Source organism: Pelophylax lessonae (assembly GCF_965119305.1).
Source record: "Pelophylax lessonae genome assembly, chromosome: 11".
Lineage (NCBI taxonomy): Eukaryota > Metazoa > Chordata > Amphibia > Anura > Ranidae > Pelophylax > Pelophylax lessonae.
In genome coordinates, this window is record NC_138778.1 from 236802881 (window position 1) to 236874969 (window position 72089).

Consider the following 72089-nt stretch of genomic DNA (forward strand, 5'->3'; position numbering starts at 1 on the left):
GCTCACAATCCATACGAAAAAAAAGAAAAGAGGAACGGGAACCATCAAACCTATCTGGTAGAAGGACAAGAGGTTCTGGGGATTGAGCAGCAGTAGGCTGTGTCAGTCTGGCCACCTGCTGCGTCAGAGCCTGATTGTCTTCTTTTAATTCAGTAAGTGTGTGTATTAACGCAGTTACTTGTTGTGTTAACTGTGTCACCTGAGTGGTCATTTCTGCTGAATCCATTTTATCTGGTTCGTTCAATCTGTAACGCTCCTGCGTTTTATGTATGATGTGGATTTACAGCTGCAGAAATATTCCACTTCAGTAGTCATGTAGAGAAACGCTGAGACACCATTCCCAACTCCCAAAGACTCATCATGTGTGGATGATCTCAATTCAGCAAGTAAATACACACACTCAATAAGAAGTTCCTGGAGTGATCTATGTATATAGTAACACAGTGATGATAGGCTGAAGAGACAGGTTGAGTTGAGACGATAGGTGACAGACACTTGAGAGGAATGTTCTTGAGAATGAGATAGTAACAGATAGGTTAGCAATTATGTATGGTAGTAGATGATAGGATAGCAGATGACTTACAGGAGAGACTAACCCAGTGCAAGAGCAGATGATAGTAGGCTCAAGAGCTAGCAATCTAGATAGTGCAGATGTAGTAACAGTCCTTAGTATGCAGAGCTAGACAGTGGAAGCTTTAGTATGAAGGTTATTGAGGTTTCCCCTGTGGGGTACTTATCACTAGTAGCAATGTAGCAGAGGAGAGGTTCGACAAGAGCGGATGATCCGGTAGCGGGATACAGGGATCAGCGCAGCGTGGTTCCGACAGCGAGGTATGCTTGCAAGCATGAGAGCTTCAAGACAGCTTAGCATCAAGGCACATCTAGGCACACAGCAGGTTGAACGAACACATGTGAGTGAGAGCTGGTGATTTAAATAGCTGTTCAGTCCGGCGCTCAGTGATGATGTCAGCACTCTTAAAGGGAAACACACCTATATGTGCTTCATCTATCTAGGTAGATGGAAAGCACTCGGAAATGATGTGATAGGAGGCACTGAGAGTGCCAGAACCTTACACTGCTAGACTGCAAACAACGCTCAGTATTCTATCCACTTCATGTTCTTTTAATCGTTATTGTGATGGGAGTCACTTTGGTTGGGGGGGCCGTGGAACACAGCTTACCTTAGAGAGGTTGGGCGATCCCTCTCTCACCTCCCTAGGACCCTCTTAGGTGTAAGTCACCCTGTGTCTATTAGGGGCAAAGGGTGAGTGAGAAAATGATGGACAATTACTTAATGGACACTGAGAATGGTTTGGATTACTTCAAATGGGACAGTAATATTTATCATCAATATCCCTCAAGAAATATGAAGATTTAATCCCACTTTACACTGTGAGACCTATAGCCTGTTGCCTTGAAGTCTTTAACTCCTAAATAATCAAAGCATTGTTTAGATGTGGATTCCATGTACAGGCGGTCCCCGGGTTACAAACAAGATAGGGACTGTAGGTTTGTTCTTAAGTCAAATTTGTTTGTAAGTCGGAACAGGTACATTGTTTAAGTGTCGCCCCAGCCAAAATAATAATTTTTAAGTTTTTTGGATAGCATAGGGAAGGGTAACACCCCTGTACCATTTATTTTGCTGTCTGTACCCCTGTTCAGAAGATTTCACCTCACTTTCTGCCCCTATGACAACTGGATTTTGAAAATTTTGGGTTGTTGTGGAAACAAGAATTAGTGATAAAGCTTCAGTGGAGACATCTTTTTCCATGAGAACTCTTACAGGAGTGAATTTCACTTCCTAGGGGTAGATTTCCTCTCGGTTCCCGTTGTCTTCCTCCGTTTGTAAGTAGGAGTCGTTTGTAAGTCAGATGTTTGTAATCCGGGGACTGCCTGTACTCCACCTAGGCTGGTTTAGGTGCTAAGTTAATTAGCATGTTAATGATTTCCTTGTCAGCTAAAGTAGTTGATAGAGGGGGGGATTAGCCATAAGTCTGCCCTACATCATTATGTAAACCATTGTGTGATGTTTTGGGTAAATATCCGGGCAGTCACTGACATACTTCTCAAGTGTATAAAAAGTCTGTATTCTTGTTCAATAAATCAGTTTCAGAGTTTGCAGCTAAAACCAGTGCTGCCTAGTTGTTGGTTGCAATAGGCGGCTAGAATATGTGATATCTACGTTCAAGACTGGAGGAAGCCATATACTGACAGAAGAACGCAAGGACATTGTGCGTCGGTTCCGTTACTCCTATCTCTTTTACCCATTTCTCTATGAATGGAGGCCTTGCAGTCCTACAAAGTTACATTTTATATATCGGAGATATACCATGTTTTACTTTTAATTGTGGATTACATCATTTTTCTCACACGGTTAATACCTTTTTCAGTTCTAATGGGTCGTGGAAAAGACTCCACGAAGAGCTTTAACTGGAAACATCTCCATTCATTCAGAGAAAGGTTCTCTCTTCTGGTTTCTCGTTCATTATATGGCCTTATCTTTTCCCCTCGTGTAACGTCTTTTAACTGCGTGTTTTTAATCCAGTTACCAAGTGATTTCTCGTTCCCAGGTGCAAAATAATTTGTCCCATCTAGTGATATTAGTGGTGAGTTTTATAAACCCATTGGACTTGTCTGTAACGTGTCCCGTGTCTTAAATGCGACTCTAGTTATTTCATGTGTATATTCGTGTGACTCCCTATATTTTGTTGGGATCCATACATTCTTATCTAATTGTGTTCCACCTAACGTATTTTCAGTCTTGACCAATTTTTTACCTGAGTTTATTTTTTCCCATTCTGTCATTTGTGAAATTATAACTGCTCCATGCCCCATGCTCCAGGGGGCCTCTGCGGCTCCCCTGTACACCTGGAGAGGAGGGGCAGCGGAAGCAGCATGTAGAGAAATCACTGTCCTCCAGGAGGAAAATGAAGGGGATTGGTTCCTCTGTATGCAGCCCCCGCCACTCCTCCCATCCATTCACTTGTGTTCTGCTGTCTCTGGGCCCCTTTGTTATCCCCTGGTTCCCCCCCCCCCCACTGTGCTGCCCCCCCTTCCATACTGTGCTCCCTCCCCTCTCCTGCCGGCTGCTGCAGGGGATGTGTCACAATAGAGAACCAGGAAGGGGTCATTAAATATGTAATTTACCAGCTCCTTACTTTTCTGAATGGACAGAGTCATAGTCAGTCACATTGTAAAAAAAATAAAATAAAACTATAAAAAATAATACAATTAAAATGCCAAAATTAAAAACTATTGACACCAGTGGGTGAACTTCCAGGATCGCAAAGCTCACACTTGCAACCGGCCCTGGCATTCCATCACCGTGGGGAGGCCCCAAGACGGCAGGAAGGGGGCCCACTGCAGAACTTGTGAAAGGGCCCCGCAACGAGAGTAAAGGGCCACAGTATCAGTGGGAAGAGCCCCAGGCTTGAAGGGAAGGCGTACGGGGGCCCTTCATGGTTTCTTACACCGGGGCCCTAAAGGTTCTAGTTATGCCTCTGTGACGCACTACTAGTGCAGTAAATCTGAGGAACAAGCCAGGGAAATATTTAGCTATAATTGTAAAGAACAAAATGTCGGTTAATTATATAAAAAATATAAAAAAATCACAGGGGAGAAAAAGTATGGCCTGCCCCTGTAGTTACACCATTGGTGCCTCATGTACTAGCCAAATAGATATGAGAGCACAGAGACCGCTCTGGTGATGAAATGTCCTCACACTCAGAAGGGTGCAGGTTAGGTCCGTAGTCCCGACAGCTGTACAATTAGAAGAAGGCAACCGCACACCAACTTGAGAGTGATAGTAGATGATAAAAACCTTTTATTGAAAATCCATAAAATCCAAAACGAAAAACCAGGGATAGGAGGGTAAACAGTTGACGCGTTTCATGAAACTATGTTCGCTTAGTCATAACCGTGGTTTTGGATTTTAAGGATTTTCAATAAAAGGTTTTTATCATCTACTATCACTCTCAAGTTGGTGTGCGGTTGCCTTCTTCTAATTGTGCCTCATGTACTAGAAGTTTGTCTTTGCTCCTCCCACAATGGGGAGATTTCCTGCACTAGTAGTGCCTCATGTTGTAAGTCATGTTTTGCTTGGGAAACAAATACTTATTTTTCTCCCTGAACTGCAACTCCATTTATAACATTTGTATCATGTGTGTTTTTTCTGGATTTTTGGTTGATATTCTGTCTCTATCATATAAAATACACCTATATAGAAATGTGTTACACAGAAATAAAGAAGTAGAATGTACCTTTGTCCTGAAATTAATATATAGCATTGGAAGTTGGTTGAGGCAATACGGACTTTCATGGTACGGCAAAAGACTTACATACAATAATGTTTTATATAAAAATATACATTTATTGATTTTAACAAATATTAAACACACACAACCACCCAAAAGAGGGGGTGGGGGGGGGGGGGAGTACATACAGTATGTGCTCTCATATTGGTCAATCAAGGGCAAAGGTGTAACGCTCATGCGTTTTTGTTAGTGGATGGATTTGCAGCTGCAGAATTGTCACACTCAGTAGTCGTGTAGAGATTCTGTTGAACAAACATATCCAACTCTCAGGACTTCATCACTGTGCACAGCCTGTTTATGCAATATACATACACTCAATCTGATGTTAATGGAGGGATAGAATATGTGAGAGTATATAGGTGAGAGACAGGCTATAGTATGGTGAGCACCTAGGAGTAGTATTAGGAGAGTGTTTAGGTGATGGTAGTAAGCAGATAGGTTCTAATGTCAAGTATAGTGCAGACAGCAGGGGACAGCAGATGGAGTATACAAGACAGAGTAACCTAGTGCAAGGATAGTTGATGGTAGTCCCAAGAGCTAACAGTCTATGCAGATGATAGGAAATAGCTTAGATAGAGATAGTCCTGGTATATGCAGTAGATGACAGTAGAAGTGCAGGTTAGTAAGGAATCCCCTGTGGGGTACTTATCACAAGATAGGTAGTAGTAACAAAGTTCAGTAGTGAGAGGTGATCCAGTAGCGAGATACGGATCGGCAGCGAGGTTCCGGTTCAGTTCAGGCAAAGGGAATAGCCAGCAGCTCCAGCTTCGCAAGAGAAGGTGCGGTGAACATGCGGTTTGAACGAGCAATGAGTGAGAGAAAGCCGGCGATTGAAATAGCCGCTCATATCGGCGCTCGGCGATGATGTCATTGCCCTTAAAGGTGTATGCGTCCCATTTGGATAGCAAGATGGGACGCAATATTAAGAGAGAAATGTGGAAATAAGGGTACCAGAGGTACCAGAACATTACAAAAGGAAACCTGCACCTAGCCATTAACCCAATACACTTGGAAACAGACAATAGATAGTATTAGATTTGCATAGTAGTAACATGGTTTCCTAAGAAAAGGGACCACTGCTCCACCTCCAATTCACTCAACATCTTTTGTGGCAATCCGCTTCATCAGGAGTATAATTCGGGAGGAATAAATCTATAAAAAGATGCAAACAGCGAAAGACAGATAATATTTGTTAAAATCAATAAATGTATATTTTTATATAAAACACTTATTGTATGTAAGTCTTTTACCGTACCATGAAAGTCCATATTGCCTCAACCAACTTCCAATGCTATAAAATACACCTATGATAAAAATTATACACCCACCATTTCTTTGTAAGTGGGCAAACTTATACAATCTGTAGGGGTTCAAATCATTATTTTCCCGCACTGTAACTACCTGGTGCTGGCACCTGGAGGATGCACAGGGATGATGTAGTGATGATGTGAATACCTTATTCCAGCACTCAGGATGAAGGAGCCCCTTCCAGAGAAGACTGGAATTCTCTGCTGAACTTCTGGAGCTTCAAAGGTAAAGCCTTCTCCATGAAGGTGAAAGAATATTAGCATAGAGAAGATCTCTGACTTGTGTCTGTTTAATAACCTAGCAGGGAGCATAAGGAGGTGAAAAGAGGGGTCATTGCTCTGTACAGCGGCACACAACGTGCTGGGGGTTACAGCAGATAGTGGCAGACACGTCCTGAGAATAGTCTGCTGTGGACACATTGTCTTTGCGGACATTTTCGTGAATTGCAGAAATGGCGTCCTCGATCAGCGGCAACACTTGCTGAAACTCTACACTGGTGGTCTCCAGGGGCGTCTCCTCCCGTAGGTCACGCTCAATGTTAAAGACTAAAGGAGGGTTGTGATGTCGCTCTCGTCCGATCTTCCCATCGCAGCTCAATGCTCCACCTAGAATGAATTCTGTGTCTCACAATCACAAGCAGTAAGGCTGAGGGCTGTACATGGATCTTATACAATTATTGAGATACCACAAAACATACAACGTCCCTGTGGGCCACTGAAACCCTAGACCCTTCTGAGGACCTGTCATTGGTCCAATGTAATCCTAAACCCTTCTGAGGACCAGCCATTGGTCCAGTGTAATCCTATACCCTTCTGAGGACCAGTCATTGATCCAGTGTAATCCTAAATCCTTGTGAGGACCAGCCATTGATCCAGTGTAATCCTAAACCCTTCTGAGGACCAGTCATTGATCCAGTGTAATCCTAAATCCTTGTGAGGACCAGCCATTGATCCAGTGTAATCCTATACCCTACTGAGGACCAGCCATTGGTCCACTGAAATCCTATACCCTTCTGAGGACCGGTCATTGGTCCACTGAAATCCTAGACCCTTCTGAGGACCAGTCATTGGTCCGATGTAATCCTAAACCCTTCTGAGGACCAGCCATTGGTCCAGTGTAATCCTAGACCCTTGTGAGGACCAGCCATTGATCCAGTGTAATCCTATACCCTTCTGAGGACCAGTCATTGGTCCACTGAAATCCTATACCCTTCTGAGGACCAGTCATTGGTCCACTGAAATCCTATACCCTTCTGAGGACCAGTCATTGGTCCACTGAAATCCTATACCCTTCTGAGGACCGGTCATGGGTCCAATGTAATCCTAAACCCTTGTGAGGACCAGCCATTGATCCAGTGTAATCCTAAACCATTGTGAGGACCGGTCATTGGTCCAGAGTAATCCTAGACCCTTCTGAGGACCAGCCATTGGTCCAGTGTAATCCTAGACCCTTCTGAGGATCAGCCATTGGTCCAGAGTAATCCTAGACCCTTCTGAGGACCAGCCATTGGTCCAGAGTAATCCTAGACCCTTCTGAGGACCAGCCATTGGTCCAGAGTTATCCTAGACCCTTCTGAGGACCAGCCATTGGTCCAGTGTAATCCTAGACCCTTCTGAGGACCAGCCATTGGTCGAGTGTAATCATCATCCAGTCTGGCCAAAGAACAATAATGCCAGTGCTCCAGTGTCGGTGTTCTGTGATTTATTTCCCTATGTTTATATCTCCATCACCCTTTGAGGGGCACAGGATTCATAGACAGCTGGGCTATACTGCCACCTGCTGGAGGGTTAAACACTACAAGGCAGCAAACTGTAGACCCCTCCCATGATGAGCATGGTTCAGTTTTTGCTATTCTTAAAGCATGACTGTCTCTCAGTTCTACTTATCTCAAGTCCCTTTTCTTCATGGATTTCTGGGTTGCTTTGGACTAGGTCCAACTAGTCGGGGGTCTCCTTTTTTAAGCATAGCTTTTTCCTAGGCATTGTGCTTGTGGATCGCACTATTACAGCCCAGCAGTGTCTCTATTGGGTCAGCCTGGAAGCACTTTCTAGGTTCTGCTTCATGGTGCCTTTCACTTCTAGCTGGTCTGTCATTGCTGGGTACTGTCTGGGCCTAGTGCTTAGCTTTGTTAGTGGGCAGGGCAGGCCAAGCATCATGTTGGGAGTTCCCTTCATTTTTTTATGCTATAGGATTAATTTTGTGATAAATTTTCAGGCAGTGTCTATGTTTATGCACATTCAAATCTTTGTTTCCAACAGCAGCCACAAGATTGAGGGTGTATGGCTAAGTAATGCTGAGGTCCTTTGCAGGGGTAAAGCAATGCATGAGCAGACTCCCTGTCTTCTTTTCATCAGGAACCTAAGTTGACACATCTCTCTCCTGCTGCTCCTACACCTAAGAGCCCCATGTAGGCTTGTGTTCACTAACCATTAACTACCTGTTGCTAACTCAGTCAGCTAGGACTAATGCTTTGCTCAAACTGTGGGTCTTGAGCACTGTTCCAGCTGCCCAGATTATGCGGGTACCCCTCTGGGGTCTAGTATCATACCCTGTGCTGGTCTTGCCCTTCTGCTATTGCAGCCAAAACATGGCCTTCTCTAAGCCCAGGGAATATCACCGAGCAGCCGCAGGTAACCCCAGAGCACAGTCTTCTTTTGGCTCTTGCTCTGCATCCACTGCCTGTTTTGAAGCTGAAGGGGATCTTCTCATCTGTATGTCCTTTTTATCTCCTGTTGTAATGTAGAGCTTTGGTAGCCTTCTTTTTTATTTGCCCTTTCCTGGACCCCTCAGGGGGGGGTCTACACTACCTCAGTTTTAACCATGGAAATGAACTCTGAAGTCAAAGGAACTTGTTTCTTCTCCAATTCGTGTAATGAGTATGATACTGAGGTCGGAAATTTGCCTGTTGCTACTACTCGCCCAGGGGTGGGCCTTGGCTCCCACAAGCCATAGCGGTCTTTTTATATGTTCTGTATAACCACCTAATTTGAAAATGTTATCTATAAGGACTTGAAATACTCTAAAAGACTGTTCTCACTTGTACCCCATTGTAGCACTGGCAGAGGATTTGGTTTGGATGTAGTCTACACCTTTAGCGTTAGACCACCCAGTCTCCCACACCATCGAGGAGAGCGACCTTGGGGTGCAGAATGCTCCTTTATTCAAGAATTCCATGGACAAATGTTTTGAGGGTTAGTCCTGGTCTATATTTGCACTCTCTGGCTCTGCTATGCTTTAGATATTGATTCAAGTACCATTGGCCCGGACTCTCAACCATTGGTCCAAATCCTACTATTAATATTTTGCTCATTCAGGAGTTCATCAACAGGGGGTTTTATGAACCAGGTGGTCCTCATGTTGAGTTGTATGTATGAAGTGTCGTGGGATAGCAATTGCTTGCTTTTGTACAACAGCTTAAATTTGTTGCAAATGCAAAGCACACTTTAGCTTAAATGTTGAATGGGATGATGGAACAGGCTTCCAAAACGGCCTTTTCTTTATATACCCTTCAGGGCCAGATTAACATAGGGGCTATTGGAGCTGCAGCCCCAGGCCCCTCCCTTAAGATAGGCCCGCCCAGCCAGCACTATGACCCTGATTTCTCCTGTCCATAAACGTCTATAGGACAGGAGAAGCTGTTTGTATATGTAGGGGTGGCTGGCTGCACCTGCGTGGGCTCAGTGTGATTATTACAGTGTCACAGAGCGCAAATAGAAGAGGAGAGAGGCTGGATCCACTCTGCCTCCTCCCGCCCCTCTCCCTCTGTGCCCGCCCCTCTCCCTCTGTGCCCGCCCCGCTCCCTCTGTGCCCGCCCCGCTCCCTCTGTGCCCACCCCTCTCCCTCTGTGCCCGCCCCTCTCCCTCTGTTCCCACCCCTCTCCCTCTGTGCCCGCCCACACTCTCTGAAGTCCATACAGTGAAGTGAAGGAGCCGTGTGGGCGGGAATTTATACACAGAGCAGCCTATCCTGAGTCCTGAAGGGGTTTTCAGGTGGAGGAGGGACATGTGACCTGTGCGGGGCATATCTAGATCCCGCCCACTGGGAAGAGGGTGGTGGGAGTGAGTGTTGATGTGGGCTCTGCTGGCGGGATGTTTTCATTTGCTATGCCGACCTGTGGCCTGTTTGTGAGTGTGCACACAGCCCCAGGTAGGGCTAAGCTGTGTATATGATGCCTAAATATTACTGGAGTCTGGGAACTGGGGTACAGTGCTTGGGGGTGACATCACTACTGTGCCGCAGTGAACTGTGAGGAAGAATCCTGTGTGCAAGGAGTTTAGAGACTGCCAGGAGTCCAGAGAGAGGACTGGGGTCTCTAATACAAGTCTGCCTGGGGACACTGAGCTGTCACTAGTGGGAGACCGCATGGCAGCTGTCACTGGTGGGAGACTGCATGGCAGCTGTCACTGGTGAGAGACCGCATGGCAGCTGTCACTGGTGGGAGACTGCATGGCAGCTGTCACTGGTGAGAGACCACATGGCAGCTGTCACTGGTAAGAGACCACATGGCAGCTGTCACTGGTAAGAGACCGCATGGCAACTGTCACTGGTGGGAGACCGCATGGCAGCTGTCACTGGTGGGAGACCGCATGGCAGCTGTCACTGGTGGGAGACCGCATGGCAGCTGTCACTGGTGGGAGACCGCATGGCAGCTGACACTGGTAGCAGACCACATGGCAGCTGTCACTGGTGGGAGACCGCATGGCAGCTGTCACTGGTGGGAGACCGCATGGCAGCTGTCATTGGTGGGAGACCGCATGGCAGCTGTCACTGGTGGGAGACCGCATGGCAGCTGACACTGGTAGCAGACCACATGGCAGCTGTCACTGGTGGGAGACCGCATGGCAGCTGTCACTGGTGGGAGACCGCATGGCAGCTGTCACTGGTGGGAGACCACATGGCAGCTGTCATTGGTGGGAGACCGCATGGCAGCTGTCACTGTCGGGAGACCGCATGGCAGCTGTCACTGGTAACAGACCACATGGCAGCTGTCACTGGTGGGAGACCACATGGCAGCTGTCATTGGTGGGAGACCGCATGGCAGCTGTCACTGGTGGGAGACCGCATGGCAGCTGACACTGGTGGGAGACCGCATGGCAGCTGTCACTGGTGGGAGACCGCATGGCAGCTGTCACTGGTGGGAGACCGCATGGCAGCTGTCACTGGTGGGAGACCACATGGCAGCTGTCATTGGTGGGAGACCGCATGGCAGCTGTCACTGTCGGGAGACCGCATGGCAGCTGTCACTGGTAACAGACCACATGGCAGCTGTCACTGGTAACAGACCACATGGCAGCTGTCACTGGTGGGAGACCGAATGGCAGCTGTCACTGGTGGGAGGCCGCATGGCAGCTGTCACTGGTAAGAGACCGCATGGCAGCTGTCACTGGTAACAGACCACATGGCAGCTGTCACTGGTGGGAGACCGAATGGCAGCTGTCACTGGTGGGAGGCCGCATGGCAGCTGTCACTGGTGGGAGGTCGCATGGCAGCTGTCACTGGTGGGAGACCGCATGGCAGCTGTCACTTGTGGGAGACCGCATGGCAGCTGTCACTGGTGGGAGGCCGCATGGCAGCTGTCACTGGTGGGAGACCGCATGGCAGCAGTTACTGGTGGGAGACCGCATGGCAGCTGTCACTGGTGGGAGACCGCATGGCAGCAATTACTGGTGGGAGACCGCATGGCAGCTGTCACTGGTGGGAGACTGCATGGCAGCAGATACTGAGAGACCACATGGGAGTTGTTAATGGTTTTGCTGCTGGTGAGAGACTTCACAGCAGGTGTTATTGGTGGTGTTACTGGTGCTAAGAGGCTGCACGGCTGGTGTTACTGGTGGTGCTAAGAGGCTGCACGGCTGGTGTTACTGGTGGTGCTAAGAGGCTGCACGGCTGGTGTTACTGGTGAGAGAAAATGTTATTTGTTTTAGCAAAAAAATGTTTGCTTTTTTTATTTTATTTATTTCCATAAAAGGCCCTCCAGCACCGGGCCCATGGTGCTCCTAATCCGGCTTTGATACCCTTTGTCGGGTTGTCTGTCCCATCCTGGACCTAAAGGCCCTCAATGTTTTTATTTGTGTCCACAAGTTTTGGATGGAGTTCAGATTTGAAGCCCTTCTTTTCAGATTCTCTTTTGTACCGTTTGGTGTTAATCAAGTTTCTGGCCGCAGTCCTGGCTTTGCTGCATTCCTAAGACGTCCACGTGGCCTTAGAGAACAATGTGTCGGCTTCTATAAAAACTCTACAAGACTGTGGAAGCACTCTGAACCTCCAACCCATCATCTAGCGTAGGTCTTAGATACCTCTATAACCCTCCAACCCATCATCTAGCGTAGGTCTTAGATACCTCTATAAACCTCCAACCCATCATCTAGCGTAGGTCTTAGATACCTCTATAAACCTCCAACCCATCATCTAGCGTAGGTCTTAGATACCTCTATAACCCTAATGTTTATCCCTGCAGAAAAACTGCTGATGCTCCAGTCTCAGATCTGTGCTTTCTGGTCCTGGAATCCATTGACTGATCCACTGGTGGATTTATCAGACCATCATTCAAACCCATGGCCATATGGAATGGGTTCTCCCTTTTCCTCTCAAAGCTGACTCCACCAGTGTTAGAGGAGTTTCTTGGGCTAGGTTTCCTTGGTTTCTGAGGCCGGCATCTCGTCCTCTCTTCACACATTTGTATGTTCTATCAGATACATTTCTTAGCCTCTGCCAATGCTAGCTTTGTGAGTTTTTTGCCTTGTTAGACCTTTTATGCTGTGTTACCTACCCTTCTGTTAGACTGCCTTTGCTCTTCCAATTGTCTAAGAATCCTGGGCCCCTCAATGGATAATGGAGAAACTGGATTTTTGTCTTACCGTAAAATCCTTTTCTCTGAGGTTCACTGACAGACACAGCTTCAATTCTTCAGACCATGGGGCTTATTCTCTCGCTCTCCCTAGGAATAGGACTAGGCGAAAACCTTTTTGGCTACGCCCCTGGGGCAGTCCCAGAGGGTAAACCATCACTTCCTGCTGTAGGACTCCAGTTTGTAACAAGCAGATTTAGAAGAACAAATAACTCAACCCCAACAGAGGGGCGGGTGCTGCGTCTGTCAGTGAACCTCAGAGAAAAGGATTTTACGGTAAGACAAAAATCCAGTTTTCTCTTTCGTTCACTGACAGACACAGCTTCAATTCTTCAGACCATTGGGATGTCCCAAAGCAGTGTCAACATGAGGGGTGGGAAAAAAACACAGCAAATGCAGAATTCCCAACAAGGCTAAACTTAGCCAACAAGGTAATGGAAGGTAAACCAGGAACAACTGGGGCTCAACACCAGGAAAAATTTTCACCCTGAAGAAGCGGAAGCCTCCGCAAACGCAGCCTGCAAAACTTTGCGGGCAAATGCCGCACCCGAAGATGAAAGTACATCCACCTTATAAAACGTTGTGAATGTGTGTACAGACGACCTCATAGCCGCCTTGCACACCTGAACCACTGCCGCCTGATGACGGAAGGCCCAGGAGGCACTAAGCGCCCTTGTAGAATGCCCTTTAACAGGGAAAGGAGGAGCCTGACCCTTAATGGAGTAGGCCTGCACCACCGTCTGCCTGATTCACTTGGAACTGGTCGAAGCAGATGGGGCCTGCCCCTTATGAGGTCCATCTTTAAGAACAAAAAAATAATCGGATTTCCTAATCGATTCAGTCACCGCCAGGTACACCCGAATCTCCCTAACCACATCTAAAGAATGCAAAGCAACTTCCTTAGGATGTGTAGGCTTAGGACATAGGGACGGTAGCACAATGTCTTCATTCAAATTTAACCTCCAAGACAACCTTAGGAAGGAATGCCTGACAAGGTTGCAACACCACTGTCCCTATGAATCACCAGGTAAGGTGATGACAGGACAACGCAGCCAACTCCGACACGCGACGTGGAGAAGTAATGGCTATCAAGAAAGCCACCTTCTGCGACAGAGTGAGCAGAGGAATTTCTCGAATATTTTCAAAGGGAGGCCTTTGAAGCACCGACAGAACCAAATTGAGATCCCACAGAGGTGTGAACCAAGGACTTCGCCGCCAACGTCCTTTGGAAAAAATAACCAAGGCAGAAATCTGGCCCTTGATGGTGCCCAGAGACACACATTAATCTACACCCAATTGTAGAAACTCCAACAGGCGAGACACAAAAAAGGAGCGAGGAGAAACCCCCCGCGACTCACACCAAGTAATGCACACCTTCCAAACTCGATGATAAACCTTCCTGGAAGTAGATTTCTTAGCCTTCAACAGCGTAGGAATCACCGACTCCGATAGCCCTCTGTCTTTTAGCACCTGGCTTTCAGTAGCGACGTTGTTAAAGCCAGCGACCGTAAAGCAGGATGGAAGATTGATCCCTGAGACAGAAGATCTTCCCTGAGAGGAAGTTTTTAAGGGACATCTGCTACCAGCCTTACCAGGCCTGCTTACCAAGACTGGCAAAGCCAGTCTGGCACCACCAGAATGACTGGAATCCCTTCTACCTCGATTCTGCGTAGCAGTCTCGACAGAAGTTGTATTGGAGGAAAGGCATAAATCAGATGAAACTGACCCCAAGGGGCCTCCAGGGAATCTGCGGTGTTGGCCAGAGGATCCCGAGACCTTGACATGAACTCCTGTTGAGACAGGAAGCCAGCAGGTGCACACCGGGGGGGGGGGGGGGGGGGTCCCCCGGGGGGGGGTCCCCCACCGAAGACATAGTGGATGAAAAACCTCCGGGTGATGAGACCATTCTCCCGGATCAAACATCTGCCGGCTGAGATAATCCGCTTGCCAATTCTCCTCCCGAGTCCAGAAACCTTGGGCCGAACACACTCCCAAGACATCTGCCCATCTGGACAGACTGGCATCCATGGTGATTACAGTCCAATACAGGGGAAGAAAGGATTTTCCCAGACGTAGAGCTGGGGAACGGAGCCACCATAGGAGAGATTCCCTCGAACCCCAACTCAACAGAATGAGATTGTCCAATGACAGCGGATCCTTGTTCTATTTGATCAGAATCTCCCTTTGCAAAGATCTGGTTTGGAACTGCGCAAATGGAACCACAGTTCAGTTCAGTCCGATGATTGGACAACAGGAGCCGAACAACATCCTGTAGTTTCAGAAGTTTTGCCTGAGGAAGAAACAATCCTGTTCACACCGTAACGTCTAAGTCAACTTCTAGAGCAGAGGAAGACTCTGCACGCAGAAGTAGATCACCCAAGTAACCCAGTACCTAGATACCCTTCTGCCATAACAAGGCTAACACTGGGGCCAAAACCTTTGTGAACACTCTAGAAGCTGAAGTGAGACCAAAGGGTAACACCACGAATTGAAAGTGCTCCTCGCCCACGGCAAAACGAAGAAAACATTGATGCCCGACATATGTTGGAATATGAACTTAAGCTTCCTTGAGATCGATAGAGGCCAACAGATCTCCTTGATGCAGGAAAGCTACCACTGTGCGAATGGACTCCATCCAAAATTTCTGAACCCGCACAAAGTGGTTCAGAGCCTTGAGATCCAAGATCGGATGAACCTTGCCTTCCTTCCTGGGAACTGTAAATAGATTTAAATTAAAAACCTTGGAGACGTTTTGACTCATGGAACTGGCACAATAACCCCTTGTGCTAACAGGTTGTGACTGCTCCGTAGAGGCTCTGTAGCCGCTCTGGAGACAGACGTAAGTTGGAAGGAAAGAACCTTGCTGGAGGCAAGGACCGAAACTCGCTCTTTCAACTAAACCAAATCAGTTTGTGGGCCCACTTGTCCTGAAGGAGCAAGGTCCATGGATACTGAAAGAAGCAAAGACGTCCCCCACCCCAGACATGGGTGAGGGCTCCCCTTCAGGCTGGGGAAGGCTTGTCTGCAGAACCAGAAGTGCCAGCTTTGGACTTGCCATTCCAGGATCTCTTGGAGCCTCCCACAAAGTTACAGGTGGATCTGGAGCCCTTTTCTTGCGAGCCAGCTGGGCGAAAGGGCCGCTTGTGAGCCACAAAGAAAGGACCCCGCTTACGTCGAGGTTCCTTACCCTTAGCAGCCTGTGGAAGCAATGTACTCTTACCTCCCCTTAGACTCTTAATGATCTCTTCCATAGAGGCACCGAAACGACGGTCACCTACAAAAGGAAGATCAGTCAGCACCTTTTTTAGAAGCCTGGTCAGCTGACCAGTACTTCAACCAGATCATGCGGCGAAGGATCTCCGCCGTCATAGAAACCCTGCCAGCCAAGGGATGCATCACAAATATACTGTAACCCTTGGATCAACTAATCCGCCCGGTCCGCCAGCTCAGAAGGGTGTTGACTCTCCTCCAGATCCTGGCGCAAAATCTTCGCCCATTCCGTTAAGGTCTGCGATACCAAGGTGAGAGCAAACTCCGGTCTTAAAATGGAACCCTCCACGGTGAAGAGGTACCGGACCAGAGCCTCAGCTCTTTTGTCCACGGAGTCCTTAAAAGACGGAGAATCTTCCAATGGCAAAACTGTGGCCTTATTTAGCTTGGAAACCTGAGAGTCCATCGATGGTGGAACCGTTAGTTTCTTTAGAACAGACTCCTCAAAGGGATATCTTCTAGCAAAATGCTTAAGTATACCAACCATGCATTTCGGGAAACCCCATTGACTAGTGACAATCTCATCAAAATAGGCAGGAAAAGGGAAACATCTTGTTCACCTTGGAAAATTTGCGGGTGCCAAATTGTACCGGCGTAGTCCTCCAACTTTAAAGTTTCCCGCACTGATACAATCATGCGCGGCTGCAGAGGAGGAGGACTCATCTTCACTATTAGGGAACTCAGCATGCGTGGACGCAGACCCAGTGGGCTGACTCTCGTCCACGGTGGCCAAATCCATCTTAGACTCTGGGGAAGCAGAGGATACAGGTGAAGGCGGGGGGGGGGGGGGCGATTCTTGCCAGGCCTCCTTTGCAGGGCCATATCTACTTTGGCTACTAGCGACTGCAGGGCTGCCGTCATGGCTGCCAGGACAGCCTGAGACCCAGAGTGTACCACAGCTTCAAGGAGTGGATCGGGTGGTGAAACTTGCTCCATAGGCTCCATGACCATAAAGGGGCCGCGCAGTCTCAGCAAAGAAATGTTTTTTTCAGTGAAAAAAATGGGAGCCCACCCCATGCACTGCAACAGTCAGCGCACCCCCAGCACTATATACAGCAGAGGAAGAAAAATATACCCTCTGAGACTCGCCACCCTATCGGGAGAGCGCCAAAAACAGTCTGCTACACTGCAGGAGGAGGAAGAGGAAACGCTGACCTGACACTAGAGGCCCCCACAGCCTCAGCACTGCATCCGACTACAAGAAAATGGCCGCCAATGAAACTCTATGGGGAAACAAAAAACAAGCTGGACTACACAAATATGGCCGCCTAAGCCGAGAATATCGAGACCACAGCAACATGGCGGCACCACGCGCCTCTGCATGGGACCCTGGTCCCCACTGGACCCCAGGGAAAAATTTACAGACCCCCAGGGTCCCCCACGCAGCACCCAGGTACGAACCACCCCTCCAGCCCAGCACCATCTAGCCCCCCTACCCAATTTCACCCATGCCCCCAAAAAGGGGCCAGGGGGGAAATAGGGGACAGGTGAGGGCACAAACTTAAGGGGGAACCCGCAAAGGAGAAGGGGAAACACAAGGGGGGTGTTAAGGACACAGAAGGGGCCTACCATCCCCAGGGGGGGCCCGCGACCACACCAGCAATTCCGCAGGAGAGGGGACACTACTCACCATACCACGGTCACCAGGCGGGCGCCACTCTCAGCAGTCCACCAAACCATCTTGGAATGGGGGTGCCGCGACCTGAGGTACGCTGCGACTTTGGTCATGACTATTGTCGTGACCGAGGCTATGTAACCTCGCAAGTTTCACTCGCCAGTCAGCCCCCGTTCAGTGGGGCTATGTCGTGACCAACCCATTGCGGAGCTAATAGTTGGGTCACGCTCGCAGGCCATACTGGGAAGACCATATGGATCTAGGATATTCAGTGCGTCGCCAAGTCCGGCTGTTGATTGCAGTTCACACGGGAACAAAAATTATAAAGAACAAGTAAAATATTCCATCTAAATAGGAAAAAATGCCAGGAGCGCAGATCCCAGCAGAGAGCCAGGTCCTTACTCCTGACTAGGCAGAAAAAACTGGAGTCCTACAGCAGGAAGTGATGGTATACCCTCAGGGACTGCCCCAGGGGCGTAGCCAAAAAGGTATCCGCCTAGTCCTACTCCTAGAGAGCGAGAGCATAAGCCCAATGTTCTGAAGAATTGAAGCTGTGTCTATCAGTGAACGAAAGAGAAATGGGAATTTCTCAGAGCCTATTAAAATCCACAGCCGAATCCCCCCCCCTTGTGCTTTTGCCCATTGCTCCTGGTACTGCCTGCTACAGACTGAGCATGCGGTTTGTGGGAAGGGTTATAGAGCTGGCTTAAACCATTTTTGTGTCCAATACTCCTGCAGGTGGCAGTGAATCCATTGGTCAGCGAATCCTGTGTACCTCAATGGAGAGTTTTTTGGTGCGAAAAATATTTCATTAGTAAAACCCATCATTAAAGTATAATGATATTATAATAGATACCATAAGATATGATAAGAATAAAATGATATAACAGTAAATCTTTATTTTTTGGTTTTTGATAGAGTGGAGATTCCCCCCCCCCCCCCCTTCGGGCTTTTATTGCTTCTCTATTTGTCATGTTTACCATTATTATTTGAAACTGAAAGAACATCCCCACTTTTGGCTTGTCCCCAGAACAGTAATAGAGGGGAACTCTTCTCCTGGGGACACCAGTTCTAGTGACAGCCAGGGATTTCCTGCATTTAGAGGATTGTCCCTCACATCTTCTTGGGGTAAGAGGTTATAACCCCGTACTCTATCCAAAATGACAACAAAAGGTTTGACTTTAGGACTACTTTAAACCATACCTGTGGTATAAAAAGCCTTGTATGGACCCAACCGAATTGCTTCTATATTTCCAAACTGCCCGCCTGCCCCGCTGTTGGGATGATAAAGGATCTAAAGAAGAAAATCAACCATGTCAATTGTATTAGATAAAGAAAGTTATCCTCCAACATTTCTGCCACCAAGCCTGAGACAATCCTCTACCTGCTTATTGTGAAGGTCCTATAGAACCCAGCCAAGAAATATATGCCCCCCCATAGTGTGCAGCTGCTGCTACAGATAAACACAAAGACTCTGATTGGTTGTCACATTCGTAAACAATCACTAACACGTAATGGAGATTGCATCATGTAATCCAGCAGATTGACCGGGACAAGCTTATGATTTAGAGGACTGGGGTCAGCGAAAAGCCCTGACTTCATCTGCAGGTGCCAGCGAAGGTGTCCAAGAAATACAGACTGAACCCCATGCTCCATCTCTGGCTGAAAGCTCTTCAAAGAAAGCTGAGCTCATTGGGTGTTGGTGCCTCTGATCTCTCTATAACCCTAAACAGTTGGAGAGGTGAGACGCATTCTGACACCCAGCAACTTATGTGCTCCAATTTTCAAAGACTCGTCAACAGAATCTGTTTCCTTCTCAAATACTCACCTACTGCCAGCACGTACCTGGTGTCCTTTATGTGCCCCTCCACGGAGGATGGCAGAGATGTCTATACCGTCAAACTGCCGATTAGCTGGCAGAGTGCCATTTGCAAGAGTCACTATGGTGGGGAAAATATCCAGCGTACTAGGAGAAAAAGAGCCAGGAATGTTCTGATTGTTAGTCACATGGAGAGACAGATGTATTGTAGAACATATGCTGAAATCATTAGGCCACAATTTCCCAATAAACTACCTATTGCCATCCTCAACCCGTTACCTGACCTGAGCTGAATTATGGACAGAAGCAACGACATGGATTGCCAGGTAGGAAGGGTAACCCCAATCAGTAATAGGTGAGGCAGCGTACATTTGTCATCACTGGCCAGTCAGCTCTCTCACTGCCATTATGTTCACCTGCAGGCTTCCACCGTTTCATTATCAACATCCTATGATTTGGGGAACAATCTCGGCATAGCCAATCTAGTCCAATTCAAATGGAAGACATTTTGGAAGTGATATTCACATGCCATTCTCCATGAACATTATCCAGCCTGTTCTAGGTACTGTCCTTCAGTCTGTGCTTATACATATTGTAACGGAACCTCCGACCCACACTGTACTTGTGGACTTCCGTCAGTATACGGCTTCCTCCAATCTGGAACATAGATAGATATTCCAGCCGCCCTACATACAAAACTAGCCTGAACTTATGTGTCTGTAAAACAACAAACTCTTTATTGAAACACAGGCACAAGCAGATATACACTGTGGGACATCCCCCCTCCCCTTTAGCAGCCAATCCACATACACACATACATCCCATAATAAGTTTATCTTAAGGCAGACAGAACAACAATAGAACAAAGGAATACAGGTAATTAACAATCACAAACCCCACCCCACCTCACTATCTAGCAAGCGTCTATGAGACACTCCTGCAATATTCTAGCAATCTGAAAAGTCAAACCGTTCATCTTCATACATTTCCTGAGAGATATTGTTCAGAAATATTATTGTCCCAAGTGAAAGAGCCCCTCGCTCTTTCAACACAAACCACACATATAGAACCCAGGATAACGGGGTAACACGAAATGCTGAGTCCAGTGTGATTGTACAGCGAGTCTGATTAGTGCAGACCAGACTGGGGTTCTTGGTCACCCTGTGCCCCTAATAGACACAGGGTGACTTACACATAAGAGGGGCCGGGCAAGCTGGACAAGGAGTTTTCCAACCTCTCTAAAGTAATCTGGGTTCCACAAGCCTCCCATCACACATATATTAGCACTCTGCCATGGTCTGTCATAGAGGTGGAAGTGCATAGGAAATTCTGGGAGGGGTGCTGGGGAGGGTGATGTGACTGGTGACCATTTTTTACTATGGATTGGGGTGGAGTCTGGCTGGGGTGATATTTATTTAGTAAGCGGTTCAAAGTCTGTGTTCCAAATCACTCTGTACATGTTATCTGATTTGGAACATGCTTGAAGTGAACCTTCCAATAGAACTAATAACACACTTCAAATTCCTTTGCTGAGCGTATCTCCCCCCTCTTGTGGGTGCGTACACTGGAGCTGGAAGAAGCATGACTTTCTACACTCTACACCTGTATGGGAGCCATGCTTTGTGTCAGAAATGCAGAAATATAGGGATGCGTGTAGGCATGGGTGACAAGTACTAAAGTGATATGAGCACTTTACAGCCCAGTCACCTCTGTGCAAGTAGCAGGGGACATGGGGGCTGCGGTAGTGTATGGTGGTGGTACCCTCTGGTCAGGCCGTATAGCAGGGGTTGCTGGATCACATGACTGGCTGAATACAATTCGAATCCTTTGTGTTTTAACTGTACATCCAGTTGTTTGGCTGAAGTTCCACTATGACTGTTCGAATCAATGCAGAGCTAGTTCCACCTGAAATGGTTTCCTTGCAGGTGAGATATTTAGACACGCATGCTAACAGCTTCTGCTGGGTGTTTTCTTTAGAGAAGGGGGATGCTGGGTAAATGTGGAGCCTTCACTTACCTTAGTAGCGCAGAGCTTGTCTTGTTTTCTGGAACCACCTCTGGCCAGTACACAATGGTGGGGACACGATGGCCACCTTCCCATGTTGTCTGTTTTGCTCCGCTTCCACCTAGGAAGAGAAGACTCTGCATTAATCCGTCTCACATAATGAAAGTAAAAGGATAGGAACCGAACTCCAAACTGTGCTCTTCTTAGTTACCATATTAGATCATGCATAATAGATTTACAGCCATAGTATCTCCTCCCAGAGAACACAACTCTTCCTCAACGCGTTTCACCACAGTGTGGCTTGATCACAAGAATGCCCCATACTATGATCCTAGATACTATGGCTGCATATCTGGTATGAATGATCCAACAAAGTGACTCAGTTTGGAGTGTGGTTCTTATACTATTACTTTCATATGATGATTGACCAAGATGAGATTTTTGAACCTGCACCCGAAGTCCAGAGATCTAATGGAAGCGCTAGTCTAGAGTGGTGCGTCGGGGGATGGGATTGTGTCACATAAAGTTGTGCTTCTTCACCCACTAGGCCTATCACTGTCCCTGTAGATATATAGAACCATCTATGGCTGTCAGCCCATAATATCCAATATGTTTGGAGGAGCAGGTCATTGATTTGGATCTTATCCGTGTCATATATTGTGGTACTTCACTCACGGAAGGCCTATCCCCATCTTCTGCATACCAGGTATCTTCTGTTCTTAGTTTGTCCCGGTTACCTTGTGCCGTTTGCCATGCTCCTGCATACGGTCCTGTACTTCCAGCGAGGTCACACTTCTCAGCCCAGGGTCCGTTGTCACCTGTGGGGCAGGAATAGATCTGTATTACATATTAGTGACACAGTAGGAGGACTTGGTCTTTCTTCAGTACCTGTAAACCAGACCAGAGTGTTGTGGTCGGCATTGGCTATTATCTGTCCGATCAGCCAGTCCATCTCTTGCATGCTGTCCTTGTATGGTGTCCTAGTAGGACCAACTGACAGGGGAACGTGCATATGTGCAAGGGCCACATACAGGAAGTACGGCATCCCCCGAGCCCTAGACACAGAGGAAAGTACACATAAGAGGGACTCTGATTGCTGGGTGTGGATATTTAATTTTTCTGTTTGTTTAGTGCCCATTCAGTGAGAATCAGGGATGGCGGCTCCGGGACACCGATCCCTCGCCTGGCTCTCTGTGGCGCCTCCGGGACACCGATCCCTCGCCTGGCTCTCTGTGGTGGCTCCGGGACACCGATCCCTCGCCTGGCTCTCTGTGGTGGCTCCGGGACACCGATCCCTCGCCTGGCTCTCTGTGGCGGCTCTGGGACACCGATCCCTCGCCTGGCTCTCTGTACAGAACTTACTAAAGGAGGAAGTGAGGACAAATCTGCAGTCATTTGCAGGGAAATGAAAAAGCTGCCCACAAGATATTTGAGGTGAGAGCTGCGCTTTAGCCTTTATAAATGAGACCCAGTTTGTGTGCACAGTGCAGTTCGCAGACACCTCAGTACTGTTTACACACCCAGGAAAAGTCTAGAGGTCAAGTGATTTTTTTTTTTGTCAGTGTTATGAGAATGGCAGGAATGGCACAGCCAGGAGCCTTGGCACTGACTGGGACATTAAACCCTTCTGTAGGACTGGCCCCATTCCAGCAGTACAGACACTGCCACTCATGTCTACTGCTGAGCTGCTTCATTCACACAGAGACTGGGAACACAGGTACCAAACAGAAACAAAGTACGGGAACACGGGCACCAAGGACACACGAGAGGATACTGAGGCTGGGAGTATGGGCACCAAGGACACAGAGACACAAAGACCAGGAACACGGGCACCAAGGACACATGAGAGGATACTGAGGCCTGGAATATTGGCACCAAAGACACAGAGACACAAAGGATGGGAACACGGGCACCAAGGACACAGGAGAGGATACTAAGGCCTGGAGTATGGGCACCGAAGACACAGAGACACAAAGGCCAGGAACACAGGCACCAAGGACACAGGAGAGGATACTAAGGCCTGAAATATGGGCACCGAAGACACAGAGACACAAAGGATGGGAACACGGGCACCAAGGACACAGAGACACAAAGTACAGGAATATGGGCACCAAGGACACGGAGACACAAAGGACGGGAACACGGGCACCAAGGACACACGAGAGGATACTGAGGCCTGGAGTATGGGCACCAAAGAGACAGAGACACAAAGTACAGGAGTATGGGCACCAAGGACAAAGAGACACAAAGTACAGGAATATGGGCACCAAAGACACAGAGACACAAAGGCCAGGAACTCGGGCACCAAGGACACAGGAGAGGATACTAAGGCCTGGAGTATGGGCACCGAAGACACAGAGACACAAAGGATGGGAACACGGGCACCTAGGACACAGAGACACAAAGTACAGGAATATGGGCACCAAGGACACAGAGACCCAAAGGCCAGGAACACGGGCACCAAAGGACACAAGAGAGGATACTGGGGATGGGAACACGGCACTAAGGACACAGGAGGATACTGAGGCCAGGAATATAGGCACCAAGGACACAGAGACACAAAGGACGGGAACACGGGCACCAAAGACATGGAGGCAAAAAGGACGGAAACACGAGCACCAAGGACACAGAGACACAAAGTATGGGAACACGATTGCCAAGGACAGAGACAAAGGCCGGGAACATGGGCACCAAGGACACAGAGACACAAAGTATGGGAGTACGGGCACAGAGACACAAAGGATGGGAATACTGTTGACCACCCCCTCCTTCTCAAAAAACTCAGTTTGCTCGGTCTCCGTGGCTGTGCTCTCCATTGGTTCGAATCTTACCTATCTCACCGCACCTTCAGTGTCACTTACAATTCCACTTACTCCCCTGCAACTCCTCTTACCGTTGGGGTCCCCCAAGGTTCTGTCCTTGGACCGCTACTATTCTCAATCTATACCTCCTCCCTGGGTCAGCTAATAGTCTCCCATGGCTTCCACTACCACTTCTATGCTGATGACACCCAAATCTACCTCTCTACCCCTCAGCTCACCCCATCAGTCTCCCCCCCCCATCTCTGATCTACTAACAGACATATCAGCCTGGATGTCTCACCACTTCCTCAAACTGAATCTATCTAAAACCAAGCTCATAATATTTCCTCCTCCACGTGCCCCTTCCCCCGAATTCTCTGTGAAGATCAATGGAACAACTATCAGTCATTCCACACATGCCAGGGTGCTAGGGGTAACCCTGGACTCTGCACTGTCCTTTCAGACTCACATCCAATCCCTGTCCAAATCATGCCGCCTTAACCTCCGCAACATCGCTAGAATACGCCCCTTTTTAACCAATGACACCACCAAGCTTATAATTCACGCCCTGGTTATCTCTCGCATCGACTACTGCAACTCCCTCCTTATTGGATTAACTTTACATAGGCTCCTCCCCCCTTCAATCCATAATGAATGCTGCTGCAAGACTTATCCACCTTACCAACCATTCAGTGTCCTCCACCCCTCTCTGCCAATCCCTCCACTGGCTTCCACTCACCCAACAAATAAAATTCAAAGTACTAACAATAGTTTACAAAGCCATCCGCAACTCTGTCCCCAGCTACATCACTAACCTTGAAGAGACAAGAACTCACTGCTCAAGGTGGTGTAATTGCCTGATGACTCACACCGGTGCATGCCCCGGCTCGCCTCCGTGAAAACTTGATAAAGGAAAAGGAATTGGCAGCACTCCAGGTTGAGTCAAAATCCAGATTTATTGACTGGACATCCAAATATGACAATCGTGACAAGGTAGACGCGTTTCACACACTGACTGTGTGCTTAATCATTACATCACTAACCTGATCTCAAAATATCAACCAAGCCGCTCTCTTCGGTCCTCCCAAGACCTCCTGCTCTCCAGCTCCCTTGTCACCTCTTCCCATGCCCTAATCTATCCATCTTTAGACGATCCCTGAAAACCCTTCTCTTTAAAGAAGCCTACCCGGCTACTAAATAATACGTTGTTTCACTTTCTTCATCAGCTCATCCCCCACTGCTATTACCTTTTGTATCAATTGACCCTCCCTTTTAGATTGTAAGCTCTAACGAGCAGGGCCCTCTGATTCCTCTTGTTCCAAATTGTAGTGTAACTGTAATGTCTGCCTTCATTTTGTTAAGCGCTGCGCAAACTGTTGGCACCATATAAATCCTGTATAATAATAATGGGAACATGGGCACCAAGGACACAGAGACACAAAGGCTGGGAACAGGGGCACCAAGGACACAGGGGGATACTGATAATGGGAATATGATCACCAATGAAACGGGGATACTGAGGACTGGAATATGGTCACCAATGACACGGGGATACTGATAATGGGAATATGATCACCAAGGACACAGGGGGATACTGAGGACGGGAATATGGTCACCAATGAAACGGGGATACTGATAATGGGAATATGGTCACCAATGACACGGGGATACTGATAATGGGAATATGATCACCAAGGACACACGGGGATACTGAGGACAGGAATATGGTCACCAATTACACGGGGATACTGAGGACTGGAATATGGTCACCACGGACACGCGGATACTGAGGACAGGAATATGGTCACCAATGACACGGGGATACTGAGGACAGGAATATGGTCACCAATGAAACGGGGATACTGATAATGGGAATATGATCACCAAGGACACAGGGGGATACTGAGGACAGGAATATGGTCACCAATGAAACGGGGATACTGATAATGGGAATATGGTCACCAATGACACGGGGATACTGATAATGGGAATATGATCACCAAGGACACACGGGGATACTGAGGACAGGAATATGGTCACCAATGACACGGGGATACTGAGGACGTGAATATGGTCACCAATGACACGGGGATACTGATAATGGGAATATGATCACCAAGGACACAGGGGGATACTGAGGACGTGAATATGGTCACCAATGACACAGGGATACTGAGGACTGGAATATGGTCACCAAGGACACGCGGATACTGAGGACAGGAATATGGTCACCAATTCACCACAATTAATTTACCAGAGACACAGGGAATGGTATAAGGTCACCAGGAAAATGGGGCCACAGAGGACAGGAACAGTCACAGGGAACATAGGGGCTACAGAGGGTAGGTACAGGGGCCTCAGGTATACAGTGCCACAGTGTACAAGTCTAGTAATGCAATAATCACTGACTTGGCATCTCTGATGAACTTTGTGGCCCTGTCTGCGTATTTGCTGGCCAAGCTGTTTAAATCCACCGGCTGATCCAAAATCTGAGAGTTTTCCATCAGTGGTAATCCCAGCTTTGTGTTACATCCACCGATCGACCTGCAAGAAGAAACGCAACTGTGAATGTATCTGATATCCTTCCCCATACCCTGTACACTCCAACATATCCTTATCACATCCCATACCCTGTACACCCCAACATATCCTTATCACACCCCATACCCTGTACACCCCAACATATCCTTATCACACCCCATACCCTGTACACCCCAACATATCCTTATATCACACTATTATGGAAGTGGAAGGAATGGTTCTCTGTCCTTGTTGGCAGGAGAAATGGTTACATATAATTATAATAATGTATGAAGCTGAGAAGAAGGAAGACAGCGGCTCTATACATTACCAGTATGGTGGCTCTTGCAGGCTCCGAGGACAGGGCGGGCAGGGGGGAAGGTTGTACCCGGCTGTGTCTGAGCAGCCCATGTCATTACTGTATGGGATTCCATAGTAGTAGTGAAATCCTGAGAAGAGGAAGCAGTTACATGTCAGTCACATGTCAGTCACATGTCAGTCACATGTCAGCAAGGGACAGGCACCTCACTGATGTCCTTCCCTCACATATGAAATCTGGGTGCAACAACATAGACAACTCTGCCTTGGGATGTCGGTGGCCATCATTCATCTCCTATGGCAACATACCACACAGCACCCTGATAGTGCCACGCCTATGACTGCCCTGACCAATCAGCTGGATGAAATGAATATGTGTCACCAGAAAATAGTCTCTATTCTTCTATCCTTGCATGTATAGAAAGAAGCAGAGCCAGGAGAAGAGCCATACTAATGAAAACTCCACACGTCCACACTCCCCGCCGTATCACCGTCCACACTCCCTGCCATGTCAGCGTCCACACTCCCCGCCGTATCACCGTCCACACTCCCACCGTACCACCGTCCACACTCCCACCGTACCACCGTCCACACTCCCAGCCATATCACCGTCCACACTCCCTGCTGTATCACCGTCCACACTCCCCGCCGTATCACCGTCCACACTCCCCGCCGTATCACCGTCCACACTCCCACCGTACCACCGTCCACACTCCCAGCCATATCACCGTCCACACTCCCTGCTGTATCACCGTCCACACTCCCCGCCGTATCACCGTCCACACTCCCCGCCGTATCACCGTCCACACTCCCCGCCGTATCACCGTCCACACTCCCTGCCATATCACCGTCCACACTCCCTGCTGTATCACCGTCCACACTCCCCGCCGTATCACCGTCCACACTCCCACCGTATCACCGTCCACACTCCCCGCCGTATCACCGTCCACACTCCCCGCCGTATCACCGTCCACACTCCCCGCCGTATCACCGTCCACACTCCCTGCCATATCACCGTCCACACTCCCTGCTGTATCACCGTCCACACTCCCCGCCGTATCACCGTCCACACTCCCACCGTATCACCGTCCACACTCCCTGCCATATCACCGTCCACACTCCCTGCCATATCACCGTCCACACTCCCTGCCGTGTCAGCATCCACACTCCCCGCCGTATCACGTCCACACTCCCTGCTGTATCACCATCCACACTCCCTGCCGTGTCAGCGTCCACACTCCCTGCTGTATCACCGTCCACACTCCCCGCCGTATCACCGTCCACACTCCCCGCCGTATCACCGTCCACACTCCCTGCCGTATCACCGTCCACACTCCCTGCCGTGTCAGCGTCCACACTCCCCGCCGTATCACTGTCCACACTCCCTGCTGTATCACCGTCCACACTCCCTGCCGTGTCAGCGTCCACACTCCCCACCGTATCACGTCCACACTCCCTGCTGTATCACCGTCCACACTCCCTGCCGTGTCAGCGTCCACACTCCCCGCCGTATCACCGCCCACACTCCCCGCCATATCACCGTCCACACTCCCTGCAGTATCACCATCCACACTCCCTGCAGTATCACCGTCCACACTCCCTGCAGTATCACCGTCCATACTCCCCGCCGTGTCACCGTCCACACTCCCCGCCGTATCACCGTCCACACTCCCTGCTGTATCACTGTCCACACTCCTCACCGTGTCAGCATCCACACTCCCCGCCTTATCACCATCCACACTCCCTGCAGTATCACCATCCACACTCCCTGCAGTATCACCATCCACACTCCCTGCAGTATCATCGTCCACACTCCCTGCAGTATCATCGTCCACACTCCCTGCAGTATCACCGTCCATACTCCCCGCCGTGTCACCGTCCACACTCCCCGCCGTGTCACTGTCCACACTGCCCGCAGTATCACCATCCACACTCCCCCCCCGTGTCACCGTCCACACTCCCCCCCCCGTGTCACCATCCACACTCCCCGCAGTATCACCGGCCACACTCCCCGCAGTATCACTGTCCACACTCCCCACCGTATCACCGTCCACACTCCCCGCCGTATCACCGTCCACACTCCCCGCCGTGTCAGCGTCCACACTCCCCGCCTTATCACCGTCCACACTCCCTGCAGTATCACCATCCACACTCCCTGCAGTATCATCGTCCACACTCCCCGCCATGTCACCATCCACACTCCCCGTCGTGTCACTGTCCACACTGCCCGCAGTATCACCATCCACACTCCCCCCCGTGTCACCGTCCACACTCCCCCCCCCCTGTCACCGTCCACACTCCCCACCGTATCACCGTCCACACTCCCCCCGTATCACCGTCCACACTTTTCGCCATAAAGTTAAACAGAATTGGTCCCAGGGCAGAACCCTGAGAGACCCCACTTACCACTCCAGCCAGTCTGAATACTCGCTATTTATCACCACCCTTTGGATGCGCCCATGTAAACAGTTTTCTATCCAAGAACAAACCTTATGGTCCATGCCTGCAGACCTCAGCATGTAGATTAAGCGTTTGTGGGGGACTGTATCAAATGCTTTTGCAAAATCCAGATACACCACATCCACAGGTCTTCCTTTATCTAGATGGCAGCTCACTTCCTTGTAGAATCTTAACAGATTGATTTGGTAAGAACATCCCTTTGTAAACCCATGCTGATTACTGCTAATGATACTGTTTTCTTCAGCAAATTCTTGGATATAGTCCCTTATCCCCTCCAATAGTTTACATACTATTGATGTTAGACTGACAGGCCAGTAGTTTCCAGCAATATATCTCTGCCCTCTTTTGAATATTTTTTTTTTCAAATTATATCTTTATTTCTTTAAGTTCAGTTACATATACAGTATATACATTACATTTTAGCTTTCAAGGTTATAATTACAAACCATTTATTCCCTTTAAGGAACCTTAGCCTTTCTTTGGCAATCTATTACCGAACCCAAAAACTCCCATTTCGTTCCTTTTCCTTCTTTCCCCTTTTCCCCCCTGTCCCCCAAAAAAAAAAAAAACACAAGGGAAAAGAATGGTGCACAGGTCTCTACACTCCTATATCATTATATATCTATCTTCTCCGCGCAGGTTCTTGTCCTGTACTTGGAAATTACCTTTCTTCTGAATTAACATAATCTTTCCACTGTTTCCATTTCTTCTCATATTTATCAGTTTGTTGATGAGCAGATAGGACCAATTTTTCTAGGTTATGTATTTCCTCAACTTTCCTTAACCACATGTTTATGTTAGGTGGTTCAGTCTCTTTCCATTTAAGAGGGATACATATCCTGGCAGCGTTCACCAGATGTGGTATAATGGATTTTTTGTAATTTTGTATCGGTATGCTGGGGGTATGGAGCAGAAAGAGGGCAGGTTCTTTGGGAATATGACATTTCATAATTTCCTGTATTGACCTCCGAATCTGCTCCCAAAACTCTTCTAGTTTAGGACATTCCCAGAATATATGGAGCATTGTCCCTCTCTCTGTCCCACATCTCCAGCACAAATCTGTATTTAATGTAGAAATTTTATTCATCCTAACCGGGGTGTAATACCATCTGGAAAAAATTTTGTAATTCAGTTCTTGAATTCTAACGCAAATTGAAGTTGAGAATACTGACTTAATTATTTGATTTTCCCGTTCTAGTGAGAAGACAATGCCCATTTCCCTCTCCCATTCCTTCAAAAAAGGAGGTTTACGCCGTTCTACTGATGTCATTAGCAGGGAGTAAATTTTAGATATAGCATGTTCCATAATTCCATTTTGAGTGCATAATTTTTCATAAGGTGTTACCTCTTTATCATCCTGGGAGGGGACTTGCAATGTTCCCAAAAAATGGCGTAGTTGGAAGGCACGCCATAGATCTAGGCCGAAATGGCCTGAGACGTCTGTTAATTCCTCCATCGTTACCCAGCCTGTCTCTGTTAGGAAGTCAGATATTTGTGTAATTCCTCTATCTGCTAAGGTCTTAAATTTCCTGTCTTGATATCCTGTCTCAAAGTGGGGGTTCCTAGTATTGGATACAGTACGGAGTTCTCCCGTATTAATTTATCCTGTTTAAATATTTTTGCACAAGTTTTGATCGTGTTTCCTATAATAGGATGTTTCTTTATTGATACTGGTAGGATCTTATAACACCATGGGGCTCTTTTCAACGAGATCTCACATTGTGCCTGCTCTAAGTTTGGCCAGAGCTTATATTCTCTGTGTCGACACCAGTCAATCACTCTTCCCAGTTGAATGGCTTGGTAGTATTTCTTTATGTTCGGGACTGCCAGCCCCCCATCTGTTTTCGCTTTAAATAGATATTTTTTTCCCTACTCTCGGACGTTTTGAATTCCAGATGAAATTCATTATCATAGTTTCAATCTGCATCAAGTATCGAGGTGGGATGTGTATGGGAAGTGCCTGAAAAATGTACAGGAATTTTGGTATAACACTCATTTTGATTATATTGCACCTTCCCATCCATGAATGCATTCCTCCTCTCCACCTTAGCAGTAGTAGTTTTATAGATTTTAGTAAGGGAATAAAGTTCAGATTAAACAATTGCGATATATTTGGTGTGATCGATGTCCCCAAGTATTTAAGGGCTGTCTTAGTCCAGTTCAATTTAAAATTTGCCCTTAACTGTTGTTGGAGTGTCCCTGGGAGTTCTATTCCCATTGTTTCGGATTTAATGAAATTTATCTTCATATTAGATTGAGTTCCGTATCTCTCCAGCTTGTATAACAAGTTGGGGAGTGATATAATTGGATTCGTGATCGAGAATAGGACGTCGTCGGCGTACGCTGATATTTTATACTGATCCTTTCCCACGCTGATGCCCGAAATATCCGAGTTAATTCGGATTCTGCACAGGAAGGGTTCCAGTGATACTACAAACAGGAGCGGGGACAGGGGGCACCCCTGTCTCGTTCCGTTTGTAATTAAAAACTCTGTAGATAAAATTCCGTTTACCCTCACTTTTGCAGAAGGGACTGAATAGCTCTGTGTTATCCATTTTAACATTTTCTCCCCTATCCCTATGTAGCGAAGGACCGTGAACATATACTCCCACCTGACCCTATCGAACGCTTTCTCTGCGTCAGTATTAAGCAGGACTGTTGGTATTTTATTTTGGTGTGTTATATGTAGTAAGCTCAATAGCTTGGTCGTGTTGTCCCTTGCCTCTCGGGTTGGGACAAATCCGACCTGGTCCAAATGGATCAACTTTGTCAGGTATTTCTGTAGTCTGACTGCCAAAATCTTTGTGAAAATTTTAAAGTCAGTGTTCAACAGGGAAATTGGTCTGTAACTTTTGCACGAGGTAGGGTCTTTCCCTTCCTTAGGGATTACCGATATATGTGCATGTATGGTTTCTTTAGGGATTCTATTCTCTGCCCCCCAGGCGTTGAACATATCCCTCATAAATTCCTTCAGGTGTGGCATTAACTTCTTGTAGTAATGAATAGTAAACCCGTCAGGTCCAGGTGCCTTCCCTACTCTAATATTTTTTATAGTTTCCATTATCTCCGCAGATGTTATAGGGGACTCGAGTATTTTACTCTCCTCTTCTGACAACTGAGGCATTTGTGAGGTATATACATATTCCTCCATCTGCGTTTGTGAGGCTGTTTGGGTTTTTAAGTTATATAATGTTTCATAATATTTTTTAAATTCTTGAGTTATCTGTTTGGGGTATACAAGTTTCTGTCCTGCGTCTGTTACTATATGTGGAACATATGTTGTCAGATTTTGATCTTTGAGTGATTTTGCTAATAGCTTCCCACATTTATCCCCTGCTTCATAGAAAATCCTTTTAGTTTTCTGGATTGCTGCTTTAGCTCTAAAGGATAAGAGTTCATTAATGTCTCTCCTTATTTTCAAGAGCTCATCCTTTCCCTCCGCTGATGGTGCATGTTTATGTTTTGCTTCTGTTTTATAAAGAGCTTGAAATAGATGATCTAATTGTTTAGTTCGCTGTTTTTTGATCCTGGCCCCATGTTTTATAAGAATTCCTCGTATAACTGCTTTGTGTGTTTCCCATATTATCCCTGGATCTGAGTCTGCAGTGGTGTTAGTTAAAAAAAAAAAGACTATCTCTGACTCGACCTCTGCCATAGTCTCCTTATCTTGTAAAAGACTTTCATTCAGTCTCCAGGTTGTTTCTCTCCTTTCTCTTTTGTTTGGTAACTCATAAACTAATGTAATTGGGGCATGGTCTGACCAAGTCACTGAGCCTATCGTTATGTCTTTTATAGCGTGTAATTGACTGTGTGGGATTAAGAAATAATCTATGCGGGAGTATTGTTGATGCAAAGAGGAATAGAATGAGTAGTCTCTTTCTCTGGGGTGCATCAGGCGCCATGCATCTATTAATTGTCCTTCCTGTAATATTTTAGCAAAGTGTTTCCGCACCATAGGCGGGATTGAGGATTGGCCCCGGGATGTATCTTCTGAAGGGATCAGGGGAATGTTCATATCTCCTCCTATTATTAAATGTCCCCCCCTAAACTCATTGAGCATGTCCATGCCCCTCCTCAAGAAACCATCCTGCTTTATGTTTGGAACATACATATTAGCTAGTGTGACTTCTGTCTCTCGTATCGTCCCTTTTACAAATAAATATCGGCCATTTGGGTCGCTCAAAACTTGTGTACATTTCCAGGGTAAGTTCCTTGATAGGAGGATGGATACGCCCTTCGACTTAGCCTCCCAATTAGTCGAATGATATACTATAGGAAAAAGATTATTGTTTAACTTAGGGCATTTATCCTCTCTAAAATGTGTCTCCTGTACCATCGCAATATCTATCCTTGATCTTTTCAGATCATCTAACAAAATCCTCCTTTTCTCTGCATTAATGGATAAAATCCGTATATTCTCCATTATAAAAAAAAAAAAAAAAAAAAAAAGGGGGGAGGGGAAAAACTTAGGGGGGGAAGGGGGGAGGAAGGAAAGTACCTTCTTGACCTCTCTACTATAGAGGGGTCACTATATAGCTTCACGCTGGGTTGCTCATCCAATCTATATTGGTTCTTTGAGCAATTTCCTAAATGGGGTTATGTTTGGGTTAGGTTAGAGAATAAAACTCTCCCCTCCCTCTCCCAACCCCCAACACTGATCATTCACAGGGTATTCCGGCATATATATATAAATAAGATTCATTATTTTTGTATATCTACTTCTCCCGGCCTCATTTTCTCACATTCCTTGTATCTCATTTAGAGGCAAAGGAGAAAAAGAAAAAAAAAAAAAAAAAAAAAAATCCCCACCCCTAGATCTCATAATGTATTTGCCATCTACCATCTGCCCCCCCTCTTCTCCTAGTTCCTCGGTAGATCAGGTATTACCCGATGCTTCCTCCGCCCCTCCCCCCCGCCCCTAGGGCACCCTGTGCTCTGTCACCTTCTTAGAGACCACTGAAATTGGTCGTATTGTGGAATGTATTTATATTCAAAAATAGAAGTTAAACAAAAACTGTGCTATTTAATAAATCAGATTATTACCATTATTACCATTATTACCCTTATTAGTGTTTTATAGGTTACAAAGTGTATATTATACCAAAAAAAAAAAAAAAAAAATTTTTTTCTAATGTTGTGTGCCCAAAACAGAAAAAGAAAAAAAAAAAAACATACTTTCCCATACTCATAAAAAAAAAAAAAAAGGAGAGGGAAAACACCTTCACTACCACTCTACACTCGTGTCTCATGTGTTTTAAAATTGTGCAAAAAAAAAAAAAAAAAAAAAAAAAAAAAAGTTCAAATCAATAGTGATTTTGTGCAAGAAAAAAAAAAAAAAAAAAAAAAAATGTGACCTTATCTCTTATCCTCCTCCCAGGGGGGGGGGGGGGGCGGGGTATATCCATGTATCCATATACCCTCAAAAAAAGAAAAAAACATGTTGGAGCTGATTGCTTCAGAAAGAAAAGGGGGAACAGCCGACAAAGGGGTGGGGGGGAAAAAAAAAAAAAAAAAAAAGTTATTGAAGAGAGAATTTTATAATAGCAGTATTTCTTCCTGTCATTTCTTCATTCTCTCATTCCAATTGGATCCTCAATTTCACTTAGTTCTCTCAGACCTGTCCTTTCTTATTACCATGTCCATTCAACCTCCGTTCACGGGGTCCCCAGTTTGGGTACCCCATTGTTCTGGGGGAAATTGTAAGCCAGTCCTCCACCTGAACAGGTTCTGTGCCCAAGAACTCAAATAAGTTGGGTAAATCCGCTGGGGTACGAAGAACAAACATGTCTCGTTCTTTAAAAAAAGTCACTGCCAGCGGGTATCCCCATCTGTACCTAAAACCTTGTTGCTTTGCTCTCTCCAGCACTGGCCGTAGTAATGATCTGCGGTAAAGCGTGGTTTTAGACAGATCCGGGAGTATTTTTATTTTAGCCCCTGCGACTTCCACTGTGCCTATGTCCCAGGCTTTCCGGAGGATCTCCTCTTTCTGTGTGTAGTAATGCATTTTACATACTATATCACGGGGTCTGTTGGAGTCTGTATATCTGAACCCTGTCAGTCTGTGGACCCTATCAATTTCCATAGGGGCCGCAGGATGTGAGGTGGGGGCTAGCACTTTTAGAAAAATGTCTCTCACCTTTTCTTGTAAATTTTCCCCTTCCACCTCTGGTACTCCTCTCAGTTTTAAGTTCCCCCTGCGGCTCCTATCTTCTAAGTCTTCCATATGAAGTTGCATATTAATGGTGGCCTCTGATAGTGTCTCTGTGGTCTTCTTTATATCCGCTACTTGGTCCTTTACTTGTGTGACCTCGGTCTCTTTTAAAGTAACTCTATCTGATAATTGGACCATATCTTTGCGGAGTTCCTGGATATCACGTTGGTGTGTTTCCTCAATCCGCATTATTAATGCCTCTATCTCTGCTTTAGTGGGCAGTGCTTTCAATAAGTCTTTGATATCTAGATTTACCTTTTCCTGCTGAATCCCGGGGTCGGCTTCGGGTTCTCTCGCTGCTGTCCAACCTGGGTTTGTCATGTTCCCCTCTGGCGGCTTCTCTCCTTTCTCCGCATGCTGTGTGCACTGCACTCCCTGCGCATTCTGTTTGGGCTGTGTCCCCACACGTGCCGCCGCCATCTTGGTTTCCGGCACTCCGGGCAGCTGCTGCTGGAAGTATTGCTGTATTCCACCACCTGATCTCCTCTGTAGTTGACGCCGGTCTACTACCGAGCGATCGCTAACCGAGCGGGTCACTGGACGATTCCTGACCGGGTTACTTGTTTGCATGCCGTGTAGCTATGCCGTGTCGGGGCAGTCCGGGAGAGGGATTAGCGGGAGCTCCTACTCACACGTCCTCACATCTCTTCCTCTCCAAGCCACTCCCCCTCCGTTCTCCGATCCTCTTTTGAATATTGGTACCACGTGGGCTTTTGCCAATCAGCTGGTATCATTCCAGTGAATATGCTGTCCATAAAGATTAGGAATAATGGTCTGGCTGTAACCTGAATGAGTTCATTGAGGACTTTTGAGTGTAAGCCATCCAGTCCTGGTGATTTACTTGCATTAAGCTTTTCAACATTTTTTCAGACACTGGCTTCTGTTAGCAATTTGTGACATGTTGCTAATAAATAAGTCTTGATTACTATACCTTTTCCTGTGTAAAGACTCAGGAGAAGAAAGCATTTAATACAGTTGCCTTTTCCTTGTCATTTGTAACCACCTTCCCTTCATCATCTCTTATGGGGCCAATATGCTCCGACCTTCGCTTTTTTGCTGGTAATATAATTTAAAAATGTATTGGGATTATTTTTACTCTCCTCCGCTATGTGCCTTTCATTGTCTTTTTTAGCCGCCCTGATTGCGCTCTTACATTTCTTATTGCATTCCTTGTAGTGTTGAAATGCTGACAATGACCCCCCAGCCTTATGTTTCTTGAAGGCCATTTTTTCCCCTTTAATATGACTTTTTTATGTTGTGGTTCAGCCACCCAGGTTTAATCTTCGCTCTTTTATATTTGTTGCCCATTTGTTGCCCACTTGGTGATACCTTTATTTAATAGGTTCCTAAGGAACTCCCAGTTTTCCTCAGTGTTCAGTATTTCTAGGATTTGGTCCCAATTGATGTCTTGTAGTATTGAGGGCAGTTTAGGAAAGTTGCCTTTATTGAAATGAAGTGTTCCTATACTTCCCTTATGTTTCCTTTTCCTATGATTTATGCTGAATGTAATTATCCTGTGATTGCTGGTTCCCCTCTTAGCTTTTGGGCAATCATCTCCCCCAACAGAATTGTACCTTCCCCATTAAGGTGCAGCCCATCCCTACTATAGAGCTAGTAACTGACTGAAAAGTCAGCCCAGTTCTCCAAGAACATGAAACCCTCATTACTACACCAATTCCTCAGCTCCTCGTTAGGTTCCCTAATCTCCTGCTGCCTCTCTGGTATGGCTCGAGGTACTGGCAGTATTTCTGAGAATACCACTTTGGAGGTTCTTTTCTTCAATACAGCCCCTAAGTCCCTGAAATATTTTTTTTAGGGCGCTCCACTTTCTTCTTACTTTGTCATTTACGCCCTTGCTGACGTCAGATATGACGAAACGCGTCGGGAGGAGCTGAGCTACACGATGCTGGTGCTGAATACCATAGGAGGTCGGCCATCTTTTTGGTTAGAAATAATTCCACAGCACATCTCTGCCATGTTTTTATGCTCTTCTTGTTCTAAGGAAATGTGAGTACCTTGTGTGCAGCTTTACTGGTGTTTTAATAAACAATTTAAAGGATGTCTGCGCAATGATGGTTTTTTACTTCTTCCTGGAACATACAATGAGGTTTGGGCTGATGTGGCTGATATCTGTGGGATCCACCGACTGAACATCTGGCTTATGCTATTTTGAAGGCTCTGTTACCCATTTACATCTGGTAAGAGGCTGTCTATGTGGTTTCTCATGGTGGTGGATCTATTGGAACTTTCCCACAGAGTCTCACAGGAGGAACACTTCTGGAGCACTGTTATTTTGAGCATATATGAACATTTGTATTATCCCTCACCAATTGGGTTTAATGCTAGTGGCTCAAAATCCGGTTATTGGACTTATATTCATAATTTTCTTGTTTCTTTATCATCATTTGTTCTAGCACAGTATATTGCACTTCTTATTGATACCAATATGTACCATGGCAGCAGGGTCCTCCCCAGCCCCATCCAATAATCTGTCCATCCCATCTGTGATTACAGAATGAAGATGAGAACAGTGGATTGTGTACAGTTTGATGTCCCCCATCATGTCTCCACATCTCACTCTACATCCCTCTATTGTGGTGGAAGGGTCATCACTCGATGTGTACATGGCACAGAGCTTTGTAAACCCCTTCCTGGCACCTGCAACGGCAATATGCCCTTACGTCTTTTTATTTATCTTGGAATTCTGCACTGGAAAAACATCAAGTGGGATAAAAGAATATAAATCCAGTAAAAGTTGCTTACCCCGTAGGTTGGGATGATAGGGACCATGGTGACCTAGATGCCATTTACCTGAAAAATAACAACTTTAGGTTTTTTATGTGTACAATCAGAGCATTTCCCAGCAATAACAAATGTATAGACTGAACCTGTGACTACCCCCGTAGAATAAAGAAATCCAGTAGAACTGCTCATGCTAAAGATATTATTGTATGTTATGAAGCCTGTAGAAAAGCTCAAAATCCCAGTGAACATGAAGCAATAGATGCAAGGACAACATACCAATGAGACCGGTGATGTAGCCAGATTCCTTTAGGACATCTGCCAGCGTTGTCTCATTCAAGGGAAGTCCACCAAGGGATGTTATGGCAAAGTTGTGTGTTACTCCGTTCCGGATTCCTAACCTTCCAGTGAGTAGTGAGGCCCGGGATGGAGAGCAGGTGGAAGCTGCAGAATGGAAATCCACTAATCTAGGGAAAAGCAACATATTTCAGTGTTGGGTTACTATCTGTTGACTGGGTTCTGTCATCATAACTTACTGCTGTCTACATTTAATATTGTAACAGGAAGTCAGCTAAATCTGGGAATGTAGTCACAGGAAGGAGATACATTTCTACCTGATTTAGAAAGTCCATTAATTAATTTAGGGTGTTGGCTACAGAGCTAGCCAGCAGGAAGTTGAAAGGCCTTCACCTGTTCAGAATGAGGGAGTTAAGGCTCTATAATTTGTTCAGAGAAATTCCTATTGTTTGCTGCCTCCAGAAGCTGCATCCTGAAGCCATGTGGGCTGGGAGCAGGAGGACAGTCAGCGTGTGCCTCCCGACAGGATGTGTGGGCCTGGGAGAAGACCCCCCGGAGTGATGTGTGCCCGGGACGGTAACCAAGGGTGAATACGTCTCAAAGGTGAGAAGACGAACTGTTGATGTGAAAGAAACAAAGGACTGTGTTGCCCTGTGAAGCTATTATAAAAGGACTATTGAGTGTCCGCTGTAGGACAAGGAAGTCTGCCCGGCGGTAGGTTGGAGACAGACACTTAGGCAGGTTCCAGTTGTGAGAAGGTAGCCGCCCACAGAGGCAAGGATTTATTTTCTGTTTTATTTTATTTTGGATGTTTTGCTGCATACAGCCTGGTGAAGAAAACACCATTTAATAAACCACACTGTTTGTTTGCAAGCACTTGTCGGCTACCTCTCTGGGAAAACGCACCCCCCAAGGGGTCATCCACACCCGCCACCGAGCTAATCCCTCACATATGGTGGAGGTATGCAGTGGGCATAAGCAGAGATCCCTGCAAGGAAGTGCAAATGTTTGATGAACTTTGTCTGGTGCATGAGATTGCACAATCTATGTGTGCAGGAGAGAAGATCCTGACAGAAAAAAAAAAAAAGTGTTTTAAAGAGACAGGGGTCTCAAAATTTTTTGATGAACTTTGTTGTGTCTGGTGCAAGTGACTGCACAAACTGTGTGCGCAGGAAAAGAGATCCTGCAAGAGAGAGAAAAACTACATGTGTTGAAGAGACAGTGGTCTGAAAATTGTTTGCTGGACTGTGAAAAATTTGTTTGTGGAGTTATTGAAGATGGGGCGGTCCAAACGCCTGAAAAATGCAAAGATAGATGAAATGAGAGACCGGATTCTATGGATGGAGGGGATGTTACCGTCTGAACCAGCCCCATCCATGCCTAAAGAGAGTCTACTAAAGAGGAAGGTTGTTGTCCCTAGCAACACTGATGAAACTGCTATGGAGACGCAGTGTGCTCAGATGAAAAGTAAGCTCAAAATGGAGGAGATGTTGAAACATCTGATTATATCAAATACAGCTCAACAGCAGGCAAATGCAGCTCAACAGCAGGCAAATGCGGATTTTCAGCGGAGCTTTGCAGCTCAACAAAAGGCTCATCAAGAGAGCATGGCAGGCTGGAAACAGAGACGCCAGCAGCCAATGGAGGCCATCGGTTTGGAGGAAACCGAGTATGTGTGCAGGGCTGAGTTGGATGCCTTGCAACGGAAAATGGAAGAAAAGGAACAAGCCTTGGAATTGCTTAAAATGGAGCATAGAAACTTGCAGGAAATGAATGAACTACTCAAGTCTCATGTGTTACAGTGGGAAGAATCCACTGCTCTTCTTTTGGTCGAGTTGCAAAAACGCAGAGAGACTATAATGGAGAAAGATACCATCCTCATGGAAAAGGAAAGTGAAATTCAGACTTTGCAGAAGCAAAGTATGGCTGATATGTTGGAGTTGCGTAATCAGCTGGAAAAAAGTCTTCAGTCTTTGGGAGCTACAAAAATAGACCTGCAGGAGTCGCAGGAACAGAATGTTGCTCTGAAAGCGACATTGTCTCTCAGCGACAAAGAGAAAAGTGAAAGAGAGGCTAAATTACTGAGTACTGTGTATGAGCTCACTACTTTGAGCAATGTGGTAGATGAATGGCGTGCGGACTGTGAAAGTTGGAAAGGGGAAGCCCAACGTGTCCAGCAGCAGTTAAAGGAGAAAGAAGCCTGTGTGGCAGAATTACATTCTTATTCCCAGATGCTAGCCAGTGAGGTGAAAGCTCTTATGCAGGGAAAAGGAGAGTCTGAACACAAGAGAAAAAAAGTAGAGGCACAGCTTCTGGAATCGCAAGTCAAGGTGTCAGAAGGTGACCGATTGTGTGCTAAGCTGTCAGAGAAGGCAAACCGACTGCAGGTTGAGTTGGACAATGTTACAAATCAGCTTTCTCAAGCAGACAGCAAATCTAGAGAAATTGCGGAAGATTTTTCTATCTTGGAATCGCAGCTGCAAGACACGCAGGAACTCTTACAGGAAGAGAGGTGTCAAAGGCTGAGTTTTAGCACAAAGCTCAAACAAATGGAAGATGAGAAAAATGGCTTCCTGGAACAATTAAAAGAGGAGGCGGAAGCAAAGAAAAACCTATCAGAGCAAGTCGCAACATTGCAAGCTCAGATAGCGGATATGAAAAAACGCATGGAAGAAAGCGTTGGTTCATTACAGTGTGTTGAAGATGTGAAAAAGAAGTTTGATCAGATGCTTGGTGAAGAGAAGACTGTGTCTGCAAAATATGCAGAAGAACGCGCACGTGCAGAAACGGAGGTGCGTGATAACGAGAGCAAAGCCCTGTTCTTGGCTCGCTCTTTGGAGGAAGCTCTAGAGTGTAAGGCTGAACTAGAAAGTGTTAAACAGCTGCGTACAGAAATGGAAGAATTGGTCAGCTCCAAGGATGATGTTGTGAAAAGCGTTCAGGAGCTAGAAAAGTCTAAGCGAGCCTTAGAACAGCAACTAGAAGAGATGAAGATTCCGTTGCAGGAACTGGAAGAGGAATTCCAGGCAACAGAGGATCTGTCCCAAAGAGGGGATAGTGTGCCTGATGCAGTTTTTAAAAGGATCAGTGTTTTGGGGTCTGTCCTGAGTGAGCCTCAGAAATGTGACGACATGTGGCTTGAATCACCCCTTTGGAATAAACCGTTCCTTCAAAAACTTCAAGCATTGGAAAATGTATCATTAGAACTTCAGCAAACAAAGGAGCTGAGTAAGAAATGTGATGATTTCTCAGTTCAGGCTGAAAACCTAGTGGGGAAAACTAAGGCTGTTGGTGAAAACGTGAAGCAAATGAATAAGTGCCTTTCAGGGAGTGTTTCCAAAATGGAACTGGTGAAAGACGGGTGGCAGAAGTTTGATCGTGATCTTGAGATGCATTCCATGTGGAATTCAGATAGAGAAAAAGAACTAGGTGACCTTGAGCAGTCAAATAGTTCAGCAGAAAGTGCATTGAAGAAACCTGTAAAAGAATGTGTTGCAGTTCCATGCTTCTTCACTGATGCAGAGAGGAGGTCTATAATGGATACCACCCAGATCGCTGGGTTCAACTGTGTTGTTGCCTTTGACCCCTATGTTGGTGGAAGGAAAGTTGATGATGTTCTGGTTGGCTACTTCTGTGAAGAGTTTGGCAAGAAATATAAACTGAATATCAAATCAAGTAGTAGGCCTTTACTGCGACTCGCTCAGGAGGGCGAAAAGTTTAAGAAGTTGATGAGTGCAAATGCTTCAGATCTGCCTATGAATATGAAATGTTTGAATGATATTGATATCTCTGGGAAAAGGAACAGGGGTCACTTTGAAGAAATGTGTGACAGCCTGTTGTCTCAATTGGAAAATCCTCTGCACAGCATCTTAGAGCAAGCAAAGCTCAAGAAGGAAGATCATTCCCTTTTACAACAAAAAGTCAATGATTGTGTACAGCTGTATGGAGAGGCAACTCAAGTCACAGAGGGATGTCAAGAGTCCCTACTTGGAACAAAGCTTAGTGAAGCAAAGGTTCTCAAAGTTTTGTGGAAAACATTTATGGATTGCAGAGAGAGGCGTCTTAAGAATGTTGAAGACATTAAGACTAGCCCAATTGAGTTGCCTATGGATCACGGTCCTCCATGGTGGATTGGACAGACGGTTATGAGGGACAAGCTGTCTGACATTTATGAGAAAGCTGTCAATGAAGATGACAGAAACGAGAAGGAGCGAAATGATGCCAAAAATGCAGTTGAAGAATGTGTATATGAGATGAGAGACAAACTGTGTGGCATTTATGAGAAATCCGTCAATGAAGATGACAAAACAGTTTCATCCGGAAGCTTGAAGATAATAGGAGGCTTATCAGTGAGTCAGCAGTGCTTGACACATGCGTGCCTGGAAATCTGTGTCCCAACCCTAGGGTTGAAACAAGAGGGGGGGGTATGTAACAGGAAGTCAGCTAAATCTGGGAATGTAGTCACAGGAAGGAGATACATTTCTACCTGATTTAGAAAGTCCATTAATTAATTTAGGGTGTTGGCTACAGAGCTAGCCAGCAGGAAGTTGAAAGGCCTTCACCTGTTCAGAATGAGGGAGTTAAGGCTCTATAATTTGTTCAGAGAAATTCCTATTGTTTGCTGCCTCCAGAAGCTGTGTCCTGAAGCCATGTGGGCTGGGAGCAGGAGGACAGTCAGCGTGTGCCTCCCGACAGGATGTGTGGGCCTGGGAGAAGACCCCCCCGGAGTGATGTGTGCCCGGGACGGTAACCAAGGGTGAATACGTCTCAAAGGTGAGAAGACGAACTGTTGATGTGAAAGAAACAAAGGACTGTGTTGCCCTGTGAAGCTATTATAAAAGGACTATTGAGTGTCCGCTGTAGGACAAGGAAGTCTGCCCGGCGGTAGGTTGGAGACAGACACTTAGGCAGGTTCCAGTTGTGAGAAGGTAGCCGCCCACAGAGGCAAGGATTTATTTTCTGTTTTATTTTATTTTGGATGTTTTGCTGCATACAGCCTGGTGAAGAAAACACCATTTAATAAACCACACTGTTTGTTTGCAAGCACTTGTCGGCTACCTCTCTGGGAAAACGCACCCCCCAAGGGGTCATCCACACCCGCCACCGAGCTAATCCCTCACAATATGCTTTCATTTTGTTTTACCTACCTGCAGGTAGGTATTTATTAGAGATTGGTTCAGAGATTTATTTTTTCAAATTTGGAAAACAAAAGCAACATCTGAGGAAACCTTAAAATCTTATGAACAATAAAGCAGGACATGCCTACCTTAATCCTTGGGAAGCCATCTTCTCTAGGTTTGGAGTTGTTGACGTCTCTGAGGCAATATTTGCACCAAGATCTCCCCATCCCATATCATCTGCTAAGATGATGATAATGTTGGGCTTTTTGTAGCTCCTGTTTTCCAAGGTGGCGTATGAAAGCCAGAGGTTAAAGTGCACACATAGAAAGAGTGTGACCAATGAGGTCATCAGGGCAGAGGAGAATGGAATCATTATTGCTTAAATTCAGCAAAGACTGGATGAGATATCCCTATAATACAAAGAACAATATCAGAATTGCAGATCTATCCTTTTGGATCTGGGCAATCATTGAAGACACAGAGGAGCCTGGAAAGAGAAGAATCTCCACTTCTGGAGTGTTTGAGAATTCTCAGGAGGTCCTTTGCAGTATTAGTGTCCTCCAAGTATGGCTGTGATTCACTGTTCAGAGGTTATGGGCATTAACTCTGGAAAACACAAATGGTTTATATTCGTATAAGAGGCCAGAAGCATTTATCCACACAGTTTACTCATGGCAATACAATAAAAGCTGCTTGGTGCCTCATGTGATTATACTGGATGGATTTTCGTGACTCCCTGAAGTCTCCTCACAACACAGAGGACCAGGTCACCATCTGTGTGTTACTTTTCTCCAGAAAGCTCAGCTACATGGAGGAATAGTATAAATATAGGTAGATGTTTGATGGAGATATCCTGACTACAGACGCAGGGAAGGCTTGTGTAGCGGAGAAGTAGTTTAATCGACAGGGTCTCCGCTGGTAGACAGGAAAACAGGTAATAATCCAAATAGGCAGGTACAGCATGCAACAATCCAGGTAGCACTATACCATCCTTCCCTCCCAAGAACTAGACGACACATAGGCTGGGAGTCAACCCGAATGAATTGTTTATTGAAAACACAAGAGATCTACACTCTGCGAAAACCCCTCCCTCTTTGAGCCGTCCCCCACACAAACACACATCCCATAATAAGCTTACAAGGCAGACAGGAACAATAGGACAATGGAATGCAGGTATTCACAATAACAAACCCCACCCCACTGGCATGGGTCTATGAAACACTTCTACCATTTTCTAGCCATCTGCAATACATTAAAAATCATAACTCTTCCATTATTTGGTACCTTTAAACGAGTGGACGATCGGTAGATAGCTGGGGTCTGAGCACACCTTTCGTGAGAGTATCACTCAGATCCCAGCTGAAATAGCCGAACGCCGTACCAAATACATTTTACATTTGAGTTCACTTCAAACTACCGATTGAACCTAGGGAACCACATTACCGGGCTCCTGAACGGTATGGAAGTCCAGCGGTATTCGTGCCGTCGAGTAGCCGATTTTAGTTGCAGGCGCTCGACGATCAAATACTGCCGGACGAACAAAGGATCCAAAATGGACAACCGCCGCGTGGTCCGTAGTCGAACGACGGCCACCCTGAATCCTCTTAAAATACCGATGGCTTGTTTGATCCACATTACAACCACTTGGTTCTTAAAGGTATACACATGCAATAAACATAATGCATACACGAAGGACAATATACAGTGACTGTGTTTGCCACAGCTTACAATCTGCATCAGACATGGTCAACATTGGCCCATTGACCTCAGGTCTTCTGAGCTTGTTTGGGATCTTAGGGTTAGGGTTTGCTGGTTGCTCTTTACCACACAACACATCATCATTCCTCACATGAAGAGATCTGAGCACAAAGTAGAATCTAACCAAATTCCTTGATGGATAACAGCTGGGCCCTCCATACTGGGGCCCAACAGCGCAATATAGGGACAAGTGTACAACAAATAAGAAGTGAATGTAACGCGATATATCTAGAAGTTTACTAATCATTGGCAACCTGACTGAAGGTTTTCTGCAAGTATTTGCATGCTGCAGGAATTGCTTAAGTGACTTGGCTGCCATTTACACCCATTGTGTCAGGGTTCTTAGGTTTCAGAACAGCGGGAATACGGTTGATGAGGGGAATTTGGCAGCACATCAGCCTGATATTGACATGAGAACTCGTGCAGTCACCTGGAGTTTGGTCACCTCTGCAATGAGAGCTGGCAGCATCGTGAGCATAGCACACCCTCCTCTGTAACCAGCCAGCCCCAATGTTTGCTTTCTCTGTCTCACATTAAAGGCCAGAACACAGATGGGGCTGATGAATAAATACAATTGTTGCCCCAAAGCCAAGAGCAACATTCAGAGGAATAATGAAATGACTGTAAAGAGTTTATTCCATGTTATTTCATGTCCTTCACCACGCCAACAACAAACGGGTCACAGGAATGAGGATGATGCTAATGGAAAGGAATAACTAGAAGTTATGGGTATTTCCCTCAACCCCTGCCTGTCCCTACAATGATGTTCCATGAATGCTGACCTAAAGCTCGGGTGGTGTGAGGGGAATTAGATCCTCACTAGGTTGTAGAAGACACTCTTCATTCTGTAATTAGGTGGCACAGGGCTTTTTTTCTCAGAGAATAGGTGTAGGAACTCCCCCCTTCTAAGTCACTTTGTGTATCCGCCCCCTACCCACCTCCGAGCACCGACCCTTGGTTCCATCCATACCCACCTCTGAGCACCGACCCTTGGTTTCACCCATACCCACCTCCGAGCACCGACCCTTGGTTCCACCCATACCCACCTCCGAGAACCGACCCTTGGTTCCACCCATACCCACCTCTGAGCACCGACCCTTGGTTCCACACCCTACCCAACTCCCTGTACGTCTCCTTTTAGAGAATATAGAGCCAGGTATAATTTTATAGTACTAAGTAATTTGTATGGAAGTTAGTATTGATGACAATAAAATACTTTCCTCGCAGCCAGCAGCAATAGACCTCACCCCAGCAACAACAGATCTACCAGCAGCCAGTATCAACAGACTATTCAGCAGTCAGCAACAGTAGACCCCTCCCTAAACAGTAGATCCCTTCCAGCAACAATTGACCCTCCAGAAACTAAAGACCCCCCACCCGCAACAATAGATTGCCATGCAAAAATAGATCCCCTCCAGCAACAATAGATCCCCCAGAAGCCAGCATCAGTAGACCTTCCATCGCACCCCAGCACCCTTTGCCATTGCATATATTCAGTTCTGGAGGTGCCGGAACTGCGTTCCCCCGCGTTCCCGCTGAAAAAAAGCTCTGATGGTGGCACCTGCCGACCACGTAGGGCAAAACAAGGTACCCTGTCCATATGTTTTACTCCTTTTGGTCCGGAATGGCAAATATTCACAAGCTAAACACTATCTCAGCACCCGAAAAACCAGCAGCTTTGTTATTATACCTTAGAACTTTACAAACCATCTCTCATGCAGCTAAAGTTAGAAATAATATAATGCCCATACAAGGTTCTTCCTTTGGTTGTAGATGTGAGGTCTTTAGGAAGAGACGGTTTCCTGGTTGAAGTTTAATCAGATATCAGAATACACAACAGTCTGGGGAACACCTCTCTCTCTCTGTGGACCTTGGAGCCACCTTTCAATGCACCTGTGTGGATAAATCTCAGCTAACAGCACTGCGGATGGGTGAGGAATGGATAGATCCCCTCTCTCGTTCTTTCCATCCTTGTTCCCCCTTCACCTACATTTCAGGCCTGATACTCTGCCTTACCTCCTCTTATTTCTCCTTGGACTCCTGTATTCAGTATGGGAACAAATACTACTGTACGGTTTTGGTTCTTGGTATTGTAGAAGAGCCATACTTCTTTGTTGGATATTCAGACTAGACTTGGCTGATCTTATCTGATGTATCGTGTTTATTGAGTGGGATGTTTTGTCTAAAAGTGAAGAATGTAGAAGTGCCAGGGTCATGGACAGTGTGTGGCAGCGGCTGTTCATGAAGAGAGACGGGGATTTAGACTTCCTGTGAATTCGTTGGCAGGAGCGGACGCCAGCTGTGCAGGCAAAGTGCATGGAAGATATCCATGGACATCTGCTCCACTTATGGTGGGCACCCTCACGTTGTCTGCATTGAATAATATGTTTTGCCTATACAGACTTTTTCAATCCGGCAAAGAGCAATGTGCAACCCAAAGGGACCAATTGTCTTTAATTCATTTAATTCCAGTTTAATTAAAGCTTGGTTACTGCAGGTTGCAGCAGATCACAGGTCACTGTATCTCCTGACATAGGAAGCACAGTATACCATACATGGCTATGTACAGTATATAAAAGCATTCTGCTCACCCCATTATGATTATACCCTTGTCAGTAGATATTGATTTTGTAGCAATGGGGTATCAAATACAAATCATTTTTTAGGGAGCACTATAGACTGCCTTTTTCCTACTCTAAAGAGGGCTGGTTGGGGGAATATGTAGTTAGTTAAGAAGACCGTTACAAAATAACGGGGTGGGGGGGGGAACTACATGGCAGATGAGGTTTAATGTTGAAAAATGTAAAGTAATGCACTTGGGTGCCAGAAACCAGAAAGCAAGCTACTCACTAGGGGGGGGGGGGGACCTCTGGGGGAGTCTAGGATGGAAAAGGACCTGGGGGTACTGGTAGACAACAGGCTTGGCAGTGGCATGCAATGCCAAGCCGCTGCAAGCAAAGCCAACAGAATACTGGGATGTATAAAAAAGGGGATTCACTCCAGAAATAAAGAGATTATTCTCCCTCTCTACAAGACTCTGGTCCGGCCACATCTGGAGTATGCTGTCCAGTTCTGGGCACCGGTCCTCAGGAAGGATGTGCTGGAACTGGAGAGAGTCCAGAGAAGGGCAACAAAAATAATTAGGGGAATGGAGGACATCAGCTATGAGGAAAGACTACAAGCACTGAACCTATTCTCTCTGGAGAAGAGAAGATTGAGGGGGGATATGATATCAATGTACAAATACTGTACTGGTGACCCTAGCATAAGGAACAAACTATTCAGAGAAAGGAGATACAATAAGACACGTGGCCACTCACTAAAACTAGAGGAAAAGCGGTTTAACCTTAAAGTATGTAGGGGGTTCTTCACTGTGAGAGTGGTAAGGATGTGGAATTCTCTTCCACAAGCAGTCGTATCAGCGGGGAGCATCGATAGTTTCAAAAAACTATTAGATGACACCTTAAAGACCACAACATACAGGGGTATACAATGTACAACATACAGGGGTATACAATGTACAACATACAGGGGGTATACAATGTACAACATACAGGGGGTATACAATGTACAACATACAGGGGGTATACAATGTACAACATACAGGGGTATACAATGTACAACATACAGGGGTATACAATGTACAACATACAGGGGTATACAATGTACAACATACAGGGGGTATACAATGTACAACATACATGGGGTATACAATGTACAACATACAGGGGTATACAATGTACAACATACAGGGGTATACAATGTACTACATACAGGGGTATACAATGTACAACATACAGGGGGTATACAATGTACAACATACATGGGGTATACAATGTACAACATACAGGGGTATACAATGTACTACATACAGGGGTATACAATGTACAACATACAGGGGGTATACAATGTACAACATACAGGGGGTATACAATGTACTACATACAGGGGTATACAATGTACAACATACAGGGGGTATACAATGTACAACATACAGGGGTATACAATGTACAACATACAGGGGGTATACAATGTACAACATACACACACACCATAGGTTGAACTGGATGGACTGATGTCTTTTTTCAACCTCACTAACTATGTAACTATGACTGCATCCCAAAACATAGGAACAACGAGAGAAAACCCCCAGTGGGACTTTTTAGGTCTTAAATCGTAATTGAAATACTAATCAAAGCAAAAAAGCGATAATTTTTATATAAAAAAAAATGTATTTTATTTTACACAAGTATAAAAAAGGGGGAAATACAAAAGATGACATAAAGACATAGGACAACGTGTGGGTGGCTAGCCCTAAAATGACATCATCATATCTGTATATAGGTACATAGGCAAAGACACATATGGTAATAATGAATACACCCAACGCGTTTCTGGAGGTTATCAGCAACAACCTGAGAATTGTGTGTTTTAGGGTGTGCCCCCCAATATCTTTTTTTGTTTCATTATAGTCCTGACCAGACTTATGGGCGGAGGACCCCACTCTCCCACATTAAAGCCTCATTAGCATTGTCCACCTGTGAGCAGTTCCAGGAGGGGTCCCTTCATTGCAGCTCTAGCAGAGGAATCTTCAGCCTGCAAACTTTTCCCATGACAGGAGTGAGTAATGCCCTATGGTTCTGAGAAGTGGGATTATCTTCTCTATGAATAGTGTAAGACCCACTGATAATGGGGTACTTTGACGCAGTGGTGGGCTTAAGCACAGTATGGCCGTACGGTGGGACCAAATCCCCATATTTACTTCATAAGAGCCGGTGTATTTAAATAGCCTTGCAAGATTTGAAAAACAATTCTTTTCTGTGTATGTGTGCGCTATTATATTCTTCAATCTGGAGGTTATCCGTCTTCAGGGGTGTGGAACATATTTTGTGGAGTACAAAGTACCTATAATGATGGTAAGTCAATTAGATAAAGCCATACATGACAATCAGATGAAGCCATACATGACAATCAGATGAAGCCATACATGACAATTAGATAAAGCCATACATGACAATCAGATCTGCACAATCCGGTCTCTGGATAGTTGGAAGGAGGTACGACATAATCCCAATTGCAGAAAAGGGAGGAGGACAAACCGAGGGGATCAGCGAGACCACCAAGTAAATGGCAGGAAAAACCCAGGGCCAAAGGCACTGATAGGCAAGGAATTTTAGCTGTAGTTAAGTGGCAAAAGAAACACCGCCATGGAAAGATTCATGAAGAAAAAGAGGGTGGATGTGTAGACCTCCTGCAGGATGGGAGTCAAGACCAGCCTGGAAGTGGGACCTTTTTTTATACTTGTGTAAAATAAAATAAAATTTTTTTATATAAACATTTTCGCTTTTTTGCTTTGATTAGTATTTCAATTACGATTTAAGACCTAAAAAGTCCCACTGGGGATTTTCTCTCTTTGTGCCTTTTTCCTACTCAGTCCATACTTCCAGACACAGCGTGTCCGTGTTCCAAAGATGTTCCAGTGAACCCTGGAGCCAAACATCATCTTCTCTATCCAAGTTTCCAACTTTTCTTGGGCTCCCGGACATATTATCTATTATTATGCTCAGGGCTTTTCTTCTCAGAGAATAAATAGGTGCAGGAACTCCTCCATTCTGAGTCCCCCCTTGTCTCTGGGCCCTACCCACCTCCGAGCACTGTCCCTTGGTTCCATCCACTACCCACCTCCAAGCACCGTCCCTTTGTTCCATCCACTACCCACCTCCGAGCACCGTCCCTTGGTTCCATCCACTACCCACCTCCAAGCACCGTCCCTTTGTTCCATCCACTACCCACCTCCGAGCACCGTCCCTTGGTTCCATCCACTACCCACCTCCGAGCACCGTCCCTTGGTTCCATCCACTACCCACCTCCGAGCACCGTCCCTTGGTTCCATCCACTACCCATCTCCGAGCACCGTCCCTTGGTTCCATCCACTACCCACCTCCAAGCACCGTCCCTTGGTTCCATCCACTACCCACCTCCGAGCACCATCCCTTGGTTCCATCCACTACCCATCTCCGAGCACCATCCCTTGGTTCCATCCACTACCCACCTCCGAGCACCGTCCCTTGGTTCCATCCAGTACTCACCTCCAAGCACCGTCCCTTGGTTCCATCCACTACCCACCTCCAAGCACCGTCCCTTGGTTCCATCCACTACCCACCTCCGAGCACCGTCCCTTGGTTCCATCCACTACCCACCTCCGAGCACCGTCCCTTGGTTCCATCCACTACCCACCTCCAAGCACCGTCCCTTGGTTCCATCCACTACCCACCTCCAAGCACCGTCCCTTGGTTCCATCCACTACCCACCTCCAAGCACCATCCTTGGTTCCATCCACTACCCACCTCCAAGCACCTTCCCCTGGTTCCATACACTACCCACCTCCAAGCACCGTCCCTTGGTTCCATCCACTACCCACCTCCAAGCACCATCCCTTGGTTCCATCCACTACCCATCTCCGAGCACCATCCCTTGGTTCCATCCACTACCCACCTCCGAGCGCCGTCCCTTGATTCCATCCACTACCCACCTCCAAGCACCGTCCCTTGGTTCCATCCACTACCCACCTCCGAGCACCGTCCCTTGGTTCCATCCACTACCCACCTCTGAGCACCGTCCCTTGGTTCCATCCACTACCCACCTCCAAGCACCGTCCCTTGATTCCATCCACTACCCACCTCCAAGCACCGTCCCTTGGTTCCATCCACTACCCACCTTTTCAAGCACCTTCCCTTGGTTCCCTCCACTACCCACCTCCGAGCACCGTCCCTTGGTTCCATCCACTACCCACCTCCAAGCACCATCCTTGGTTCCATCCACTACCCACCTCCAAGCACCATCCTTGGTTCCATCCACTACCCACCTCCAAGCACCATCCCTTGGTTCCATCCACTACCCATCTCCGAGCACCATCCCTTGGTTCCATCCACTACCCACCTCCGAGCGCCGTCCCTTGGTTCCATCCACTACCCATCTCCGAGCACCATCCCTTGGTTCCATCCACTACCCACCTCCAAGCACCGTCCCTTGGTTCCATCCAATACCCACCTCCAAGCACCGTCCCTTGGTTCCATCCACTACCCACCTCCAAGCACCATCACTTGGTTCCATCCACTACCCACCTCCAAGCACCATCCCTTGGTTCCATCCACTACCCACCTCCCAGTACTGCCCCAAGTATTTTGTGGTGCTTAATAATTTGTATAGAATTTGTTCTTGTCTAATGATAAGAAAAGCAGTAAAATAGATCTCCTGGAGCCTGCAACAATAGACCCTCCAGCACACCCCTTCCTATTACATACATTCAGTGCTGGAGGTGCCGGAAAGGTGTTCCCCTGCGTCCCCGCTGCAAAAAAAGCCCTGATTATGCTTCCAACAGGGGCAGACTGGCAACTTTCAGCCCAAGGGACAAGTACAGACCAGAGGCCCATGGTGCAGTGACTCGGTCCCGCTCCCACTCTCCCTTTTCCTGTCCTCCTCCTGACCTCCATTCCAGGCTGAAGCTCCGCTCCCGGTACTCTCTACTCCCGACCTGGGCAGCAGGGGGCAGTTGGTGGGAGCTGGTTTGGACAGGCCGGGGGAGGAGAGTCTCCAGTGGGGCATTAAACCGGCCTCTGCTCTGACACAGTTTACACCATCCATGCTGGGGGGGGGGGGGAACTGTGCTCTCTCCTCTGACCTTGCCTTCAACCTACACTCAGTAGGTTCAGCAGCAGGGACTTTTTCTTCTCTTCACCAGGAATCCTTTAGGCATGTCTGTGGCAGAAGCAGTGCAGACTTTTCCCGGGGCAACAGAGCGACCCAGGGGGGCAATTGCCCCCCTGCCCCAAGGCCCAGTCTTCCCCTGGCTTCCAGAAAGGTCTCTAATTTTCCTCCATTTTTTGAAGATTTGCTGTTTGGTACAAAATGTAGAGTTTACAGATTTCCTAGCTCCAGTTTTTAAACATCAACCCCTCTCTGTCTTTTAGATTGAAGAGTCTCCTTCACTCCACTGGTTCTACCAAAGTTCTGATCCCTTCTCCAGTTCCAGATGGAAGGAGTCCAAGGCTCTTCTCCTAACCTAGAAAAATATCCATTTCTCCTCTAGCTATATAGTAATCCTAAGATCTCCTGTTCCAGGAAAGACTCATTATCTGCACAGTTCGGAGAATTCGTAGTCTCTTCACCAACTATAGAAAAGTCCCAATCTCTCTTGAAGTGAGATGAGCCTCATTCTCTCCTCTGATCCCTTCAACTATTCAGTCCCATTCTTTCGCCTACAATAGAAGCTCTGGCTCTCTGCAATTGAATAATCAATGTTGTGAGTTCCTATGTGGAATTGGTTCTGCTTATGGAGGTACCACTAGTGGTGTATTTTGGTTTTGTGCTGCCCTAGGCAAGATTAAAATTGGGCGCCCCTTAAAATTGGGCGCCCCCCCCCCTCCCCCTCCTTTGTAAATTTGCCCCACTCCTTCCTATTTAATGGATGTGACTCTCTCCAAAATTGAAGGACTACAAGTCCCAGCATGAACCCCTGAAATATCACGAGAGGGGGGTGGGAGAGATAGAGGAGGTGGGTGAGGGAGGAAGGGAGAGAGAGAGAGGAGGGATGAGAGAGAGGAGGTGGGTGAGGGAGAGAGAGAGAGGGGGGTGAGAGAGAGAAAGGGCTGATGAGAGAGAGGGGGGATGAGAGAGAGAGAGAGAGAGAGAGAGAGAGAGAGAGAGAGAGAGGGGATGAGAGAGAGGGGGGATGAGAGAGAGAGGGATGGATGAGAGGGAAAGAGAGAGAGAGGGGATGAGAGAGAGAGAGGGGGTGAGAGAAAGAGAGAGGGGGTGAGAGAGAGAAAGAAAGGTGGATGTGAGGGAGAGTGAGGGGGGAGAGAGTGGGTGAGAGAGAGAGAGAGGGTGGAGAGAGAGAGAGAGGGGGGTGTGAGAGAGAGAGAAAGGGAGGTGAGAGAGAGAAAGATAGAGAGAGGAGGGGTGAGAGAGAGAGAAAGAGAGAGAGAGAGGGGAGGTGAGAGAGAGAGAAAGGGAGGTGAGAGAGAGAAAGATAGAGAGAGGAGGGGTGAGAAAGAAAGAGAGAGAGGAGGGGTGAGAAAGAAAGAGAGAGAGGAGGGGTGAGAGAGAGGGGAGGTGAGAGAGGGGATGAGAGAGAGAGAGAGGGGGGTGAGAGAGAGGGGGTGAGAGAGAGGGTGATGAGAGAGAGAGGGTGTGAGAGAGAGAGAGCGAGAGGAGTGATAAGAGAGAGGGGGATGAGAGAGAGAGGGGATGAGAGAGAGAGAGGGGGGTGAGAGAGAGGGGGTGAGAGAGAGGGTGATGAGAGGGTGTGAGAGAGAGAGAGAGCGAGAGGAGTGATAAGAGAGAGGGGGATGAGAGAGAGAGGGGGGTGAGAGAGAGAGAGGGGATGAGAGAGAGAGAGAGGGGATGAGAGAGAGAGGGGGGGAGAGAGAGAGAGAGGGGGTGAGAGAGAGAAAGAAAGGTGGATGTGAGGGAGAGTGAGGGGGGAGAGAGGGGGTGAGAGAGAGAGAGAGGGGGTGAGAGAGAGAGAGAGGGTGGAGAGAGAGAGAGAAAGAAAGAGAGAGAGAGGGGGGTGAGAGAGAGAGAGAAAGGGAGGTGAGAGAGAGAAAGATAGAGAGAGGAGGGGTGAGAAAGAAAGAGAGAGAGAGGAGGGGTGAGAGAGAGAGAAAGAGAGAGAGAGGGGAGGTGAGAGAGAGAGGGGATGAGAGAGAGAGAGAGAGGGGGGTGAGAGAGAGGGGGTGATGAGAGAGGGTGATGAGAGAGAGAGGGTGTGAGAGAGAGAGAGCGAGAGGAGTGATAAGAGAGAGGGGGATGAGAGAGAGAGGGGGGTGAGAGAGAGAGAGGGGATGAGAGAGAGAGAGGGGGGTGAGAGAGAGGGGGTGAGAGAGAGGGTGATGAGAGAGAGAGGGTGTGAGAGAGAGAGAGGAGTGATAAGAGAGAGGGGGATGAGAGAGAGAGGGGGGTGAGAGAGAGAGAGGGGATGAGAGAGAGCGAGAGGGGATGAGAGAGAGAGAGGGGGGTGAGAGAGAGAGAGAAAGGGAGGTGAGAGAGAGAAAGATAGAGAGAGGAGGGGTGAGAAAGAAAGAGAGAGAGAGGAGGGGTGAGAGAGATAAAGAGAGAGAGAGGGGAGGTGAGAGAGAGAGAGGGGGGTGAGAGAGGCAGCTCTAGCAATCAGTGGCCAATAAAGTCTAAGGTGAAGGGGGGGCGGTTTTTTTGACGCCCACCTGCAAAGTGACGCCCTAGGCCTGGGCCTTGTCGGCCTAGGCCAAAATACAGCACTGGGTACCACTCAACCATAGAGTTGTTCTGTGGCTAATTACCAAGTCTTGTGTATTCCGGTCACCACTCACCCAGGTCTCCACTAGGTAGAGGAATTCAGAAAACAAAAATTCAGAATGCCAGAAGGTCAGCTATGATTAAAACACCAGAAGAGAGAGACGGAGCGCCTCTAAGTGCAGTATGCTTTAATCCAAGATTACACATACGATATAAGAACTCACATGGGGTACAGTAATACAAGGCTGAAAAGATGGTGACGGCAGATGGTGGTGGAATCCAGTGTCCGAAGATGGAATGCAGGTGGAAGCTGATGGTTACAGCAGGAAGACAAACTAAGCTGGCCGTTGTCATCTGGGATCCGGTACTTCCGCGTGTCGGGCTGGAACGCAGAGTAAAGCCGCGTGACATCACCAAAGTCAATGGGAAGACACGGCGCGTTTCAGAGTATGTGCCAAGCTCCCAGCGAGCATGCGCGCTCTTTTTTCAAGTGTAGATACCGATAGGGAGCTTGGCACATGCTCTTAAACGCGTTGTGTCTTCCCATTGACTTTGGTGACGTCACGCAGCGTTCCAGCCCGACACGCGGGAGTACCGGATCCTGGATGACAACGGCTGGCTTAGTTTGTCTTCCTGCTGTAACCATCAGCTTCCACCTGCATTCCATCTTCGGACACTGGATTCCACCACCATCTGCCGTCACCATCTTTTGAGCCTTGTATTACTGTACCCCATGTGAGTTCTTATATCGTATGTGTAATCTTGGATTAAAGCATACTGCACTTATGGCACTTTTCCACTGCAAGTATTGGCTCGGCTCCACTCGGATCTGCTTGGCTCGGTTTGGTTTTCCACTGCATGATACCGCATGGTACGGTGTTGGAACGGTTCGGTACGGTTCGGTACGGTTCGGTACGGTTTGCTTTTCCACTAATAGTAAGTGGGTGGGATAACAACGATTCTCTGACCAATCAGTGGCTAGTAGTGACAAACAGTCAAGGCTGCATGCAAAGGATTGTGGGATATGGTACCGGTACGGCCCTCTTGGAACCACAACCGAGGTGGTACTGTTTAAGCGAGCCGTACCATTCGGTTCCATGCAGTGGAAAAGCGCCGTCGTACCGTACCGTACCGTTCCAACACTGTACCATGCGGTACCAGCAGTGGAAAAGCACAAAAGCGAGCCGAACCGTTCGGTCCCATGCAGTGGAAAAGCGCCATTAGAGGCGCTCTGTCTCTCTCTTCTCATCCTTTTCACAGAGCCCTGACTTCCCTGTGTTGTGGAGCTTGCTCTTCGTTGCGGACTGTTTTTTTCCTTGATGGACTTCCATGCCCTCACAGTATGTCCCATGCACACTTTCACCATTCTTATTTGATGTTCTGACATTTTTAGTGTATTGCTCACTGTCACTGTGTGTTTTGGAGGGGACTGTGCGCAAGCCTCCTACCAACAGACTATGGACCAGAAGATACTGGAGTTTGGCGCTGCAGCCTTTTGACTTTACCATCCACTACTGCCCTGGGAAGCAAAACGGCAATGCCGACGAATTATCCAGGCAAACAGACATCGACAAATGATCCGTGAGTACTCCTCCGGACATCCCCAAGCCGATCCGTTAGGATCAGACTGTGTATGCCGGCTTGGTTCTGGGAGAGCATTGTGGCAAACACAGCCACTGTATATTGTCCTTCATGTATGCATCATGTTTATTGCTTGTGTATACGTTTGAGAACCAAGTGTTTGTAATGTAATGCTACAGCCCTTCTTCCCCCATCCCCCCCTCCTGTTTCTGTGTCTAATTGTGTGGAATCCTGACACAGACAATGGTCTGGACTGGAGACATCTCTCCGCAGGGGGTGTGTATTGAGACTGCCAGTTTCAATGTACAAATGTTCCGTTCCCATTGGCTGGTCCTTGTCCCCTTCCCCCGCTGTGGCAAGGCTAAAGGGAGTTTTCCCTAACTGTGTGTAAAACTGTTGTCTTGGAATGTAATAAACAGTTTAAGCTCTGCATGTTTAACCCTCAACACCTGTGTGGATTGTCTTGTGATTGAGGGGTTAAGGGCTGGATATGGCTTCTCCGCAGGCTGTGGGTGCGTTTGGAGGACAGGAGACACAGATCCGGCGGATCTGCCCACCTGGGGTACAAAGATCCGTTACACTCACCTCTGGTAATCACCCTGAGCGACAGCTAATCTACTGTTCTTCTCAATGATTAAAACACCAGGAGAAGATTCTACCCAACCTCTGAGCCTCTCACAACCAAGATGTCTGGGATTGCTGGAGGTCAGACGTTTCTTGTAGATGGAAGCACAGAGGTCAGACGTTTCTTGTAGTTGGGAAGCACAGAGGTCAGACGTTTCTTGTAGATGGGAGCACAGAGGTCAGACGTTTCTTGTAGTTGGGAAGCACAGAGGTCAGACATTTCTTGTAGATGGAAGCACAGAGGTCAGACGTTTCTTGTAGTTGGGAAGCACAGAGGTCAGACGTTTCTTGTAGATGGAAGCACAGAGGTCAGACGTTTCTTGTAGTTGGGAAGCACAGAGGTCAGACGTTTCTTGTAGATGGAAGCACAGAGGTCAGACGTTTCTTGTAGTTGGAAGTACAGAGGTCAGACGTTTCTTGTAGTTGGGAAGCACAGAGGTCAGACGTTTCTTGTAGTTGGGAAGCACAGAGGTCAGACGTTTCTTGTAGTTGGGAGCACAGAGGTCAGACGTTTCTTGTAGATGGAAGCACAGAGGTCAGACGTTTCTTGTAGATGGGAGCACAGAGGTCAGACGTTTCTTGTAGTTGGGAAGCACAGAGGTCAGACATTTCTTGTAGATGGAAGCACAGAGGTCAGACGTTTCTTGTAGTTGGGAAGCACAGAGGTCAGACGTTTCTTGTAGATGGAAGCACAGAGGTCAGACGTTTCTTGTAGTTGGGAAGCACAGAGGTCAGACGTTTCTTGTAGATGGAAGCACAGAGGTCAGACGTTTCTTGTAGTTGGAAGTACAGAGGTCAGACGTTTCTTGTAGTTGGGAAGCACAGAGGTCAGACGTTTCTTGTAGTTGGGAAGCACAGAGGTCAGACGTTTCTTGTAGTTGGGAGCACAGAGGTCAGACGTTTCTTGTAGATGGAAGCACAGAGGTCAGACGTTTCTTGTAGATGGGAGCACAGAGGTCAGACGTTTCTTGTAGATGGAAGCACAGAGGTCAGACGTTTCTTGTAGTTGGGAAGCACAGAGGTCAGACGTTTCTTGTAGTTGGGGTCACAGAGGTCAGACGTTTGTTGTAGATGGGAGCACAGAGGTCAGACGTTTCTTGTAGTTGGGGTCACAGAGGTCAGACGTTTGTTGTAGATGGGAAGCACAGAGGTCAGACGTTTCTTGTAGTTGGGAAGCACAGAGGTCAGACGTTTTTTGTAGATGGAAGCACAGAGGTCAGACGTTTCTTGTAGTTGGAAGCACAGAGGTCAGACGTTTCTTGTAGATGGAAGCACAGAGGTCAGAGGTTTCTTGTAGTTGGGAAGCACAGAGGTCAGACGTTTCTTGTAGATGGAAGCACAGAGGTCAGACGTTTCTTGTAGTTGGAAGCACAGAGGTCAGACGTTTCTTGTAGATGGAAGCACAGAGGTCAGACGTTTCTTGTAGTTGGGAAGCACAGAGGTCAGACGTTTCTTGTAGTTGGGAAGCACAGAGGTCAGACGTTTCTTGTAGTTGGGAAGCACAGAGGTCAGACGTTTCTTGTAGTTGGGAAGCACAGAGGTCAGACGTTTCTTGTAGTTGGGAAGCACAGAGGTCAGACGTTTCTTGTAGTTGGAAGCACAGAGGTCAGACGTTTCTTGTAGTTGGGGTCACAGAGGTCAGACGTTTGTTGTAGATGGAAGCACAGAGGTCAGACGTTTCTTGTAGATGGGAGCACAGAGGTCAGACGTTTCTTGTAGTTGGGAAGCACAGAGGTCAGACGTTTCTTGTAGTTGGGAAGCACAGAGGTCAGACGTTTCTTGTAGTTGGGAGCACAGAGGTCAGACATTTCTTGTAGTTGGGAAGCACAGAGGTCAGACGTTTCTTGTAGTTGGGAAGCACAGAGGTCAGACGTTTCTTGTAGTTGGGAAGCACAGAGGTCAGACGTTTCTTGTAGATGGAAGCACAGAGGTCAGACGTTTCTTGTAGTTGGGAAGCACAGAGGTCAGACGTTTCTTGTAGTTGGGAAGCACAGAGGTCAGACGTTTCTTGTAGATGGAAGCACAGAGGTCAGACGTTTCTTGTAGTTGGGAAGCACAGAGGTCAGACGTTTCTTGTAGTTGGGAGCACAGAGGTCAGACATTTCTTGTAGTTGGGAAGCACAGAGGTCAGACGTTTCTTGTAGATGGGAAGCACAGAGGTCAGACGTTTCTTGTAGATGGAAGCACAGAGGTCAGACGTTTCTTGTAGATGGAAGCACAGAGGTCAGACGTTTCTTGTAGATGGAAGCACAGAGGTCAGACGTTTCTTGTAGTTGGGAAGCACAGAGGTCAGACATTTCTTGTAGATGGAAGCACAGAGGTCAGACGTTTCTTGTAGATGGAAGCACAGAGGTCAGACGTTTCTTGTAGATGGAAGCACAGAGGTCAGACGTTTCTTGTAGTTGGGAAGCACAGAGGTCAGACGTTTCTTGTAGATGGAAGTACAGAGGTCAGACGTTTCTTGTAGTTGGGAAGCACAGAGGTCAGACGTTTCTTGTAGTTGGGGTCACAGAGGTCAGACGTTTGTTGTAGATGGGAGCACAGAGGTCAGACGTTTCTTGTAGTTGGGGTCACAGAGGTCAGACGTTTGTTGTAGATGGAAGCACAGAGGTCAGACGTTTCTTGTAGATGGAAGCACAGAGGTCAGACGTTTGTTGTAGATGGGAGCACAGAGGTCAGACGTTTCTTGTAGTTGGGGTCACAGAGGTCAGACGTTTGTTGTAGATGGGAAGCACAGAGGTCAGACGTTTCTTGTAGTTGGGAAGCACAGAGGTCAGACGTTTTTTGTAGATGGAAGCACAGAGGTCAGACGTTTCTTGTAGTTGGAAGCACAGAGGTCAGACGTTTCTTGTAGATGGAAGCACAGAGGTCAGAGGTTTCTTGTAGTTGGGAAGCACAGAGGTCAGACGTTTCTTGTAGATGGAAGCACAGAGGTCAGACGTTTCTTGTAGTTGGAAGCACAGAGGTCAGACGTTTCTTGTAGATGGAAGCACAGAGGTCAGACGTTTCTTGTAGTTGGGAAGCACAGAGGTCAGACGTTTCTTGTAGTTGGGAAGCACAGAGGTCAGACGTTTCTTGTAGTTGGGAAGCACAGAGGTCAGACGTTTCTTGTAGTTGGGAAGCACAGAGGTCAGACGTTTCTTGTAGTTGGGAAGCACAGAGGTCAGACGTTTCTTGTAGTTGGAAGCACAGAGGTCAGACGTTTCTTGTAGTTGGGGTCACAGAGGTCAGACGTTTGTTGTAGATGGAAGCACAGAGGTCAGACGTTTCTTGTAGATGGGAGCACAGAGGTCAGACGTTTCTTGTAGTTGGGAAGCACAGAGGTCAGACGTTTCTTGTAGTTGGGAAGCACAGAGGTCAGACGTTTCTTGTAGTTGGGAGCACAGAGGTCAGACATTTCTTGTAGTTGGGAAGCACAGAGGTCAGACGTTTCTTGTAGTTGGGAAGCACAGAGGTCAGACGTTTCTTGTAGTTGGGAAGCACAGAGGTCAGACGTTTCTTGTAGATGGAAGCACAGAGGTCAGACGTTTCTTGTAGTTGGGAAGCACAGAGGTCAGACGTTTCTTGTAGTTGGGAAGCACAGAGGTCAGACGTTTCTTGTAGATGGAAGCACAGAGGTCAGACGTTTCTTGTAGTTGGGAAGCACAGAGGTCAGACGTTTCTTGTAGTTGGGAGCACAGAGGTCAGACATTTCTTGTAGTTGGGAAGCACAGAGGTCAGACGTTTCTTGTAGATGGAAGCACAGAGGTCAGACGTTTCTTGTAGATGGAAGCACAGAGGTCAGACGTTTCTTGTAGATGGAAGCACAGAGGTCAGACGTTTCTTGTAGTTGGGAAGCACAGAGGTCAGACATTTCTTGTAGATGGAAGCACAGAGGTCAGACGTTTCTTGTAGATGGAAGCACAGAGGTCAGACGTTTCTTGTAGATGGAAGCACAGAGGTCAGACGTTTCTTGTAGTTGGGAAGCACAGAGGTCAGACGTTTCTTGTAGATGGAAGTACAGAGGTCAGACGTTTCTTGTAGTTGGGAAGCACAGAGGTCAGACGTTTCTTGTAGTTGGGGTCACAGAGGTCAGACGTTTGTTGTAGATGGGAGCACAGAGGTCAGACGTTTCTTGTAGTTGGGGTCACAGAGGTCAGACGTTTGTTGTAGATGGAAGCACAGAGGTCAGACGTTTCTTGTAGATGGAAGCACAGAGGTCAGACGTTTCTTGTAGATGGAAGCGCAGAGGTCAGACGTTTCTTGTAGATGGAAGCACAGAGGTCAGACGTTTCTTGTAGTTGGAAGCACAGAGGTCAGACGTTTCTTGTAGTTGGGAAGCACAGAGGTCAGACGTTTCTTGTAGTTGGAAGCACAGAGGTCAGACGTTTCTTGTAGTTGGGAAGCACAGAGGTCAGACGTTTCTTGTAGATGGAAGCACAGAGGTCAGACGTTTCTTGTAGTTGGGAAGCACAGAGGTCAGACGTTTCTTGTAGATGGAAGCACAGAGGTCAGACGTTTCTTGTAGTTGGAAGCACAGAGGTCAGACGTTTCTTGTAGTTGGGAAGCACAGAGGTCAGACGTTTCTTGTAGATGGAAGCACAGAGGTCAGACGTTTCTTGTAGTTGGTCACCAGGTTTGCACACATCTCAGGAGGGATTTTGGTTCACTCTTCTTTACAGATCTTCTCTAAATCCTTAAGGTTTATTGGCTGTCGCTTGGCAACTCGAAGTTTCAGCTCCCTCCATAAATTTTCTATAGGATGAAGGTCTGGAGACTGGCTAGGCCACTCCATGACCTTAATGTGCTTCCTCTTGAGCCTCTCCTTTGTTGCCTTGGTGATATGTTTTGGGTCATTGTCATGCTGGAAGACCCATCCATGACCCATCTTCAGTGTAGGGAAGGTGACTGTAGGGACGGTGACTGTAGGGATGGTGACTGTAGGGATGGTGACTGTAGGGACGGTGACTGTAGGGATGTTGACTGTAGGGATGGTGACTTTAGGGAAGGTGACTGTAGGGAAGGTGACTGTAGGGATGGTGACTGTAGGGACGGTGACTGTAGGGATGGTGACTGTAGGGAAGGTGACTGTAGGGATGGTGACTGTAGGGAAGGTGACTGTAGGGATGGTGACTGTAGGGAAGGTGACTGTAGGGATGTTGACTGTAGGGATGGTGACTGTAGGGAAGGTGACTGTAGGGAAGGTGACTGTAGGGATGGTGACTGTAGGGAAGGTGACTGTAGGGATGGTGACTGTAGGGATGGTGACTGTAGGGAAGGTGACTGTAGGGACGGTGACTGTAGGGAAGGTGACTGTAGGGACGGTGACTGTAGGGACGGTGACTGTAGGGATGGTGACTGTAGGGAAGGTGACTGTAGGGAAGGTGACTGTAGGGAAGGTGACTGTAGGGAAGGTGACTGTAGGGATGGTGACTGTAGAGAAGGTGACTGTAGGGAAGGTGACTGTAGGGAAGGTGACTGTAGGGATGGTGACTGTAGGGAAGGTGACTGTAGGGACGGTGACTGTAGGGATGGTGACTGTAGGGATGGTGACTGTAGGGAAGGTGACTGTAGGGATGGTGACTGTAGGGATGGTGACTGTAGGGAAGGTGACTGTAGGGATGGTGACTGTAGGGAAGGTGACTGTAGGGAAGGTGACTGTAGGGACGGTGACTGTAGGGAAGGTGACTGTAGGGACGGTGACTGTAGGGACGGTGACTGTAGGGAAGGTGACTGTAGGGACGGTGACTGTAGGGACGGTGACTGTAGGGACGGTGACTGTAGGGATGGTGACTGTAGGGAAGGTGACTGTAGGGATGGTGACTGTAGGGAAGGTGACTGTAGGGAAGGTGACTGTAGGGATGGTGACTGTAGAGAAGGTGACTGTAGGGAAGGTGACTGTAGGGAAGGTGACTGTAGGGATGGTGACTGTAGGGAAGGTGACTGTAGGGACGGTGACTGTAGGGATGGTGACTGTAGGGAAGGTGACTGTAGGGAAGGTGACTGTAGGGATGGTGACTGTAGGGAAGGTGACTGTAGGGATGGTGACTGTAGGGAAGGTGACTGTAGGGATGGTGACTGTAGGGAAGGTGACTGTAAGGATGGTGACTGTAGGGAAGGTGACTGTAGGGAAGGTGACTGTAGGGATGGTGACTGTAGGGAAGGTGACTGTAGGGATGGTGACTGTAGGGAAGGTGACTGTAGGGATGGTGACTGTAGGGAAGGTGACTGTAGGGATGGTGACTGTAGGGATGGTGACTGTAGGGAAGGTGACTGTAGGGATGGTGACTGTAGGGAAGGTGACTGTAGGGATGGTGACTGTAGGGAAGGTGACTGTAGGGATGGTGACTGTAGGGAAGGTGACTGTAGGGGTGGTGACTGTAGGGAAGGTGACTGTAGGGATGGTGACTGTAGGGAAGGTGACTGTAGGGATGGTGACTGTAGGGAAGGTGACTGTAGGGATGGTGACTGTAGGGAAGGTGACTGTAGGGGTGGTGACTGTAGGGAAGGTGACTGTAGGGATGGTGACTGTAGGGAAGGTGACTGTAGGGATGGTGACTGTAGGGATGGTGACTGTAGGGATGGTGACTGTAGGGACGGTGACTGTAGGGAAGGTGACTGTAGGGATGGTGACTGTAGGGATGGTGACTGTAGGGATGGTGACTGTAGGGATGGTGACTGTAGGGACGGTGACTGTAGGGATGGTGACTGTAGGGAAGGTGACTGTAGGGATGGTGACTGTAGGGAAGGTGACTGTAGGGAAGGTGACTGTAGGGAAGGTGACTGTAGGGATGGTGACTGTAGGGAAGGTGACTGTAGGGATGGTGACTGTAGGGATGGTGACTGTAGGGATGGTGACTGTAGGGACGGTGACTGTAGGGAAGGTGACTGTAGGGATGGTGACTGTAGGGATGGTGACTGTAGGGAAGGTGACTGTAGGGATGGTGACTGTAGGGAAGGTGACTGTAGGGATGGTGACTGTAGGGAAGGTGACTGTAGGGATGGTGACTGTAGGGAAGGTGACTGTAGGGGTGGTGACTGTAGGGAAGGTGACTGTAGGGATGGTGACTGTAGGGAAGGTGACTGTAGGGATGGTGACTGTAGGGAAGGTGACTGTAGGGGTGGTGACTGTAGGGAAGGTGACTGTAGGGATGGTGACTGTAGGGAAGGTGACTGTAGGGATGGTGACTGTAGGGATGGTGACTGTAGGGATGGTGACTGTAGGGACGGTGACTGTAGGGAAGGTGACTGTAGGGATGGTGACTGTAGGGATGGTGACTGTAGGGATGGTGACTGTAGGGATGGTGACTGTAGGGATGGTGACTGTAGGGACGGTGACTGTAGGGATGGTGACTGTAGGGAAGGTGACTGTAGGGATGGTGACTGTAGGGAAGGTGACTGTAGGGATGGTGACTGTAGGGAAGGTGACTGTAGGGGTGGTGACTGTAGGGATGGTGACTGTAGGGAAGGTGACTGTAGGGAAGGTGACTGTAGGGATGGTGACTGTAGGGAAGGTGACTGTAGGGATGGTGACTGTAGGGAAGGTGACTGTAGGGGTGGTGACTGTAGGGAAGGTGACTGTAGGGATGGTGACTGTAGGGAAGGTGACTGTAGGGATGGTGACTGTAGGGATGGTGACTGTAGGGATGGTGACTGTAGGGACGGTGACTGTAGGGAAGGTGACTGTAGGGATGGTGACTGTAGGGATGGTGACTGTAGGGATGGTGACTGTAGGGATGGTGACTGTAGGGATGGTGACTGTAGGGACGGTGACTGTAGGGATGGTGACTGTAGGGAAGGTGACTGTAGGGATGGTGACTGTAGGGAAGGTGACTGTAGGGATGGTGACTGTAGGGAAGGTGACTGTAGGGGTGGTGACTGTAGGGATGGTGACTGTAGGGAAGGTGACTGTAGGGATGGTGACTGTAGGGATGGTGACTGTAGGGATGGTGACTGTAGGGACGGTGACTGTAGGGAAGGTGACTGTAGGGATGGTGACTGTAGGGAAGGTGACTGTAGGGATGGTGACTGTAGGGATGGTGACTGTAGGGAAGGTGACTGTAGGGATGGTGACTGTAGGGGTGGTGACTGTAGGGAAGGTGACTGTAGGGATGGTGACTGTAGGGAAGGTGACTGTAGGGTTGGTGACTGTAGGGATGGTGACTGTAGGGATGGTGACTGTAGGGATGGTGACTGTAGGGATGGTGACTGTAGGGACGTTGACTGTAGGGAAGGTGACTGTAGGGATGGTGACTGTAGGGATGGTGATTGTAGGGATGGTGACTGTAGGGATGGTGACTGTAGGGATGGTGACTGTAGGGATGGTGACTGTAGGGACGGTGACTGTAGGGAAGGTGACTGTAGGGATGGTGACTGTAGGGATGGTGATTGTAGGGATGGTGACTGTAGGGATGGTGACTGTAGGGATGGTGACTGTAGGGATGGTGACTGTAGGGACGGTGACTGTAGGGAAGGTGACTGTAGGGATGGTGACTGTAGGGATGGTGACTGTAGGGAAGGTGACTGTAGGGATGGTGACTGTAGGGGTGGTGACTGTAGGGAAGGTGACTGTAGGGATGGTGACTGTAGGGATGGTGACTGTAGGGATGGTGACTGTAGGGACGGTGACTGTAGGGAAGGTGACTGTAGGGATGGTGACTGTAGGGATGGTGACTGTAGGGATGGTGACTGTAGGGATGGTGACTGTAGGGATGGTGACTGTAGGGATGGTGACTGTAGGGACGGTGACTGTAGGGATGGTGACTGTAGGGAAGGTGACTGTAGGGATGGTGACTGTAGGGAAGGTGACTGTAGGGATGGTGACTGTAGGGAAGGTGACTGTAGGGGTGGTGACTGTAGGGATGGTGACTGTAGGGAAGGTGACTGTAGGGATGGTGACTGTAGGGATGGTGACTGTAGGGATGGTGACTGTAGGGACGGTGACTGTAGGGAAGGTGACTGTAGGGATGGTGACTGTAGGGAAGGTGACTGTAGGGATGGTGACTGTAGGGATGGTGACTGTAGGGAAGGTGACTGTAGGGATGGTGACTGTAGGGGTGGTGACTGTAGGGAAGGTGACTGTAGGGATGGTGACTGTAGGGAAGGTGACTGTAGGGTTGGTGACTGTAGGGATGGTGACTGTAGGGATGGTGACTGTAGGGATGGTGACTGTAGGGATGGTGACTGTAGGGACGTTGACTGTAGGGAAGGTGACTGTAGGGATGGTGACTGTAGGGATGGTGATTGTAGGGATGGTGACTGTAGGGATGGTGACTGTAGGGATGGTGACTGTAGGGATGGTGACTGTAGGGACGGTGACTGTAGGGAAGGTGACTGTAGGGATGGTGATTGTAGGGATGGTGACTGTAGGGATGGTGACTGTAGGGATGGTGACTGTAGGGATGGTGACTGTAGGGACGGTGACTGTAGGGAAGGTGACTGTAGGGATGGTGACTGTAGGGATGGTGACTGTAGGGAAGGTGACTGTAGGGATGGTGACTGTAGGGGTGGTGACTGTAGGGAAGGTGACTGTAGGGATGGTGACTGTAGGGATGGTGACTGTAGGGATGGTGACTGTAGGGACGGTGACTGTAGGGAAGGTGACTGTAGGGATGGTGACTGTAGGGATGGTGATTGTAGGGATGGTGACTGTAGGGATGGTGACTGTAGGGATGGTGACTGTAGGGATGGTGACTGTAGGGACGGTGACTGTAGGGAAGGTGACTGTAGGGATGGTGACTGTAGGGATGGTGATTGTAGGGATGGTGACTGTAGGGATGGTGACTGTAGGGATGGTGACTGTAGGGATGGTGACTGTAGGGACGGTGACTGTAGGGAAGGTGACTGTAGGGATGGTGACTGTAGGGATGGTGACTGTAGGGAAGGTGACTGTAGGGATGGTGACTGTAGGGGTGGTGACTGTAGGGAAGGTGACTGTAGGGATGGTGACTGTAGGGATGGTGACTGTAGGGATGGTGACTGTAGGGACGGTGACTGTAGGGAAGGTGACTGTAGGGATGGTGACTGTAGGGATGGTGATTGTAGGGATGGTGACTGTAGGGATGGTGACTGTAGGGAAGGTGACCGTAGGGATGGTGACTGTAGGGAAGGTGACTGTAGGGATGGTGACTGTAGGGATGGTGACTGTAGATGTGTCTTCCTGAGGAGGGGGACTCACTGTGTTTGGAGGAACGCAAAATGCTTGGAGGAAGAAAACATAGCACCAAGGCAACAAAGGAGCGGCTCAAGAAGAAGCACATTGAGGTCATGGAGCGACCTAGCAAATCTCCAGACCTTCATCCTATAGAAGATTTATGGAGGGAGCTGAAAATTTGAGTTGCCAAGCGACAGCCAATAAACCTTCAGGATTTAGAGAAGATCTGTAAAGAAGAGTGAACCAAAATCCCTCCTGAGATGTGTGGGAACCTGGGGGCCAACTACAAGAAACGTCTGACCTCTGTGACCTCTGAGCTTCCATCAAGGGTTTCTCCTCCAAGTACTAAGGGGATCAAATACTTATTTTACTCCCTGAACTGCAACTCCATTTATAACATTTGTATCATGTGATTTCTGGATATTCTGTCTCCATCTCCGAACACACAACCGACTACCATGAGTGCAAATCCCAGATATCAGATCCAACTCTGTGTACTGTGAGGGAGGAATCTCTGCACATGGCAGAAAATAAATCAATCCCAACTGTCACTTCCACAACCCTCTTCCCTACTGTCACTTCTTTTATCCCAACTGTCACTTCTTATATCCCAACTGTCACCTCTACAACCCCTCTTCCCAACTGTCACTTCCACAACCCTCTTCCCTACTGTCACTTCTTTTATCCCAACTGTCACTTCTTATATCCCAACTGTCACCTCTACAACCCCTCTTCCCAACTGTCACTTCCACAACCCTCTTCCCTACTGTCACTTCTTTTATCCCAACTGTCACTTCTTATATCCCAACTGTCACCTCTACAACCCCTCTTCCCTACTGTCACTTCTTATATCCCAACTGTCACTTCTACATCCACTCTTCCCTACTGTCACTTCTTATATCCCAACTGTCACTTCTTATATCCCCTCTTCCCTACTGTCACTTCTTATATCCCAACTGTCACTTCTACAACCCCTCTTCCCTACTGTCACTTCTTATATCCCAACTGTCACCTCTACAACCCCTCTTCCTTACTGTCACTTCTTATATCCCATCTGTCACTTCCACAACCCTCTTCCCTGCTGTCACTTCTTATATCCCAACTGTCACTTCTACATCCCCTCTTCCCTACTGTCACTTCTTATATCTCATCTGTCACTTCTACATCCCCTCTTCCCAACTGTCACTTCTTATATCCCATCTGTCACTTCTACATCCCCTCTTCCCAACTGTCACTTCTTATATCCCAACTGTCAACTCTACAGCCCCTCATCCCTACTGTCACTTCTTATATCCCAACTGTCACTTCTACATCCCCTCTTCCCAACTGTCACTTCTTTTATCCCAACTGTCACCTCTACAGCCCCTCATCCCTACTGTCACTTCTTATATCCCAACTGTCACTTCTACAACCCCTCATCCCTACTGTCACTTCTTTTATCCCAACTGTCACCTCTACAACCCTTCATCCCATCTGTCACTACTTTTATCCCAACTATAACTTCCACAACCATCTTCCCTACTGTCACTTCTTATACCCCAACTGTCACTTCTACATCCCCTCTTCCCAACTGTCACTTCTTTTATCCCAACTGTCACCTCTACAGCCCCTCATCCCTACTGTCACTTCTTATATCCCAACTGTCACTTCTACAACCCCTCTTCCCTACTGTCACTTCTTATATCCCAACTGTCACTTCTACAACCCTTCTTCCCAACTGTCACTTCTTATATTCCATCTGTCTCCTCTACAACCCCTCTTCCCAACTGTCACTTCTTATATCCCATCTGTCCCTTCTACAACCCCTCTTCCCAACTGTCACTTCTTATATCCCATCTGTCACTTCCACAACCCTCTTCCCTGCTGTCACTTCTTATACCCCAACTGTCACTTCTACATCCCCTCTTCCCTACTGTCACTTCTTATATCCCATCTGTCCCTTCTACAACCCCTCTTCCCTACTGTCACTTCTTATATCCCATCTGTCACTTCTACATCCCCTCTTCCCAACTGTCACTTCTTATATCCCATCTGTCACTTCTACATCCCCTCTTCCCAACTGTCACTTCTTATATCCCATCTGTCACTTCTACATCCCCTCTTCCCAACTGTCACTTCTTTTATCCCAACTGTCACCTCTACAACCCCTCATCCCTACTGTCACTTCTTATATCCCAACTGTCACTTCTACAACCCCTCATCCCTACTGTCACTTCTTTTATCCCAACTGTCACCTCTACAACCCTTCATCCCATCTGTCACTACTTTTATCCCAACTATAACTTCCACAACCATCTTCCCAACTGTCACTTCTTATATCCCATCTGTCACTTCTACATCCCCTCTTCCCTACTGTCACTTCTTATATCCCAACTGTCACTTCTACAACCCCTCTTCCCTACTGTCACTTCTTATATCCCATCTGTCACTTCTTATATCCCATCTGTCTCCTCTACAACCCCTCTTCCCAACTGTCACTTCTTATATCCCAACTGTCACTTCTTATATCCCAACTGTCACTTCTACAACCCTCTTCCCTACTGTCACTTCTTATATCCCAACTGTCACTTCTACAACCCTTCTTCCCAACTGTCACTTCTTATATTCCATCTGTCTCCTCTACAACCCCTCTTCCCAACTGTCACTTCTTATATCCCATCTGTCACTTCTACAACCCCTCTTCCCAACTGTCACTTCTTATATCCCATCTGTCCCTTCTACAACCCCTCTTCCCAACTGTCACTTCTTATATCCCATCTGTCACTTCCACAACCCTCTTCCCTGCTGTCACTTCTTATACCCCAACTGTCACTTCTACATCCCCTCTTCCCTACTGTCACTTCTTATATTCCATCTGTCTCCTCTACAACCCCTCTTCCCAACTGTCACTTCTTATATCCCATCTGTCCCTTCTACAACCCCTCTTCCCTACTGTCACTTCTTATATCCCAACTGTCACTTCTACAACCCCTCTTCCCAACTGTCACTTCTTATATCCCATCTGTTACCTCCACATCCCCTCTTCCCAACTGTCACTTCTTATATCCCATCTGTCACTTCTACATCCCCTCTTCCCAACTGTCACTTCTTATATCCCATCTGTCACTTCTACATCCCCTCTTCCCAACTGTCACTTCTTATATCCCATCTGTCACTTCTACATCCCCTCTTCCCAACTGTCACTTCTTTTATCCCAACTGTCACCTCTACAACCCCTCATCCCTACTGTCACTTCTTATATCCCATCTGTCACTTCTACATCCCCTCTTCCCTACTGTCACTTCTTATATCCCAACTGTCACTTCTACAACCCTCTTCCCTACTGTCACTTCTTATATCCCAACTGTCACTTCTACAACCCTTCTTCCCAACTGTCACTTCTTATATTCCATCTGTCACCTCTACAACCCCTCTTCCCTACTGTCACTTCTTATATCCCAACTGTCACTTCTACAACCCTTCTTCCCAACTGTCACTTCTTATATTCCATCTGTCACCTCTACAACCCCTCTTCCCTACTGTCACTTCTTATATCCCAACTGTCACTTCTACAACCCCTCTTCCCTACTGTCACTTCTTATATCCCAACTGTCACTTCTACAACCCTCTACCCTACTGTCACTTCTTATATCCCATCTGTCACTTCTATAACCCTTCTTCCCAACTGTCACTTCTTATATTCCATCTGTCTCCTCTACAACCCCTCTTCCCAACTGTCACTTCTTATATCCCATCTGTCACCTCTACAACCCCTCTTCCCAACTGTCACTTCTTATATCCCATCTGTCACCTCTACAACCCCTCTTCCCTACTGTCACTTCTTATATCCCATCTGTCACTTCTACAACCCCTCTTCCCAACTGTCACTTCTTATATCCCAACTGTCACTTCTACAACACCCCTTCCCTACTGTCACTTCTTATATCCTAACTGTCACTTCTACAACACCCCTTCCCTACTGTCACTTCTTATATCCCAACTGTCACTTCTACAACCCCTCTTCCCAACTGTCACTTCTTATATCTCATCTGTCTCCTCTACAACCCCTCTTCCCTACTGTCACTTCTTATATTC

At 47.5% G+C, this 72089-nt stretch overlaps 1 protein-coding gene across 2 annotated transcripts; it reads right to left on the bottom strand.

Annotated features, from left to right (window-relative positions):
- Positions 1–5896: 5896 nt before the first annotated feature.
- Positions 5897–44206, bottom strand: ARSG (arylsulfatase G). Of its 2 annotated transcripts, XM_082272403.1 has the most exons (11): positions 43792–44204; positions 38508–38695; positions 38250–38297; positions 26829–26946; positions 26387–26521; positions 22065–22231; positions 21914–21994; positions 21189–21297; positions 19199–19319; positions 18557–18647; positions 5897–6226 (listed from the first exon to the last, which is right to left on the bottom strand). In XM_082272403.1, exons 1-11 carry the CDS (start codon positions 44016–44018, stop codon positions 5952–5954), a joined length of 1560 nt encoding a protein of 519 aa, XP_082128529.1. In that variant the 5' UTR covers positions 44019–44204; the 3' UTR covers positions 5897–5951. The 2 variants fall into 2 exon arrangements, with proteins under 2 accessions (XP_082128529.1, XP_082128530.1); XM_082272404.1 differs by lacking the exon at positions 38250–38297 and having other exon boundaries at positions 43792–44206.
- Positions 44207–72089: the final 27883 nt, after the last annotated feature.

Excerpts from the sequence above, each read along its gene's own strand:
- ARSG (XM_082272403.1), bottom strand. The coding sequence starts at position 44,018 with ATGATTCCATTCTCCTCTGCCCTGATGACCTCATTGGTCACACTCTTT. Across the intron at positions 38,696-43,791 it reads ATGGCTTCCCAAGGATTAAG|ATTAGTGGATTTCCATTCTG; the intron begins GTAGGCATGTCC and ends GCTTTTCCCTAG. Across the intron at positions 18,648-19,198 it reads GGGCACATAAAGGACACCAG|ATCCTTTATCATCCCAACAG; the intron begins GTACGTGCTGGC and ends TTTCTTCTTTAG.